The sequence below is a fragment of the Mesoplodon densirostris genome, chromosome 19 (assembly GCF_025265405.1).
Source record: "Mesoplodon densirostris isolate mMesDen1 chromosome 19, mMesDen1 primary haplotype, whole genome shotgun sequence".
Taxonomy (NCBI): Eukaryota; Metazoa; Chordata; class Mammalia; order Artiodactyla; family Ziphiidae; genus Mesoplodon; species Mesoplodon densirostris.
In genome coordinates, this window is record NC_082679.1 from 534323 (window position 1) to 602739 (window position 68417).

The 68417-nt window shown below is 52.8% G+C and overlaps 4 protein-coding genes and 1 non-coding gene across 13 annotated transcripts; 1 reads left to right on the forward strand and 4 right to left on the reverse strand.

Annotated features, from left to right (window-relative positions):
• Positions 1–6006: 6006 nt before the first annotated feature.
• ZNF446 (zinc finger protein 446) lies at positions 6007–12045 on the reverse strand. Of its 4 annotated transcripts, XM_060084073.1 has the most exons (7): positions 11918–12045; positions 10332–10712; positions 10055–10256; positions 9616–9710; positions 8395–8479; positions 8140–8232; positions 7544–8011 (listed from the first exon to the last, which is right to left on the reverse strand). In XM_060084073.1, exons 1-7 carry the CDS (start codon positions 11954–11956, stop codon positions 7629–7631), a joined length of 1278 nt encoding a protein of 425 aa, XP_059940056.1. In that variant the 5' UTR covers positions 11957–12045; the 3' UTR covers positions 7544–7628. The 4 variants fall into 4 exon arrangements, with proteins under 4 accessions (XP_059940054.1, XP_059940053.1, XP_059940055.1 ...); XM_060084071.1 differs by having other exon boundaries at positions 6007–8229; XM_060084070.1 differs by having other exon boundaries at positions 6007–8232.
• Positions 12046–14395: 2350 nt separating this feature from the next.
• Positions 14396–20262, reverse strand: ZNF324 (zinc finger protein 324). Of its 3 annotated transcripts, none has more exons than XM_060084066.1 (4): positions 19947–20262; positions 18205–18331; positions 17762–17878; positions 14396–17179 (listed from the first exon to the last, which is right to left on the reverse strand). In XM_060084066.1, exons 1-4 carry the CDS (start codon positions 19974–19976, stop codon positions 15780–15782), a joined length of 1674 nt encoding a protein of 557 aa, XP_059940049.1. In that variant the 5' UTR covers positions 19977–20262; the 3' UTR covers positions 14396–15779. The 3 variants fall into 3 exon arrangements, with proteins under 3 accessions (XP_059940049.1, XP_059940052.1, XP_059940051.1); XM_060084069.1 differs by lacking the exon at positions 19947–20262 and adding an exon at positions 19766–19823; XM_060084068.1 differs by lacking the exon at positions 19947–20262 and adding an exon at positions 19106–19356.
• Positions 19223–19353, reverse strand: LOC132481004 (small nucleolar RNA SNORA30/SNORA37 family). Its single transcript, XR_009530716.1, has one exon. It is a non-coding gene; the product is annotated as a small nucleolar RNA SNORA30/SNORA37 family (small nucleolar RNA).
• Positions 20263–44601: 24339 nt separating the features above from the next.
• ZNF132 (zinc finger protein 132) lies at positions 44602–53594 on the forward strand. 2 transcript variants are annotated; one of them, XM_060084064.1, is made up of 3 exons: positions 44602–44951; positions 47290–47458; positions 50569–53594. In XM_060084064.1, the coding sequence occupies exons 1-3, from the start codon at positions 44853–44855 to the stop codon at positions 52494–52496; spliced, it is 2196 nt and encodes a 731-aa protein (XP_059940047.1). In that variant the 5' UTR covers positions 44602–44852; the 3' UTR covers positions 52497–53594. The 2 variants fall into 2 exon arrangements, with proteins under 2 accessions (XP_059940047.1, XP_059940048.1); XM_060084065.1 differs by having other exon boundaries at positions 47332–47458.
• A 1719-nt stretch (positions 53595–55313) lies between these two features.
• Positions 55314–64397, reverse strand: ZNF584 (zinc finger protein 584). 3 transcript variants are annotated; one of them, XR_009530603.1, is made up of 4 exons: positions 64053–64397; positions 63051–63177; positions 55821–57818; positions 55314–55498 (listed from the first exon to the last, which is right to left on the reverse strand). XR_009530603.1 is itself a non-coding variant. In XM_060084081.1 (3 exons), exons 1-3 carry the CDS (start codon positions 64068–64070, stop codon positions 56815–56817), a joined length of 1149 nt encoding a protein of 382 aa, XP_059940064.1. In that variant the 5' UTR covers positions 64071–64397; the 3' UTR covers positions 55314–56814. The 3 variants fall into 3 exon arrangements, 2 of the variants coding, with proteins under 2 accessions (XP_059940064.1, XP_059940065.1); XM_060084081.1 differs by having other exon boundaries at positions 55314–57818; XM_060084082.1 differs by having other exon boundaries at positions 55314–57818; positions 63973–64397.
• Between the last annotated feature and the right edge of the window lie 4020 nt (positions 64398–68417).

Below are 68417 nucleotides of genomic sequence, written 5' to 3' on the forward strand. Positions count from 1 at the left end.
CTTCACACCCTTTAGCGTGGTTATAAAAAAAGACAATAACGGGCTTCCCTGGTGGCGCAGTGGTTGAGAGTCTGCCTGCTGATGCAGGGGACACAGGTTCGTGCCCCGGCCCGGGAAGGTCCCACATGCCGCGGAGCGGCTGGGCCCGTGAGCCATGGTCGCTGAGCCTGAGCATCCGGAGCCTGTGCTCCGCAATGGGAGAGGCCACAACAGTGAGAGGCCCGCGTACGGCAAAAAAAAAAAAAAGACAATAACAAGTGTTGGGGAAGGTGTGGAGAAACTGGAACCCTTGTACGCTGCTAGTGAGAATGCAGAACAGTGCAGCTGCTTTAGAAAACAGTCAACTCAAAGTTAAATGTAGAGTTACTGTATGACCAGTAATTCCAGTTCTAACATAATCTTTGTTTTCCCTATAATTTTATTTATTTATTTATTTTTGGCTGCATTGGCTCTTTGTTGCTGCGCGGGCTTTCGCTAGTTGTGGCGAGCGGGGGCTACTCTTCGTTGTGGTGCGCGGGCTTCTCACTGCGGTGGCGTCTCTCGTTGTGGAGCACGGGCTCTAGGCGCACGGGCTTCAGTAGTTGCAGCACGCGGGCTCAGTAGTTGTGGCTCGCGGGCTCTAGAGAGCAGGCTCAGTACTTGTGGCGCACGGGCTTAGTTGCTCTGTGGCATGTGGGATATTCCCGGACCAGGGCTCGAACCTGTGTCCCCTGCGTTGGCAGGCAGATTCTTAACCACTGCACCACCAGAGAAGTCCCCTAACATAATCTTATACCCAAGACAGATAAAAACATATGTCCACACAAACCCTTGCACATGAATGTTCATAGCAGCATTATTCACAGTACCAAAACGTGCAAACAACCCAAACTGTCCAAACAACTTAGGACTGGATAAACACAATGTGCTACATGCATACAATGGAATGTTATTCTGCAGCAAAAAAAAGAAGCCCTGATAGATCCGCAGGGACAGAAAGGAGGTTGGTGATCGCCAGGGGCTGGGGAGGAGGAGTTAGGGATGACTGCTAACAGGTGTGCAGTTTTTGGATAATGTGAGAAAATGTTTAAATGTGTGATGATGGAGGCACAGCTCTGTGGATAGACTAAAAACCACCGAATTGTATACCTTCAAGGGGTGAATTGCATGGTATGTGAATATCTCCATAAAGCTGTGAAAAATCAGTACACTGAAATGTAGCATTTTATGATGTTTGCATTCATTTTATTTTGTAGAATATGAAGCTATTACCTGTCTTGATGGTGAGTCTGTGGCATCCCTTCAAAGCCCTGCTCTCCTCGCCCTGCTTCAGCCTTGCTCAGCAGCTTTGGGGTGTGGTGCTCCACCCAACTCTGGAGCGTCTTCATCTAGTACCATGGCTCCCACAGTGGGCAGTGGGCACCCGAGGAGGCCCACTGTTTTTTTTTTTAAGTTTTTTTCGTTTTAAAAATTTTTTTTTGAATTTTATTTTATTATTTTTTTTATACAGCAGGTTCTTATTAGTTATCTATTTTATACATATTAGTGTATACATGTCAATCCCAATCTCCCAGTTCACCCCACCACCACCACCCCTGCCCCTTTCCCCCCTTGGTGTCCATACTTCTTTTTTCTACATCTGTGTCTCTATTTCTGCCCTGCAAACCGGTTCATCTGTACCATTTTTCTAGGTTCCACGTATATGCGTTAATATATGGTATTTGTTTTTCTCTTCTGACTTACTTCACTCTGTATGACAGTCTGTGGATCCATCCACGTCTCTGCAAATGACCCAATTTCGTTCCTTTTTATGGCTGAGTAATATTCCATTGTATATATGTACCACATCTTCTTTATCCATTCGTCTGTCGATGGACACTTAGGTTCCTTCCATGACCTGGCTATTGTAAATAGTGCTGCAGTGAACACTGGGGTGCGTGTGTCTCTTTGAATTATGGTTTTCTCTGGGTATGTGCCCAGTAGTGGGATTGCTGGCTCATATGGTAGCTCTATTTTTAGCTTTTTAATGAACCTCCATACTGTTCTCCATAGTGGCTGTATCAATTTACATTCCCACCAACAGTGCAAGAGGGCTCCCTTTTCTCCGCACCATCTCCAGCATTTGTTGTTTGTAGATTTTCTGATGATGCCCATTATAACTGGTATGAGGTGATACCTCATTGTAGTTTTGATTTGCATTTCTCTAATAATTAGGGATGTTGAGCAGCTTTTCATGTGCTTCTTGGCCATCTGTATGGCTTCTTTGGAGAAATGTCTATTTAAGTCTTCTGCCCTTTTTTTGATTGGGTTGTTTGTTTTTTTAGTATTGAGCTGCATGAGCTGTTTATATATTTTGGAGATTAATCCTTTGTCCGTGGACTCATGTGCAAATATTTTCTCCCATTCTGAGGGTTGTCTTTTTGTCTTGTGTGTAGTTTCCTTTGCTGTGCAAAAGCTTTTAAGTTTCATTAGGTCCCATTTGTTTATTTTTGATTTTATTTCCATTTCTCTAGGAGGTGGATCAAAAAAGATCTTGCTGTGATTTATGTCAAAGAGTGGTCTTCCGATGTTTTCCTCTAAGAGTTTTATAGTGTCCAGTCTTACATTAAGGTCTCTAATCCATTTTGAGTTTATTTTTGTGTGGTGTTAGGGAGTGTTCTCGTTTCACTCTTTTACATGTAGCTATCCAGTTTTCCCAGCACCACTTATTGAAGAGGCTCTTTTTTCCATTGTATATCCTTGCCTCCTTTGTCATAGATTATTGACCATAAGTGCGTGGGGGCCCACTGTTTTAATCATCTTCTGTTCAACCAGCCCTGGGGCTATGGGGAGTGGCTGAACGCACAACACGTGTAGATGAGCTCACCACCTGCGCAGGAGAGCACCTCACACCACACAGGGTCACATGCTCTTGGGTGGCCCCTGGCCCCTGCTGCAGGATGTGACTGGCTTTCTGGAATAATTCTGCAGGCTTGGCAGGATCAGCCATTTGATGAGGGGGGCTGTGTGACTTGGGGCTCTTACTGCGGGAGTAGCGGAGGGAGGGAGGGGGACTTGCTACCTGCCCTTGGGGCTCTCCTGGTTTCAGGAGTTAGGGAGGCACCTAGAATCGGGCTTTGCTTTTAGCCTGTCCCCACATCCACAGATGCTTCCACAGTCAGACGGACCCGCGTCAGATTTTGGCTCTGCCAATCACTGGGTCACCTCAAGTAGGCTGACCTCAGGAGCAGCGGCCGAGGAAGGAGAAGGGGCTGGAGGGAGACCCAGATGAGGAGGAGAGGCGCTTGGGGTGGTCGTGAGGATCAGAGGAGACTGGGGGTGGGGGGCGGGGGGCGAGCAGCTGGAACTCAGCAGGAAGACACCTCCTGCAGCCCTCAGCCCAGAGGCAGCCCAGGGGGTGGCAGGGGTGAGGGGGTGCCACGGGAGGGGCGGCCTGGCCCGGTTTCTAACATGAAGAGGTAGATTCTGGAACCTGCCCTGCAGGCTGACCATGCTGCTGAGCTGGCTGGGGCAAGCGGTCTAAGAAAAGCGATGGAAAGGACTTCCCTGGTGGCACAGTTGTTAAGACTCTGTGCTCCCAGTGCAGGGGGCCCGGGTTCGATCCCTGGTCAGAACTAGATCCCACATGCATGCCGCAACTAAGGAGCCCACCTGACACAACTAAGACCTGGGGCAACCAAATAAATAAATGAATGAAAAAAAAAAAACGACCCGGCACAGCCAAATAAAGAAATATTTAACAACAACAACAAAAAGTGACGGAAGATGAGGACGGTGATGGATCTGACTACGCGAAAACTCAAAAGTCAGATCAGATGCATGAAGATGTGACCAACGGTGTGGCCCACACCGTGCGTTCACGGGAGAGGAGACCCACGTGAGCGGCTGTGGGGAGGAGGGTGCAGCCTGCCTGGCATCCATGGAGAAACAGTGTGCTTGGGTTCTGCCTACAGGATGGAGAAGACGGTAGAGAACGGGAGTCCAGGGTGTTCTAGCTGCCAGGGAGCCCTTCTGGAGGGAAAGCAGACAGGCGGGCCCCACATTTCCGGAAGACACTGATGTATCCATGAGAATTTAAAACGCCCATGGCCCAGGGCTTCCCTGGTGGCGCAGTGGTTGAGAATCCACCTGCCAATGCAGGGGACACGGGTTCGATCCCTGGTCCGGGAAGATCCCACATGCCGCGGAGCAACTAAGCCCGCGCACCACAACTATTGAGCCTGAGCTCTAGAGCCCGCGAGCCACAACTACTGAGACCGTGTGCCGCAACTACTGAAGCCCGTGTGCCTAGAGCCCGTGCTCCGCAACGAGAGAAGCCACCGCAGTGAGAAGCCCATGCACCGCAACGAAGAGCAGCCCCTGCTCACTGCAACTAGAGAAAGCCCCGCACGCAGCAACGAAGACCCAACACAGCCAAAAATAAATAAATAAACCCCCCCCAAAATTGTTCTGGATGATCCGGGTGGGCCCAACGTCGCCACGAGGACCCTCAGAGGTGGAAGGGGAGGTAGAGGACAGTGTCAGGGTGACGCCCTGTGGGAGAGAGCCGACTGTCCACCGCTGGCTCAGAAGGTGGGGAAGGGCCGTGAGCCCGGCTCGCAGGCCATCTCTAGGGTGGAAAAGTCGAGCACACGGGATGGGTTCTCCCAGAGTTCACAGAAGGAACTCAACCCTGCCGCACCTGGAGCTTAGCTTAGTGAGGCTGTGCCTGACTCCTGACCTCCAGAACTATAAAATAATGTTTTGTTTTAAGACAAAAAGAAAAAGGAAAAAACGAGAGCAGAAATCCCATGCTCCCGGAAACTCAGCGCTCCCACTTTGGGGGGTGTCTGTTTTGAGGAAACAGCTAGGTTGCATCTGGGGTGTCTGCTCAGGTGCGGCCACCACAGCACTGGGTGCTAAGGGGGGCGGGAAACAAGGAACTATCTGGGCTTGATGGGAACAACACTGCCGGCCAGAAAATGGGATTTCCACCCAGGCATTTTTAAGAACACAGGGAACTGCGTGGGAAGAGCACGATGCACAACGTACAGTAGCTTCACAAGCTGTGTGACACAAACCCCCGCGGATGAACACTGAGAATAAGACAGCGGCATCAGGGATCGTTTTTGCGATCTCCTTTGCCCCCTTGTATATTTCAGATTTCTCTAAGTGAACATAAACTACTTTTAAATACGGAAAATTGCATTAGAAGATTGCTCACCGCTCTCCCTCAGCAGCTGGCGGTCCTGACGTTTGGCCCTCGGCCTGGCCTGAGCGTTCGGGCCCTGCTCTGTTCTCTTCCGCCGCGTCCCCGGCACGGATGAAGCTTCCTGCTTGCCAACCGGATTGTAACAGGGAAGCACCTGTGTATTCTGTTACAAGTGAGTCCCTGGAGGGCTGTTGCCTATAAGCTTCAATATACACAATGGCCCATTTCTGCGAGCCCGGCCTCCCAGGTATAATGGGCATTAAGCTAAAACACCTTTGTTCAGCTCCCAGGAAACCTCCTGATCAGGCCCCCTGTGAATGACTGCAAGGAGAAGAAATGAACACATCCCCTCCCGGGGCTGATCTGAGCCAGGAAATGTTTGACTTTACTCCCTCCCCTTTCAGTATGAAAGAAACCTGAATTTTAACTCAGGCAAGATGGTTCTTTGGGGCACGAGTGCACCACCTTCTTGGTCTGCTGGCTTTTTTTTTTTTTTAAAGCACTTTCTTTTTTAATTAACTTTTGGCTGCGTTGGGTCTTCGTTGCTGCACGTGGGCTTTCTCTCCAGCTGCGGTGGGCTTCTCATTGCGGTGGCTTCTCTTGTTGCAGAGCACAGGCTATAGGTACGCGGGCTCAGTAGTTGTGGCTCTCGGGCTCTAGAGCGCAGGCTCTGTAGTTGTGTCGCACGGGCTTTGTTGCTCCGCGGCATGTGGGATCTTCCCAGACCAGGGATCGAACCCGTGTCCCCTAGGTTGGCAGGCAGATTCTTACCACTGCGCCACCAGGGAAGTCCCGAGTCTGCTGGCTTTCTGGATAAAGTCACTATTCCTCGCCTCAACAACTCGGCTCTCAATTTATTGGCCTGTGGTGCGGCCAGCAGTACAAGCTTGGACTCGGTAACGAGATCACCAGTGCCCAGTTCCACCTCCAGCCTGGCTCTGCTTCCCCAGGCCTGAGTGTGGTCGACAGGTCTAAGGTCCTCAGAAGACTGGGGATGGAGGAGACGGGTCCTCCAGATGGAGGCCCCTCCCTCCCAGTTTCAGGCTGCAGCAAGGTCCCCCCCAGGCAGCCCAGGTGTCCACCCCACCTCTGCTAGTAACCATGGTCACAGCCACACTCAACACCCACCTGCCACCCCTGCATGAGCCTGAGGCTGCAGAGGCCTCCTTCTGTGGCTGCACCTGTTTCCCTGAAACCACTTCCCACAAAACTGTCCCTTGTTTTCAGAGCAGAAAGGTGACAGAGAAGGGTGTGGAGTAACAGTTCCCAAAGACATCCATGTCCTAATCCCTGGAACCTGTGAATGTTGTCTCACATGCAGAAGGGATTTTGCAGATGAGATCAGGCGTGTAGGTAGGGCATGGGTGAGATGTGACCCTGAGATGGGGAGATCATCACGGGTTACCAGGGGAGCCGTAGATGTAACCCTGAGGGTCCTCACAAGGGGGAGGCAGCGTAAGACTTAACCATCCACTGCTGGCTTTGAAGATGGAGGAAGGGGCCACCCCCGAGGAACGCGGCGGCCTCTACGAGCTAGAAAAAGCCTTGAAGTGGATTCCCCCCTTAGAGCCTTCAGGAGGAACCAGCCGTGCTGACACCTTGATTGGGCCCAGTGAGACCCAATTCAGAGTCCTAAGAGAGTACGTGTTGTGTTGTTTCAAGCCACCGAGTTCGTAAGAGCAACAGTAGGAAAGTACGACAGGATACTGGCCGAAGTCCTGAACGCCCGCAGACGGACCGCCATGGGCAGCAGGCAGCGGATCCTCTGTCCTCCTGCTGTGGGACTCACTGACCCGCCAGCATGCATGGCCTAAGTGACATCTGTTCTCAGACGCCATGCTTGTCCATCCATACTTGGAAAGAAGTTCCCTTAATGTCCGTTCAGGCTGGGACTTGGCAGCTGGAAGGACCACAAGGCCAGGGAGTGACGTGTGTGGCCGAGGAACGGGTAAGCCGGACACCGACCCTGCTCGTGGGCGGGCAGCTCTGAGGCTCCAGCTGCCGGGCAGGGGCTGCTGATCTGACCAGCAGAGACCAGAGATCAGGATTCTTACGCAGAAGCTTCTCCAGGATAAAACTGGAATTTGTTAAAAATCTAAAACGCACAGTGGACAGACTTTAGCCTTCCACCTGCCTGCAAACAGAAGCAGGCTGTGCTCTCCTGGGCTTTCTGCACCGGCCTGCACCATGTCACAGGAAGGGGTTTGGAAGTCACCTGGCCGCCACGGGTCTGGTGCGTCGGTGCACTGGAGCCCAGACCTCTGTCTCTGAAAGGTGGGGTGGGCGAGACAGGAGAGGAGGGAGCCGCGGCTTTGGTGGGGAGACTGAGCGGGGATGGGGGACCCTCCTGGGACTCTGACTTCTGCCCTGGGCGGCCTCCAGTTCTCCAGGCTGCGGCGGAGTGGAGTAGCAGGGGCGGGCTGGGCACGGGGCCCTGGCGAGGCTGCCCCTCCAGCGCTCACGGGGCCTCGGGCCGGTGGCTCTTGCGATGGATGACCAGCTGGGACTTCCAGTCGAAGCTGTGGCCGCAGTCGCCGCAGAAGTGGCGCCGCTGGCCGGCGTGGCCCTTGCGGTGGATGACCAGCTGCGACTTCCAGCTGAAGCTGCGGCCGCACTCCTCGCAGGCGTAGCTGCGCGGGCCCGGGAGCGCGCGCCGGGGCGGCCCCACCGGCTGCTTCTCGGCGCCCGGGCCGCCTGCGTGCGCGCGGCGGTGGATGACGAACACCGACTTCCAGTCGAAGGTGCGGCCGCACTGCGCGCACGTGTAGGGCTTGCTCCGCGCGGGCGGCGGGGCCTCCGGGCAGCCGGGCTGGCCCTTCCGGGAGCTCTCGCTCTCTCCTCCTGGTGGGGGGGCAGAGGTGGCAGAGCCAGGTCGCCTGGTGACTCCGCCCGCAGCCCCCCAGGCGCGGGGCGGCCTGGGCTCCCCGCCCCCCGCCCCCGTCGCCACCGGGGAGCGGGAGGCCACTCACCCGGGAGGAGGCTTCTCGCTCCCTCGGATCCGGTGCTCAGCGTCTCCGGCTCCGGCTCAGTGCGCGCCTCCGGCAGGGGGCACGGCAACCCTGCTGGGGTCGGGGGCCCATCAGGCGCCAGCCCTGGCACGGGGGCGTGAGGGGTTCGCACAAATGAGGGACAGGGGTGGGGGCCCCGGCGGGTGGCCAGGGTGCGGCTTGGGAAACGCCGGGAGGCAAGGTGCGCGCAAGGACCCGGAGGAGAGGGGTCCTCACCCAGGGAGACCACCGTGCCATACTTCTGCAGCATCGCGTCCCAGTACACCTCCTTCTGTGACGGGTCCAGGAGCCCCCACTCCTCCTGCAGGGACGCGGCCCATCATCCACAGAAGGCCCGTCTACCCCGCACCCCACCCGGCCCACCCCATGGGCCCAGCCTTGTTAATCACCTGGGGAGCAGCAGGTAAACAACCCTCACCTGCCTGGGGGTGGGGCTAAAGAGGAAGCTGAGATGGGAACCTGTGAGTGCTGGGGATGCAGGGCCAGGAAGGGAGCTGCCTTCTGGCTCACCTGGGGGATGCACCAGTCCCCCTCAGCTGCCCCACCCCGTGTTCTGGTCGCACAGATGGAAGCTGAGGACCCATCCAGGATGGGCCTTGAACAGTGTGTGCTGCACCGAGAGCAGAAGGCCAGGGGGATGCAGGGACCCCAGGCATCTCTCCCAGGCCTCTGGTTTCAAGAGCAATAGAGATCCTCCTGGGGGAAGTGCCACGGGCCTCAGCATCCCTGGCTGTGGGGACCGGGCTGCAGGGAGGCAGGTGCCACAGAGGGCCAGGCACAGCCTCCCACTCAGGACATGGCTGGGCTGGCTCCTGGGTGCCGGGGGTTGAAGCAACCATGGCCTTCAGGCTGCGGCTGGGTTCTGGGCGACTTCTCAGTGTGGAGTCGATTAGGAAGGGTCGCTGGGAGAGGACAAGAGCCCTGCCGCCCACACTCAGGAACCAAGCCCTCTGGGCGGCAGGGGCTTCCATGCCCAGCTGGTCGCAGCGGAGGGCTGGTTGGCCTTGGAGAAAAGCCCGGGCAGAGGGGGAGTTGCGGGCACTTCCTGGGAAGAGTGTCTCCACTCTGATCTCAGGTGTGCAGGGGAGGCCAGACTCTGGGTGGCACTCAGGCTTTCCTGGTCATCCTGTCCCCTTCCCAGGTGCCAGCTCAGGACTGCTGGGAGCTGTCAACCCCCTGACTGGCTTCTCTGTAAGTGGGAAGCTAACCCCTGCCAGTTCCAATCACTCTAAACCAGAATCCCAGTTACCTGAGGCCAAAATCCTTTCCAAGCACTGGTCTGTCCCCCTGCCCCCCAGGACCTGCAGGGGCTGCCCTGATACCAACTCCACTTTGGGGGAGCAAAGAGCGCAAGAAGTGCTGGCCAAGGAGCCTGGCCAACGGGCAGGACACTCTCCTCCCACTGTGGGCCTGCACCCGCCACCAGGGGCTGCTCACCTGAATCCTGGGTGGCTGGAAGGGCACGGAGGTCGGTTCCTGTGGTTCAGCGGGCCCCTCGTGGGACCGGGCTGCATGTGGGGGGCTGGACGGTGCTAGGAAGCAAGGCAGACAGGGGTCAGGGGCTCCCACGTGAGCCAGAGCAGGCGAGGAGCTGGCGTTGGCGTCGCAGCCTGGGCCCTCCTCGGCAGCAGGGAGGAGTCCTCTGTGTGTGCCCGGCACACAGCAAGCAGGCGGGCAGCCAGCCCTTCCCTCCAGCCTCCCGGGGACCCCGCTCTGCAGTCCGCAGTCCCTGCGGGTCCCGCTCCCAGGTGGGGACACCCACACTCCCTCCAGGAGCCCCCAGCTCCAGCACAACCTCACCTGGGTTCCCCGCCCTAGCTGGGGACGTTCGCACTCTCTCAAGGAGGCCTCAGCCCTCGCGCACCCCCGCTCTCACCTGTCTCCTGCCCGTAGCCATCAGGCTCCTCCTTCACGCTGCAGCTGAGCTGGGCGTTCCCCTCCAACTGGGCATCCTTGGACCCCTCCCCAGAGGCTGCCCTTAGGGGCTCCACTGTCCCTGAAGGGTTGGAGCTCCCCACAGACTCCTCTGTTTTCTGCGTGGCTGGGAGCACCGCTTGCTTCAGGACGCGTGCTGTAATCTGAGGGGGAGACGCAGGTCACCGGGGCACTAGTCTCACTCTGTCCCTCCAAGAAGCCAACACCACCACACTCACCCAGCCCAGCAGCTGCCCAGGGTCATGCTGCAGGCCCTCGACCAGGACAGTGGCCTCCTCAGGGCTGCCTGGCTGCTGTCCCCGCACCCAGGCCTGGATCTCGGGGGGCAGCGCGCCCAGGAACTGCTCCAGCACCAGCAGCTCCAGCATCTGCTCCTTGGAGTGCGCCTCGGGCCGCAGCCACTGGCGGCAGAGTTCACGGAGCCGGGCCAGCGCCTCGCGGGGACCCGCCACCTCCTGGTAGCAGAAGCCCCGGAAGCGCTGGCGTGCCGCCTCAGGATCCTCCAGGGTGGCCTCGGGGTCCACAGAGGGCAGACTCGGGGGGCCCAGTGGGGATGGCATTGTTGTGCCAGGAGTCTTCTTGCAGCCACCAAGGGGGACCTGCAGGAAAGGAGGGGTCAGGGTGCCAGCCACAAGGCCACAGCCAGGGTAAGGCACTGTGCAGAGAGGCGCAGCCCAGGGGGCTGAGGCTGTGACAGAGGGGACCCTGGTGTGGGGTGCTTGCGGCTGAACTGGGGAAAGCTTCCTGGAGGGAGGGGTCACAGGAGCTGGAACTGAGAGCAGAAGGAACCGACACTTGGAGGCCAGTAGCCAGTGGAGCTTCCAGGAAACTGCAGGGAACTGTCTGTCGGGAGATGATGCTGGAGCGCAGGCAAGAGGAGTTAGCACAGGCTTCCAGGGTCAGGCTGAGGAGCCCCGGCAGGTGCCCCCGCGGCGGAGAGAGGGGGTAGCCAGGGAGGCGGTGGGGCCGTGATCCAGGGTGAGAACTGGGGCCAGGCTGCCTGTCCCCACCATCTCCAGGACACGCTGACCCAAGTGGGGCACCCTGAGGGGCTGGCTTGCGCCATGGCTCGAGGCAAGGGCTTATGTGGACCCCGAGACACCGTGCTCGCTGACCGCGGAGAGCCATGACTCACACGGTATGGACCGTGCGTGTGAAATGCAGAAGCAAAGCAAAACGGAATCACGAGCTGTGTGGGGCGGTGGACGGGCAACTGTGTCCCGGCCCTGCAGAGGGTCTGGAGTGAAACACGCCCACTTTGGCGGTGGCGGGGCCTGTCCGACAGGCTGGACTAGGCCTGACTCCTGGAGTCCGCCTTCCACAGAGGAAAGGGGGGCAGGTCTTCCCGAAGGAGAGGAACGGGGCTCCGGAAGGGAGGAGGGGCCCGGGAGAAGGCTCGGAGGTGGGGCACGTCGGGAGATAGTGGAAAGGCCACGCCCACCCAGCCGGCCGGCGCTCACCTCGGCCACCCGAGGCCACTTCGGGTAAGTGGGCCCACGCGGTCCCGCGCGCCTCTCCCCGGACCCAGCGGTCAGCCCCTCGCGCGTTGCCCTGGCGACACCGCCCTGGCCAATCACACGTCTGCTCCGAAGGCAGCGCCCCCTCCCTTCGGACTACATCTCCCATGAGCCTCAGCAAACAGGGACAGGCGCGGCCTCCGCCAGTAGATGATCATTTTCGGAGGCCTCTCACGACTGAGAGGCGCCCCATCCCTCCGAGAGGAATCTGAAGAGTCGCAGGGTTTGGGGGACTCCCTCCCCTCCCCGGCAGCCGCTCTTCCTTTGTATCGCACCCTAGGACTCACCAACGGCGGAGACGGACGGTACCTTCGAATCCTGCGCATGTGCACAACAGGCCCGGCGTCTATTGGCAGGAGGTGACGGATGGGGAGGAGCGTGACCTTTCGGTCAATCAGGGTTGGCGCTCAGCCTAGGCTCCTCCCCCAGCGACCTACCTGAGGCTTCTTTCTGGTCGCCCGGAGGACGCCTTGGTAACCCCTGGAGCATAACCAACCTGCTCCAGCTGTTTCCAAGACAGCGGCCCGAGAGTTGCCCTACCCTCCCCGGAGGCCGGAAGTCGCGGCCTGGGGGAGTGTTGTTTCGCCGAGACTCGCCTCCCGATGGTCCTAGGAGGATGCAGGGACCTACCGGGAAGGCTGGCCTAACCCATGGGCTTTCTCCGCCATCCCCGGGGATTTCTCCAGCGAGGATGGTGCTGGGGTCCTTCATTCGACCACTGCTGAGCGCCCTGCAGATATGCGGGGACAGCAGGCATCCATCTCCTGATGAAGAAACTGTTCTATGATTTTTACCCTCAGAGTCTCAGACATGCCTTCAGCTAGATCAGTACTGCAAAGTGAGGGCTGGAGGTTTTTGTCCAGAATTATGGGACGTGTTCAGCCTTTTATTTACTTTGGGGACCAGAACTAGTAAGGGTGACCTTTATTTTTATTTTATATCAGTAGACGATGTTATTGTTTTTAAAATCTGACTGTGGGTCAGGGTGTTTTGCTTCCACACATCAAATGGCTGAACCATGACTTATTTATTCTATCCTAAGGTGCATCTGCCTGCCTGTTCTGGTTTCTTCTAACACCCAGGAATCCCTGGCTACCAGGGATTTGATTTTTTTCTCTGGGACTGTTCAGATTCCCCAGAAAGGACTCTTCCACCATCTACCCTGTGGGAAGAGCTGGAGCTCTAACAGCTTCTCCAGGAGCTCCCACTCAGTCATCTTTGTTTTGGGTCTCCCCTTCCGGGGGGCTGCTGGTTTTCAAGCCTTCTGGAATTCTGCAGCGTAAGCCTGATGGGATCTCCTTCCACTTCCGCCAGCGCCAACTCAGTATTTGGCTTTCCCCAAATCAGTGACAGCTCTCCCAGCCCCAGCCACTTCTAGCTTCAGAATGCCGTTGCCTCCTCTTCTACCATCCTCATATTTGTGGGTTTGTGTTATAGTTAATTTATTTACTTATTGGCCGTGCCGCTTGCGGAATCCTAGCTCCCCAACCAGGGATCGAACCCGAGCCCCCTGCAGTGGAAGCACAGAGTCCTAACCACTGGACCGCCAGGGAATTCTCAAGGGTTTGCTTTAAGTGCTCTCTGTGGTTTCAGTGGGCTTCTGGACCAAGTGAGATGCATGTGTTCAGTCCATCATCTTGACCCAGAAAGCCCACGGATACTTTTTATAGTCATGACCCGTTCACGGTTGAGTGGAAGGGTCAGCCTGTCAGGACGTGGCCCAACATGATCAAAAAGGTTTGGGGGAGGACAACTTAGGGGCCAAGACATGGGGGAAGGTGGGTGCTCATGGTTGCTGTTCCCACAGGAACAGGGCTGGAGCGTCTGACCACCCCTGGTGCTGGGAGGGTGGGCTCGAGGAGGGTGGAGGGAAGGAGGGATAGTAGGGGCCAAGCACACAGGCAGGAGAGGCTCAGTGCAGCAGGAGGGGGCTGCTGGGGAGACAGGATAGAGCACCAGGCCCAGCTTCTGTCCAAGAGGCAAAAAAAGGTTGCAAGTGACTCTCTGGGCATCCGCTTGATGTTCGACATTGCTTTGCTCCCGACTCCCATGGGCTCCCTACAATAATAGCCTTCTGGAAGCTCTGTGGGGTTTGTCTGCAGCTCATAGCCATCCACACTGACCCTGAAGTGAGCTGCTCAAGAATCCCTCATGGGGGCCAGCCTGGGGGAAGATGAAATAGGGCGAGGCCAGGGCATGGACCAGGTCAGAGAGAGGATGGGCCCCAAGAGGGGTGGACAGTGGCTCAGAGGACCTGCCCTTGAGGAGTCTTGGGGAGCCCGGCCCCGTGTGACTTCTCCCTACCCCCATGTCTCCTTTCCTTGCAGGAACTTGTGAGGTTTCAGGGGTGGAACCGTGCTGGCAGGTGGAGAGTTGGGGGTGTCATGTCTCTGTTCTTTGGCAATGGCAGATACCTGCGAGGTCTTTGAGGTGATTGAACTGGAGCACCCAGTGGGTTAGGGTCAACCTTTCGGGTCTCCACGTGTGCCCCCTGCCTCAGATTCCAAGGCCTGGGTCCACAGAGGCTCATGTCCCAACAGAGCTGCTGCTTGGGGCAGCCTCACCCTGTCCACGTCTCCTGGCTGCCAAGGGGACACAGACCTTCAGTGGCCGCGGACAGGCTGCACCTCTACCCTGCGGCCTCTCAAAGGGACCAGGGTCGAAGCCAAGTCCCTGCAGCTGTGTGATGACACAGTTTGCATCGTGCTGGGATGAAACCGGTTTCAGGCTGCCACCACTCACGTGTTTTTAAGAAGAAACCTTTATTAGAGAGCCTCTCTGGACTCTGTATTGTTAAAACCTTCTGAACTATGACCTGGAGGCTGAGGCTGTGGACCTACACAGTGCCGTGCAAGAACTTAAAACGTCCATCCATTCCAAGCTGTAACTTCTAGTCTTTTTTTACCCCCAGTAAAAACACCATTAACTTCCCTGCGGGTGAGGCCCAAGGTGGAGATGGGGCTGGTCTGTTGAAGGCCACAAGAAGCCAACCAGGCCCCCACCCAACTTGTCTGCCTCAGTGTCCCCACCCTGTGGGTTATGTCACACTGGAGAGGGGATCTTGGGAGGGCGCCACACACAGCCTTAGGTAATGGCAGGCACGTGGCCACTGGACCCCAGAGAACCAAGCAGCCCCATCTTGTCTCCTCTGCGCCTGTTGTTATGGTCACCTCCAGTCAAGGCAGTGGGGATGGAAAGGCTCCTGTATCGCTGACTTTGGTAACGACAGGACGCGGCCGAAGCTGAGGCTTGGACCACACTCTGAGTGCACCAGCACAGCTGGGGAACCATCACTCTCAACCTCCGTCCTTCACCCGGGGACTTCCCGCCTCCACCCTCCTCCACCTCCTGAGGGTCTGGCCATGAGCCCGAAGCCAGGCAGGCTTCACCCGGCCCTCAGAGCTGGCAGGCTAAGTGTGGGGGTAAAGCGGTGGGCTCTCTGGATGCTGGGCCAGTGGCCCTGCTGTTGTGCAGCTCACGTCCCCTCTCTGTGCCTCAGTCTCCTCATCTGAGAAGTGGGGATACTAGCCACAGCAGCTACCTCACAGAGCTGTCAGGAGAAAGTGTGCAGCGCCCAGAACGGGGGCTGGCAGTCGGCACGTGTTGGCCCTTACCGAGATGCTGCCCGTCAGGGTGCCGCAGGTACCCTCTGCAGGGCTGAATCTTTCCTCTTCCCTAGAGGAGGGAGCTGAGGCTCAGAGCCCAGCCACTTGTCCGAAGCCAGTACCTGCCTCCCCCATGACTTCCTGTCTTCTGGGCCTGTTCCCAGGAAGCCCTGGATGAACTGAGGGCTAGGGAAATACGCTGGGGGTGGGGGTGGGGGTGGAGAGGTTCCACACAGACCCTGCAGGTTGGGTGTAAACCTCAGAAAGTTCTCAGGACCACCTCCGCCCCGCCCAAGCACTTGCCGCTCGCGCGCGCAGTCAAAATATGGGCGAACTGGCAGCTGCTGGCCTCCCCCTGACCTTTGCGCAGCGTGACGGCTTGGGGCTGGAGGAGCTGTGGCTGACAAGGGGCAAATCTTGTCACCACGTGCGGGGGGCATGGCAGGCACGCGCAGAGCTTCTCCACAGCGTGGCTCTGCAGAGGGGGGGGCCCGCACCCACGGAAGCGACTCACAACAGGCCGGGGAAGGTCGGGGCTGCGACGTCAAGGCTCAGCCGTCTTCGGAACCGTGGCTGGGCCCGAGGCGGCAGTGGGCCCGGCTTCCCTCCCCAGTGTGCCTTCAGACGGTGCCCCGGAAGGAGGCCTGGCCTGGGGGAGCGGGCTGGCCCGGGGCCGCCGCGCTGGCTTCTCACCGGTGTGGAGCCTCTGGTGGTGGAAGAGGGCCGGGCGCTCGCGGAAGGCGCGGCCGCACTGCGCGCACACGAAGGGCTTCTCGCCCGTGTGGATGCGTCGGTGGCTGAGCAGCACGGCGCCCTTGGCGAAGGCCTTGCCGCAGTCCGAGCAACGGAAAGGCCGCTCTCCCGTGTGCAGCAGCCGGTGCTGCCTGAGGTTGGAGCTGTGGCTGAAGGCGCGGCCGCACTGCGCGCAGGCGAAGGGCTTCTCGCCGGTGTGCACGCGCCGGTGCTTGAAGAGCGACGAGCCCTGGCTGAAGGCGGCCCCGCAGAGCGCGCAGGCGAACGGCTTCTCGCCCGTGTGCGTGCGCTCGTGCTGGATCAGGTGCGAGTTGCGGCAGAAGCTGCGGCCGCAGCGCGTGCACGCGTAGGGCCGGCCCCCGGCGTGGATCTTGCGGTGCTGGCTGAGGTTGGAGCGGTGGCTGAAGGCCTTGCCGCACTCGGCACAGCGGAAGGCCTTCTCGGCCGTGTGGATGCGCTGGTGACGCACCAGCGACGAGCTGTGCCGGAAGGCCTGGCCGCAGGCCGGGCAGGTGTAGGGCGTCTCCCCGCTGTGGATGCGCTGGTGCTGCGTCAGGTGCGACGTCTGGCTGAAGGCCTTGCCGCACTGCGCGCACTCGTACGGCCGCTCCCCGGTGTGGGTGCGCAGGTGCTTCAGCAGGTCCGAGCTCTTCACAAACACCTTGCTGCACGCCCGGCACTCGAAGGGCTTCTCCCCAGAGAGGAGGCCCGGGCCAGCGTGCAGGGCCTCGCCCAGTTCGGCCCAGCTCGGGGGCTCTGGGACAGCGAGCAGTCTCTGAGGCTCGCGCCAAGCCTCACCCATTCCTCGGTCCCCCTGAGCCTCTGGGGCGCCCGGGAAGGCTCTCCCCGGGGCCTCACGTGCATACAGCTTCTGCCGCTCCGATGCCCTCGGCTGCTTGCCTGGCGCAGGGTGGTCAGCGAGGGCCTTCTCCCCGGGTGGGGCCCGCAGAGAAGAAGTCAGCCGCAGGCTGACGCTGGCCTCGCCGCTTTCCCAGTAGATCACAGACACCCCTGTGGGTTTCCTCTCCCGAGAGGGGGACACGCCGCGCCGACCCTCCAGGCTCTTCCCACGCTCAGAGGCACCAGCGCTGGGGAGAACCCTAGTCGGTGCCAGAGGGGGGCCGTCCCGGAAGGCCCCTGGCAATGCTGCTTCTCCAGAAACATCTCTGTCCTCTGCCAGATGAGGGGAGCCTGAAGGAGCAGAAACGGTGGACGCCTGGGTCATCCCGACAGGCCGCGTGGGTAGGCAAGGGGGCCCGCGGGACCGGGCGTGGAGGCTGGGGAGAGGAGCAGGGGCCAGACCACCGTCCTGCACGGAGCCCGTCCCCAGGGCGCTCCCCGGGTGGCTTTGCCCCTTACACTGATGGCCTCTGACCGCCTCTCCCCCAGCAGGGTCAACCCCACAAAGGCAGGACCAGGAGCGACCTGGGCAAGGCTGTGTCCCCAGTGCCGCGAGTGGGACTGGCCCTGCAAGTGCTCAGCGATGAACACGTGAACAAATGGCCCCACAGATGAGGTGGTGAGGGAAGCCGGGCAGGGTCTGAGGCCACACAGACTGGCTGAGGGTGGGATTCTGAGCAGGTCTCGCCACGGCCTGGGGGTGGCCCTCGGAGCCCCCTTCAAGGCCAGCCGAAGCCGGAGCCTCCAGAAGAGGCTGATGGTGGGAGGAGTCGGTCGGGTGGGAAGCTGGAGAGCAGAGCGTCCAGGAGGGAAGGTGGACAGAAGCTTGGCCGTAGGTTGGCCCCAAGCTCCCACCCCTGAGCCCCCACTCACCGGGGCTCGGCCTCCTCTGGGCGTTCCTGGCCAGGGTCATGTCCGTCCCACTGAGAACCCAGGGCTCCTCGTCACACTCAAGCTGGACGACCACGCGGGGTCGGGAGACAGAGAGTCCTGTGAGAGAAGACAAGCAAGTGAGGGGTCACCCCCGGCAGATGGCAGGAGTCAGGGCTTCGTGGGCCACGGACGGCATCATCTGTGCAACCAAGGATACCCGAGGTCACATCACAGGGCAGGGCTCTCGGAGCAGCTCGATGGTTCCTGTGAGGAGAACCGTGTTGGCAGCACCAGAAGGGGACTGAGCACAGAGGCACCACAGCTAACAGGAACATTCAGCCAGAGGACATGTGGCTGCTCACAGGCCGCCGGCTGGTAAGAGGTTAGTGCTGGCAGCCTAGCCTGGCAACAAATGAGCTCCCTATGGAGGACCCAGGGCTTACCCAGCGAGGCCAGGAGGGTGAAGTTCTCCAGCATCACACGGCGGTACAGAGCCCTCTGGGCTGCATCCAGGAGCCCCCACTCCTCCCGGGAGAAGTACACAGCCACGTCTTCAAAGGCCATCAGGCCCTAAGAGAGTTGGAAGATGGACATGATCTAAGCTATAGCTGTGTGAACCAAGACCCAGCTCCCTGCCCCAAAGGCTACCTCCGCTCATGTCCCTCAGACGCTCACCCTCTGCCCCCAAGGCTCTGCAGATGGGACTTCCCTCACCTGTCTGGATCCCTCCCCACCACCTTCCCCATCTAGGCCGTAGATGCCTCTTTAACCCCACCTGGCCACTCTACACAAGGCAGCCAGAGGAAGCCCCCGGCCTTCTGCTGGCTGCCACACCAAGGTCAGCCCCTGGTGTCCACTCACTCTCCAGCCTTTGCACAAGCCGAGCCTCCCCGAAGGTGCCCTCATCGCTCTTGCATAAGTAACTGTACAAGTCCCCTCTGCAGAGCCCCCAGGACGTGGCCATCCCTATAGGGATGCCCTCTCCTGCTGAACGTGCCTGACGTTTCAAAGCTGCTTTTTGAACCTGAAGGACTGGCTGATCCCCTCCAGTGGCCACAGGGGTGGCCCCAAGGATCCGGCGGGCACACAAGAAGCCATGTCCCTCCTCCCTCCATAGCCAGGCCCCCTCTATCTCCTCCTCACTTGGCTGCCACCTTCCCTTCCCTCAGCCACCTGCCAGACTTCCCCTGAGAGCCCCAGGGACTGCCAGCCATTCCTCACCTCCCTAGAGCCCTAACTGCCCATGCCTATCCCTGGCTGAGTCTGTGAGATGCCCTCTTCCTAAGTTTGATTCCCAGGCTCTCCCTCACTCAGAACATCAGGACTCTGTCCTTGGACACCTACGATTCCAGGTCCATGTGACACCTCCACTCTGAGTCAGCACAGACTTCCCAATTTCCCCTGAAATCGACTTTCCCTTCAAATTCCTTATTTTGTCTACAGCAGCTCCGTTCTTTTCTTCTCTGTCCCATTGAGTGACAGTTGCCACTGGCACAGTCCCAGGGCAAGGATACAATCAAGGGTTTTCAATTTCAGCACCAGCTACCAAATCCTGGCCCCACTGCCTGGGGGAGGACCTGTGAAAGTGCTAGGCAGCTCCGTTCTTTTGCGTGCTCCGGCGGAAAACCTTAGACTGGCCCTTCACGCAGGACACTCCCGCACACCCCGCACTTGATGGATCAGCAGATCTATCCAGAATCCAACGGCTTTTCGCACCTGCACTGCCCGGACTGTGGCAGTAGCCTCCTCCCTGCACACCGCCACGCCCCTCTGCTTCTGTTCTCCACTCAGCAATAGGTGGAATTCCCTTAAAAATCGTTAACTTAAAGCATGTCCAGTCTCCCGGTGCCCTCGGGATAGTCTTAACTCCTCGGCCTGCCCTTTCAGACATACATATCTTCTCCCCGCCGAGCAGCTCACTTCCGGAAGCGCCTACACTCAGGCTTCCCTCCCAGCTTTTGCAGACGGGGGACCCTCCCCTTGGAACTTCCTTCCACACCTCACCCCCTTAGCTGCCAGAAGTGGGGATCCCACGCGTGCATTCCCAACCGGCCGGGACAGCAGGGCCTAGGACGAAGCGCGAGGGGAAGACAAGACGTCCAGGTAAAGTGCCTCCCTCGATCGGGGCTCGGGTCCATGAAGGAGGCATCCGGGTGGGTGGGGGCCTGGGGTTCCCGCTACTCACCTGCGCCGGGTCTGTCTGCGCCGCCGCCATCGGAACCTGCAGAACGGTGCGGGCGCTCAGGCTCCGGGCCTCTCTCCCAGTCCGTCAAGGGCGCCGCGTCGGAACGGTGTGGAGGCCGGAGAGCACGTGGCTCGGGGGGCGCCCACGCCGCACCCCGGGAAACTGAGGCCGAGGACTGGCCGTGGGCCCCTGGACTCGGCTGCCCGTGCCTCGGATCTCCGCCCGCACGTCCTCCCTGCCCGCACCTCGGGTCTCCAGACCCTTCCGCAAAACCGGCCCCGACGCGGCGCTCTCCGGCCGTCACCGGCGTGGCCCGACGCCGGCAGCCAAGTGACAGTCCCGGACGCCGGAAGTCCAATCTCGCGAGCCCTCATTGGCCCGTGGCGCGCTGCGGACGCACGCGCAGAGCCTTCTGGCTGCCGGCGCGGTAGGCGGAGCGCGCCTGATCTCCACGGCAACGGCCAAGCGCCGCCGCCGGGGCCGCTGGGAAGTGGAGTCTGCAGCAGCGCCAGGCTTCGGGCTGAGCGTGGGGTCGGGTGCTGGCGGGGCTGTCAGCGCTGCGGGTGAACGCTGAATTGCTGAGGCCCCGGGAGGCCCCCACCCCCACCCCACTGCGCCCAGCGCCCAGCGCAGCACCGAGGACGGAGCACGACGGGGGTCCCATCCCATCCCCGCCTCCTGGGGCCTCGCACCAGGGCTGGGTGTGACCCCCGCGGGTCAGCGTCCCGTTATGGTTGGGAACAGCCCCCACGCCAAGTCGCAAGGCCCTAGCCTAAGTTTTTCTAGCGTCTGAAATCATTCTGAGACTTCCTCCACCATCTGTTTTCTTGGCTCAACTGGGCCGCGCAAAAAGTACTTTCCCAGACGCACTTGTCCCTAGGTCGGCTAGGTCTTGCCTTGCCCCGCACGTCATGGTGTCGATTCCCTGTTCCTTTATTTTGGGGGGAGGGGGCAACCTACATGGGTACGACACATAAAATCAAACGGAAGGGAGGTCTCAGTGCAGACTGACTACTGCTGGCAGAGAGTAAAAGGTTTTCTCTTTGTTGTTTCACTCTGAGGGTCTTTTTGTTCAGTGTTCTTAGTGCTCATACACAAAATGGGACAGTAGTGGTACCCACCGCACAGGGCTATTGTAAGTTAATATGGAACCAATCTGCGTCGGATTCATTCACTCTGTCTCCCTCCCTGCTTACCTCCCTAGGTAAGTTATAAGTGATTTTTTTTTTTTTTTTCTTTTTGCAGTGTGTGGGCCTCTCACTGTTGTGGCCTCTCCCGTTGCGGAGCACAGGCTCCGGATGCGCAGGCCCAGCGGCCATGGCTCACGGGCCCAGCCGCTCCGCGGCATATGGGATCCTCCCAGACCGGGGCACGAACCCGTATCCCCTGCATCGGCAGGCGGACTCTTAACCACTGCGCCACCAGGGAGGCCCATAAGTGATTGTTATAACATCTATATCAGCTCTGTCTGCAGTATCACTACTCTTTGTAAATCCTTGTAATGCAAGAGATAACATCAATTTTGGAGTATTTGTGTGTAAATTTTGCTCACTTTGAAATAAATGAAGAAAATCTAATGTATTTGTGGGTAGGGAATGTTTCTTGCCATTCCAGTAAACAAAGAATGTTTGAGTCCCTCCCTGGTGGTCCAGTGGTTAAGACTCCGCCCTCCCGATTCAGGGTGCCTGGGTTCATCCCTGGTCAGGGAACTAGGTCCCACATGCTGCAGCTAAGAGCCCACATGCCGTAACTCAAGATCCCGCATGCCGCAACGAAGATCCTGCATGCAGCAATGACTAAGGGCCGGCGCAGACAAATAAATAAATAATTTTTTTAAAAAAAGAATGTTGAAGTCCCACGTGAGGTTCACCTCGAACCCACGTGCCGAGACTAGAACCCAGCCTAAACCCAGACTGGGACTTGAACCCATGGTCTCTTTTTCCGGCCGTGCCGCCCGGCATGGGGATCCCAGTTCCCCAACCTGGGATCAGAGCCACACCCGCTGTAGTGAAAACGTGGAATCTTAACCACTGGACTGCCAGGGAAGTCCAAACCCCCAGTATTTTTTTAAAAATTTATTTCTTGTATTTATTTATTTTTGGCTGTGTTGGGTCTTTGTTGCTGGGCGCGGGCTTTCTCTGGTTGCGGTGAGTGGGGCTACTCTTCGTTGTGGTGCGCGGGCTTCTCATTGCGGTGGCTTCTCTTGTTGGGGAGCGTGGGCTCTAGGCGCGCGGGGTCAGTAGTTGTGGCTCACGGGCTCTAGAGCGGAGGCTCAGCGGTTGTGCCGCACGGGCTTAGTTGCTCCGCGGCACGTGGGATCTTCCCGGACCGGGGCTCGGACTCGTGTTCCCTGCATCGGCAGGCGGATTCGTAACCACTGCGCCACCAGGGAAGCCCCCCGCCCCCCCGTATTTTAACTGAGATGACTCATCCGGTCTCAGGACGTAATGAAGCTCAGGCCCTTTGTGTCTCATCGCAGCGAGAATCCAGTGAGATACAAAGTGACGGGTAAGACATGGATTTACTGAGACACATACATGTTCCACAGATAGAATGCGGTCTGTCTCAAAAGGTGAGAACAGCCGTGGGAGAAACACACTCCACAGAGTGTGGGCCATCTCAGAAGGTGAGAGGGCCCGAAATATGGGGTGGTTAGCTTTTATGGGCTGGGTAATTTCATAGACTAACGAGAGGGAGGATTATTTCAAGTATTTCAGGGGAAGGGGTGGAGACTTCCAGGAATTGGGCCGCCACCCACTTTTTGACCTTTTATGGTTGGCCTCAGAACTGTCATGGCGCTGGTGAGTGTGCCATTTCGCCATATGTATCACAGCGAGCATAAAATGAGTCTCAAGGTCCACTGGAAGTTGAGTCTTCTGCCATCTTGGACCTAGTTGGTTCTAAGCAGTCTTCGTCATGTCCTATGTGTGTCATTCTTTTAAAGGCTGTGCCCTGCCCACTTCCCTCCTGTTTCAGAGGGACCAGCATGTGCCAAGGCTTGGAGGCAAGCCTGCAGGCGGGCATTCAGGAAACCTGAAGTTCTTTACTTCTGGTGAGACCAGAAAAGCCTTAGGGGAGAAGGATTCATGCTAGGCCTTTATCCTGGGGGGGTGAGGGGTGGGATCTGGGGAGGTGTGTGATAGAGAAGTGACCTGATCTGATTTGACAAGAATTCCCTTTGGCTTCCATGTGGAGGAGGGGTGGGGGGCTGGGTGAAGGTGGAGGTGGCTGGGCCCATCTTGGGCCTCCACATCTGACACATTCCCTTTTCCCACTCTTGCGGTCAGACCCTTTAATTCAGCCTCCCCTTCCTGGTCAGCAGAACAATGCCCCCCACAAAGGTGTCCAGGGAATTATTCCTGGGTGTGTCACAAGACCACACTTGTGAAGAAGTCCCAACCCCCCAGGGCCACCATCAGGCCCGGAGGGGAGGAGGGGTGCTGTCTGGGCAGAGTGTGTCTGTACCAGTGGGGTTAGTATCACAGGCCAGGACCACCAGGCAGCCCCTGAAAGCCGGAAAGCCCACCCCAGTGACACCTGTGCACCCATCTTCAAGGACACCTGGCTGCAGTACCTGAGGACGCCGTGTACCTAGGGACACGGCGCAGAGGCTCCCGGTTCAGCCCAAGCCCCTGCTAACACCAGAAGCAGCTGAAGGTGGGGCTCCATGCAGAGCCCCTCCCCAGTGGGGAGAAGCCCCGGGGGCTCTAATTGCGTGGTAGCCAGGAACTGACCCGCTCTGACCAAAGGCCCCACAAAGTGTCTTCTGGCAGCTCAGGGAAGCTGCTCTGCGTCATGGACAGGTTAGGTCTGCCCTGGGCACCTGTAACGTCCCGGGGGCACCTCCTCACCTCACCTCCGACCGCTCCGGACTGTGTGGCAATAAAGCCGTGTTGGTTACATCACCTCTGAGCTAGGGCTATGGCCCTGGAGGCAGAGAACAGACATGGGTCACTGCCAGCCTGCACAGGGGTCAGATTCTCGGAGGCGACAGCGTCGTCCACCTGCGTCTGAGGATGGGCTGGGAGGGCAGCGGGTGGCACTCTGTCCTCCTGGGGTCCAAGGGGGCTTTGCTGCTTCAAGTCCTCCAGGGAAAGAACTGTGGCCAGGAGTTCAGAGTTACCTGTGAGCACAGAGCTTACCTGAGGCGGAAGTAGATGATCTCAGGGGTACAGTGGTCTGAGAGAATAAGGAAGCAGGTCCCTCATCCCAGGCACGTCTCAGGGTGGCCACCAGCTGAAGATGAAGCCGTCTTTCTGTGCCCGGCCAGAAAAACCAGATCCCTGTAGTCAGGCTCACCACTACAGGCTGACAGGGGCAGGTCAGAACTCTATGTAGATGGGAATGATGAGGCATAGGTAACGGGGAATGGGGGAGGCCAGAGCCCAGCAGGCAAGGCACCGTCTTTGAGACCTGCAGGGGCCAAACTCGTATCTACAATGGCCGAGGTCACTTTCTGAGCAGATAAAAGTTGTCCTGTATTCTGCAGTCTTCTAAGCCATGTTCTTGAGAGTTGTCACCCCTCCAGCCAAAACCCAGGGAGGCTTCTGTTGCCCAGGCTGGGTTCCCAGTGACTTGAGCAAACACGACCTTCACGGCTGTCCAGTGTCAGGCCAGAGGCATGGCTGGCCCAACCTAGCGCAGAGAAGGGAAGCCGGAAATTAAACTCGGTGTTGGGATCTTCTGTCGTGTGTGTTCCCTGGAGGAGCTAGAGCTTCAGATTTCTTTGTCAAAACTTCTGCTTTTATAATGTTGGCACCTGCTTTATTTTATTGTTTTGGCCGCGCTGTACGGTATGCGGGATCTTACTTCCCTGACCAGGGATCAAACCCGTGTGCCCTGCAGTGGAAGCGCAGAGTCTTAACCACTGGACTGCCAGGCAAGCCCCAGCACCTGTTTTAAAATATCTAATAGCCATGTGAGTTCAATGTGGTAAGCAGAATCATGGTCCTCCAAAGATGCCCACATCCTAATCCTCAGAACCTGTTAATATGTGACCTGACATGGCCCACTTTATGGATTAAGTTAAGGATCTTGAGATGGGAAGAATATCCAGGATTGTCTGGGTGAGTCCAGCATAATCACATGAGCCCTTGAAAACAGAGAAACACAACACAAATTATTAAAAATTTCTGGATGTCATAAGCTGACTTGTGTCAGCTACTCTAAAATCAAGGAATCGGGACTTCCTTGGTGGTCCAGTGGCTAAGACCCTGCACTCCCAATGCAGGGGGCCTGGGTTCGACCCCTGGTCAGGGAACTAAATCCCACATGCCACAACTAAGAGTTCACATGCCACAACTAAAGATCCCGCACGTAGCAACGAAAATACTGTGTGCCGCAACTAAGACCCAGTGCAGCCAAATAAATAAATAAATGTTTAAATATTTTTTAAAAATCAAGGCATCAGCAGGACTGTGTTGCTTCTGGGGACCCTGGGGAAGAATGGGTTCCCTTGCCTCTTCCAGACTCCACAGTCTGCCAGCATTCCTTGGCTTGTGGCTCTTTCTGTCTTCAAAGCCAGCAACGGCAACTTCTTTCTCACATTGCATCACCTTTACTCAATCTCTCTCCATCTCCACCGCATCCCTCTTCCACTTTTAAGGACCCTTGTGATTACATTGTTTCATCTCACCCTCCCAACCTCAGATAATCCAGAATGATCTCCACATTTCAAGGTCAGCTGATTATCAACCGTAATTCCATCTTTCATTTTAATTCCCCCTTGCCCTGTAACATAACATATTTACATGCTCCGGAGATTAGGTCCTGGACATCTTGAGGGGAGGAGAAGGCATTAGTCTGCCTACCATGAGCATACTTTAAAAAAAAAAAATTAAACATTGCCTACCTGGCTACTCGTTAAGTCAAGAATGAATAAAAATAATAAGAGCTGGCAAAAAAAAAGAATGAGTGCACTTTATATTCACATATTGAGGGATGGGGAAGTCATTCTGGCTTATACATGATTTGACTTTTTTATGCTAACTAAAACAGCCTGTTTGTGGCCTATCAAAAACACATGGTACGTCTGTTGTAATCATTAAAGAAAAGGGTGCATTGACCAGAAGTAAAGAATGTCCATGTTAAAAATAAAGTTTAGGGGCCTTCCCTGGTGGCGCAGTGGTTGGGAGTCCGCCTGCCGATGCAGGGGACGTGGGTTCGTGCCCCGGTCTGGGAAGATCCCACATGCTGCGGAGCGGCTGGGCCCGTGAGCCATGGCCGCTGAGCCTGAGCGTCCGGAGCCTGTGCTCCGCAACGGGAGAGGCCACAGCAGTGAGAGGCCCGCGTACCGAAAATAAATAAATAAATAAATAAAGTTTAAATGCCTCCCTTCCTGGGATGCCAATGCTGGTATTCCTTCAATAATAAGACTAGCTTCTTCTCAAGGCCATATTGACTGTGTGCATGCTGACCTGTTTTGTTTTTTTTTTTAAACCTTGAAGGAATGCATCCTTGACCTGTCTGATGTTCTTTGTTCTGACAAGAACAAATGTGCCATGCTTCAGTGAAGCAGTTCCTCAGAGTTATCTGAGAGGCTGTCTTCTGGGCTACAGTCCTCAGTTTGGCTCAAATAAAACTGTCTTCTATCCCTAGTAGAGATTGTTTATTGATTACTTCCAGCGACAGTGTCCACAAGCATTCTGTAGACAGGCATCTCTCACTTGCCCTCCCTGGCAGTGCATGTAAGAGCCTTGGGATGATGATGCTCGGGACAGTAAGGACAATCGCAACACTAGCTCTCTCATACATGTAGCACCGCGTGCCTGGCCCTGTGCTAAGCACTTTTCATGTCACCTCTCATGAGGAAAGTTGTGGTATTTTCCAAATTTTGTCACAGGACTTTGAATTAGACCTGATTCTTTGAATTTAGAGCATCAGAATCTCCAGAAGGGCTTGTCAGGCTCATCCCTGTTGGGGGCGGGGACAAGAATTTGCATTTCTAGCCAGTTCCCCAGTGATGCTGATTCAGGGACCACAGTTTGGGGACCACTGGATTAGAGAGACATTTAAGGTTACTAAACAAAGTCTCCATGAGGAAGATAGTATTTTCACTTGACACTCTCAAAGGCAACACGTGGTTCCCCAGGGGCCTCCTCACGGCTGGTTGTCCGAGGCCCAGGACACGGGTCACTTGCTGGACAACTCTCTCTGCGGGAGGAAACCTGGGAGCGGCCCCTTTAAGAGGAAGCAAAGACACGCCCCTGCCAGTCTTTTTTCTCAGCTCTCCATTTCCCAGCGCCCCTCTAGAGGTAGTTTGGCCTTGCCATGGAGAATGTAGAATGTGTGGGCGCCGCTCTGGGGGGTGGGGATGTGGGGGTGGGATGGAAATGCAGGACTGAAACTACATTGACCACAAGGCATCGGGGGCGGCGGGTTCTGGACCAATCACAGCCCAGAACAAGGGCTGTTTCCTGCTGCTCGGTCGGCGGGGGCGGAACTTCCGGCGTCGCCACTTGGGGCATTTTTCTGCTCTTGACAGGTCGTTTTCCACTGCCCTTGGGGACCCGAGTGTTGGGTCGTGGCCGCTTTCCAGGCGCCTCCTCGGGACCCGGCCGAGGTGGACAGTGAGGAGGATGGGACCGGCCTCCGGGCTCCGTACGAGCCGCTGCGTCCCCACGGTCCCTGGAGGCGGCGTTTACACCGTGGGGACAGAGGCCCCGCGTGCAACGGGCGGTGGGAGGCCCCCGGCCTGGGGCTGGGGGTGTAGGGAGCGGCAGGGCCCGCCTGGGTCTGATGGCGGCGGCGCTGAGGGACCCGCTGCGGGTGAGTGGAGGGTCCCCGCAGCCCCCACTCACTCGGACCCCTACCCATGTGGCCCGGGACCCCCGACAGAGGGGAGGGGTTGCTCCCGGACTCTGCCCCTCCATCTTCGCTACTGGGGCCCTGGGGTCACAGAAAGCCCAAGGTGCCGAGTCCTGGCCAGGTTTTTTGTGGATAAGTTCTCATTCTGGAATCCAGCGGGACAAGGCGTGCAAAGCAGTTTCAGGCACAGGGACCAGGATGTGCACATGCTTGGCGGTGAAGCTCAGTTGGGAGTGTTCAGGGAACTGAAGGTCTCCCTGGTGCCTGGTGGACAAGAGCTTGGCCTGTCACCTGAGGGTGGCGGGAGCCACGGGAGGTTTGGAGCAGAAGAGGGAGGTGATCTGACTCAGGTGTTCACAGGCTTCCTCGGGCTGCAGAGTGGAAAACAGACAGGAGAGTGACAGTGAGGGAAGAGAAAAGGAGGCACACAAGGATGCTACCTTAATATAGCAGTGGCTTGGCCAGAGCGGTGACTGGAGTTGGGAGAAGTGGTTGGAGCTTGGATCTGTCTTTTAAGTTAAGCCAGCCTGATTTTAGGTGGGGTGGGGGAGAGAGAGAGAGAGAGAGGACAAGGAGGTGGGGATGTCCCCGTGGGTTTTTGGCCTCAGCGATTAGAAGGTGGAAGTGTTTCGGCTGAGATGGGGAAGTTGGTGGGTGGAGTGGTTTCAGGAAAGATCAGGAGGTGGATTTTGACCACGTGGAGACTGAGATGTCCCGGAGACTTCTGAGTGCAGGTCTAAGTTACGCTGAGGGCTTCCACTTGGAGACATCCAGTTGGCGGTAGCCAGCCTGTGAAGTGAGGTGGAACTCGGGTGCGGATTTAGGACGGAGCGTCTTTAGGGCGTGGTGATGGATGCCCCATGCGGGCAGCTGAGGACTGGCTGGTTCTTCGGGTACCTGGACAGGGGTGGTGGGTGTCACAAATTCAGGTGAAGGGAGGAGCAGCCACAAAGGAAGGGGTGTGTGGGACAGGAGGGTCCAGAAGGGGCCTCCGGTCGCTGGGGTGGAGGCTGAGGCATATTGTAGGTGGAGGTAGATGCCAGCAGGACCGGGGCTAGTGGCTATTCACCTCTCTATGGCTCACCAGCCTTTTTTGGCCCCCTCTGTGGGGCCTGTGAGTTTCAGTTAGGATGGCAGGTTAGCTCAGTGGCAGGCAGGCAACTGGGAGTGTCGCAGGCCTGGGGTGGGAGGTGGTGGGCCTGGGCTTTGAGTATACATTAGGAGAGAAGGATACAGTGGCTGGGGAGGCGACAGCGGCAGACAGTCAGAGGCCAGGACATGCCAGAGGCCCGTGTCTGGCCTTGGCGGCTGAGAGTCAAAGGTAGGAAGAGGCACAGTTTCAGAAACAATGAAGGAAACTCTGGGTGCCACCCCTGGCAGTTGGAATTCTTTGAAGTCTGGGTCAGGAAGGGGTACTGGTTGACCTCACCAAGTAGCCAGGCTCTAGACGCCATTTGCAATGTGGCATGTGGGATGGCTGGGAGATGCCCACTGTGTGCCAGGGAATGGTGTGGGGTCTGGAGACGTGCAATGCAAAGCCTGATGTGTGCATGCAGAGGAGATGAGTCAGTGGACTGGAATCTGGTACTGGGGGCCCTTTGGGAGAAAGGGTGCCTCCGGTTTGGTGTTTCTGGGCGGCAGGATCTGGGGACCCAGGGGAATTACCTAGCAGGAGGAAGTGGGGCCCTACATGCCAGGCTAAGGGTTTAGATGGCATCTGTCTTTGAAGGACAGTGACCGATGGGACATGAGGAGACAGCGGCACCCGTGGGGGGAGTGTTTGGGGAGAACGGTTGAGGGGTCGGAGCCTGCCCACCACAGAGGCGGTGTGATGCAGGGGGAAGGAGCTAGGTCCGTATGGGCTCATCCGTGCACCGCTGTTCGTTTTTCTACCACCCTTTGGTCTAGCTGACTTAACTGTCCTCATCATGGCAGGGCTGGGGGACCTGTGAGGACACTGCCGTGTACTTCTCTCAGGAGGAGTGGGGGCTCCTTGACGAGGCTCAGAGGCACCTGTACTGTGATGTGACGCTGGAGAACTTGGCGCTTGTAGCCTCACTGGGTGAGGCCCTCCCAGCCTCCCAGGCTCCGTCTTTCCTTTTCTCCCAGAAGCAGCTCTCTCTCCCCGCAGCTGAGCATGGGCGCTCCTTCCTCCCCTGGACCACCTGCTTCGTGTTTGCCTGCTCCTTTCTCTGAGGAGCCCCAACATCTGATTCCGAAGCCTCCTGGGGAAGGGCTCAGTCTTCGGAGTCTCAATCCGGCTGCCTACATTTGTCTGGATCGGTGGCACCTCTGTGCCTGGCTGTGCTGTGGACTGCAGACACCGACGTGGTCACTGCTTGTGGAGATCACTGAGCTGTTCCTGGGAGCCGCTCCTCAGGAGCTGATTTTGTAACACTGGGCTTTCTTCCCAGTTGCAGAGATGACACGAGCTCCCTTTGGTCTGTCACTGGATAGGTTGCCCTGAGCTAGGCCACCCCCTTACCCGCTCTTTCTGCCAGGACTTGCATATTCCACGTCCTGTGTGGTTGCCCAACCACAGGAACAGGGCAAAGGACCCTGGGTGCCCATGTCTGCAGCCACAGCAAGAGAGGCTGGGAGGAGGCCTGGCCCTGGTGAGTGGGAGCTGGGGGCAGAGGTGACATTGTGGTGGGCTCACATTATACTGGGTACTTCCCCTGTGTCCACTGGAGCTTGTTGCTGGAGCCAGTAGCCCCACCCGACCCCCACCTTCCTTCTTCATCGAGGACAGACCACCTACTTGCCATTTGTCTTTTGTACCTAGGCCCTGACGACGGACAGCCTCACTGCTCTGATCTCCATTTCTGCTCCATTCCCCGCCTCTCCTCCTTTTGCAGGGCTGTCCCAGGTTAGCCTACAGTCCATGTGTCATGACGTGTGTGTATCTTCATGTAGACTGAGAGCACCAGGTGCCCTGGGCTTTCCTGAGCTCGTGCACATGGCTCTGTGTCCTCTTTCTCTCCTCTCCTGATGAAAGCTGAGGAATGAGCTGGAATCTCTGCTTCTCCTCCCAGCCTGAACCTCACCCATGTTCTCACAGGTGATGGGCCCTTGCTTTCTGTGGCCTTCCTGGGCCCAGTCCTGCACCACTGGCTCTACCCTACCCCGACTTGGTCTACAGACTCATTCCTGAACGTGTCAGACACACACCTGTGAAGGGGCTGCCCTCTCCCGACAAAGCCTACATACATGTCGCCTGCATTTCTCTGCCTTCAGATTACTGGTGTGGACCAGGGGCTGAGGAGGCATCTCATGAGCAGAGTGTGTACGCAGCAGCAGCGCTCCCGTCCAGGACCCCCAAGGCAGGTCCAGCCATCCAGAAGGCCAACACCTGTGACGTGCGTGACCCAGTGTTAAAAGACATATTACACCTGGCTGAGCACCAGGGAATACAACCCAGGCAGAAACCGTACACGTGTGAGGCATGTGGGAGAGGTTTCTGGCTCAGTGCAAACTCTCACCAGCACCAGAAGGAGCACAGGCAGAGAGTGTGCTAAGGCTGTCCTGGACAGCCATGGCCTCCAGCCCCAGGCCACCCACGGAGAGGGGACATCACACAGAAGCACCAAGTGTAAGGAGGCCTTCCCACCCAGCTCCATTTGGCAGCAACAGCAGGGAGGCCACACCTCACAGAAGCCCTTCAAGTGCAGCGACTGCGGGCAAGCCTTCCTGAAGGCCTTCGCACTCCTCAACCACCTGATCACTCACGCCAAAGAGAGACCCTTCAGGTGCCCAGCAGGTGGAAATGCCCCCACGGAGAGCTCAACCCTGGTTCATCACCGAAAAACTCACACTGGAGAAACATCCCACGTGTGTAAGGAATGTGGGAAGGTGTTCAGCCACCTGTTTAGCCTGAGGACGCATCAGAAAGTTCACACTGGAAAAGTGCATCTCAGTTGCAGTGAATGTGGAAAAGTCTTCACCCGCAAACACTCACTCACTCAGCACCAGAGAGTTCACACTGGAGAAAGGCCTTATGCGTGTAACAAATGTGGAAAAGCTTTCCGCTACAGCTCAAACCTCTCTAAGCACCAGAAGCGTCACACTGGAAAAGAGCCGTCTGAGTGCAGTGGACATAGGATCACCTTCAGCCAGAGCTCCAGCCTCCCTCAGCCCAGAAAGGTCACAGCAAAGAAAGGCCTTAGGAATGTGGCAAGAGTGGATAAGCACTAGTGGGGACCTTCTCCTTGTTCCATAAAAGGACTCACTCCTGAGAAACTCCTACGAAAGGAACCTTTGTGAGGAAGCCATCAGCCAAACTTTGAAACTTGAGCGTCCCACACCCCTACTGGGAGATTGGCTGTAGTTCCAGTGCTAAGCGGTAAGCTGGCAGGAGCTCTGCTGCACTTTCTAACCGGTCCAGGTGCTTTGCCAGATTACATCACTGCCAGATGCCCTCTCACCTCTACCAGCTAGCAGGTCCCCACACCACGTGCCTGTCATCTCAACATACTCAGGGAATGCAGGCTTGTGTTCTCATTCCCTGGAGGGAGCCATAAACGTTGGGAGTCCATTGGGCCGCCTCAGTTTCCACCTCTCCCCTGTCCCAGTGGCTCATGTGTTGCCCTGACGTAGTTCTCTCCAGGAGGATCTGAACTGGAGTCTGACGATGTCCAGAGGAAGTCTCCTTCTTCATGGGCATTGTTGAGTCTACAGATGATGCCTGCAGTGAACTGGTCCGGCCTCCAAATCACCCAGCCTTGGAACTGCCTGCCTGCAGAGTGTGATAATAAAGACCTTATTGCTGAAGCCATCTTTAATCCTGAGACTCCGTCCGTTGTGTCTGGGGAGAGATGGAGAACAGAATTGGGCTGTAATGGTGCCAAGAGAGGGAAGGGCTTTTGTGGGGGCCCAGACTTTGATAGTAGGACGGCAAGGAATAGCGTGCAGTCTAGGCCCCTGATGTCCAGAGTCCGTAGGTAGGTATCTCTGGATTTAAGATCTACAGGGGCCATGTAGAAGCACAAGTGGGTGTGGACACACTGGGTTTGAGCTCAGGAAGGCTGTGACAAACGTAGATGTGGCCGATGCTGTGCTTGGGCCACGCACATCATACCCACTCACAAGAGCTGAGTGTGTTCAACATCAGTGAGCAGCTTGAAACAGCCATGGTGGAATTTATACCACAGAAATTAGCAATAGCTCTCGGGGAAAAAATAACACACTTGAGAAAACCTGATGTGTAGTGTTTGCCAAACTTGCTGACAGTGACCTTCGCCACAGGAGAGACTCAGCTGTACAGGGGAGTCCTGCACGCTCTTGCCTTGTCCTCCAGAACAAGTGCGATGCCACTTGACGGGTGTAACCAGGGGTGAGGTGCTCACTGCCAGACAATAATCTTGAGGTGGTTTAGATTCCTACAGCCTCCCAGAGCTGCTCACTTCAAGGCCAACACTGCAAAGGCAGGAACCCTGGGACTGAGAGGAGGGAGGTCCTGCAGTCCAGGATTTTGGTGGCCCAGTCAGTATCCCGGGTGAGTGTGGTGGCCACTGGCCTTATCATATCCCGTTTTCCGCTGCCACTGAGGCCCAGCTGTCCCCAGGTGTAGGGGTCAGAGACGGTGGAATCGACATATGCTTGCCCCATTTTCTGGTTTTCCAAGAGGAGTGAGAGATCCATGTTTTTATGTGGAGACTTTTCATTTTATAAAGGTTGAAAACTACTTCCCCCAAACTTCAAAGTTTATAGGTATAAATACAAACGATATATATGGGTTCCATATGTGTTCCTGGACCAACACTTATGACTCTTAGAAAATAAGCAAACCAGGCTTCAGGGAGCCCAAGGGTCCCTGGGGGTCCCCAGACACGAGGGCTTTTGGCCCGGTGTTTACTGCACAGCATGTAGCAGGGACAGGGGCACTGCTGCTACCCCACTCAGGATGACTCTCTGCCCGCCCCCATCCTCCGCCAGCTCCCTGAAAGTGACCACATGAGGGAGGGCATTCCTGGCAGGCTTGTGGTCAGCCGAGCACGTGGCAGATGTCCCTGAGCTCTCCCCAGCACCCCAAGGTGTCAGGGAATCCCCTGAACTCAGACCATCCCTTCTGGGTGTAATGACTGTCTTCCACCAACTTGGGAGGCTTGGGATCAGAGTTACATTCAGTTAACCTTGGGGCCTCAGGCTTCCTAGCAAAGGGTGGAGACACATCATCAATGGCTCAAGTCCTTGAACCTGTGTTGTCAGCTGTGGTTAGACAGGCCTCATAACACTGCCCCTAGTGCATGGGTGAAGCCCTTCACCTACCTTCTACTCTCCCCACCAGGGCTCTGTCACACCAGCCAACTTACTGGAACCTTAATATTTCCCTGGTGATGCCAGAACATACTGAACAAAGGTGTGTTCGTTCTGAGCGTCTGACTCCCCAGAGTACCAATTCATCCCTAGCATCACAAGATATCCAGGGACCCTTGGCCTGCTCAGGCCCACTCTCCTGGGTGTATCAGTTGCCTCCCACCAACATGGAAGAGTGGCTTGGGATAAGAATTAAAGTCCAGCTGAGACATGTGGAACTCAGGCCTCCAAGCAAGGTAGGGCAGACACCTGTCATCAGAGCTGAATCCTTTGTACCCCAAATGGTCTGCGATGTGTAGATCCTGTAAAATGAAGACTTTTGGTGAAGAGTCCTTGATTTGGTGAAGTGTCCTTGACCTGAACCTGCCTTGTGGTCTCCCCAACAGGGCTCTGTGCAGGGCAGCCAGCCTGCGGGTGTGTGTGTGTGTGGGGGGGTGTCTGTGGGTACATGATCATGTGCATGTGCCAGAACATCCAAAATAAAGCCCTTATGGCTCTGAGCATCTATGAACTGGGGCTACTGACATCTGTCTTGACTCTACGGGAAGGTTGATCTGTGAATGAGCCACGGAGGAAGGCAGCGTTAGTTGAGCCCCAGATCCACTTAGTGCCTGAAGCCAGATGCAAGTGGACTTTTGGGTTCCATGTACCAAAACTGACCAAAGCAATTCACAGAGGAAAAGGTAATTTTTTCAACCAACCAAATCAACAATTGGACAGCCATATATTACAACAACCAATTTCCTCCCATACCTCAAGTCATGCGCAAAAGTTAACTCAAACTTGATCACAGACATACCTATAAAACTTATAACCATAAAAGTTCTAGAAGGAGGCATAGTGACCTTGGATTTGCTGAATTTCTTAAATATATCATAAAAAGCATAACAAGAAAAATACAAATCAAATGGACTTCATCAAAATTTTAAACTTTTGTATTTCAACAGTCCCTTCTCAAGAAAATGAAAATGTAAGCCACAGACTGGGAAAACTATCTGTAAAACAAACACTAACAAAGGACTTGAATCTCGACTATATAAAGAACTCTTACAACTTTTTTGGGGGCCACACCACAGGACTTGTGGGATCTCAGTTCCCCAACCAGGACTGAACCCAGGCCACAGCAGTGAAAGCACCAAACCCTAACCACTAGACCACCAGGGAACTCACACAGCCTAGTTTTAAAAATGGGCAAAAGTGACTTGAACACTCACTTCACTAAAGAAGATATCTGGATAGCAAATAAGCACATGGCTTCCATGTAAAACGTGTTATTTATTTAAAGCTCACGGCACCCCCATAGGTGTTCTAGAGATACTGAGCCGGTAAAGGACACAAAATCTGGAGCTACACATCACAGCTGATAATTATCTGTGTCTCACTGGACATATTACAAAGTCTCAGTTCCCCCTGTATGTAATAGATTATTGATTGGTTGATTGATTGATTGATTGATTGATTGGCTGTGTTGTGTCTTTGTTGCTGTGCACAGGCTTTCTCTAGTAATGGTGAGTGGGGGCTCCTCTTCGTTGTGGTGCTCAGGCTTCTCACTGCAGCAGCTTCTCTTGTTGCGGAGCACGGGCTCTAAGTGCGCGTGTTTCAGTAGTTGCAGCACATGGACTCAGTAGTTGTGGCTCATGGGCTCTAGAGCGCAGGCTCAGTAGTTGTGGTGCATGGGCTTAGTTGCTCTGCAGCATGTGGGATCTTCCAGACCAGGGCTCAAACCCGTGTCCCCTGCATTGGCAGGAGGATTCCTAATCACTGCGCCACCAGGGAAGCCCTATAATAGATGATTGACAATGACTCCCCTATATTTATTATTTTTATTTTTGGCTGCGTTGGGTCTTCATTGCTGCATGTGGGCTTTCTCTAGTTGCAGCGAGTGGAGGCTACTCTTTGTTGCAGTGTGGGGGCTTCTTATTGCAGTGGCTTCTCGTTGCGAAGCACGGGCTCTAGGTGCATGGGCTTCAGTAGCTGTGGCACATGGGCTCAGTAGTTGTGGCTCACAGGCTCTAGAGTGCAGGCTCAGTAGTTGTGGTGCATGGGCTTAGTTGCTCCACGGCATGTGGGATCTTCCTGGACCAGGGCTTGAACCCATGTCCCCTGCACTGGCAGGTGGATTCTTAACCACTGCGCCACCAGAGAAGTCCCGATTCCCCTATATTGAATTGATGGCTTTGGCAGAGGTGCAGGTCTGCAGATCCTCAGAAAGTCTGCACACCCTCATCCCACATGGACTCAGTCATCAAAGCAGACTCATGGGCTTCCCCGCCTTTCAGGGTCTGGTGTCTGGAGGATATGATTTGTAGCCCAGGAGAAGAGCTTCCTGTCATTGTGGCTGGGGGTGTGATGTGAAATATCCTCTAGAACAAGAAAGCAGCAGCCTCGCCTCCTGGACCACTGGTATGTTTTCAGAGCCCCCTCTCCCTTCCCTGGGTGAGCTCTTAGCAGCCAAATCAAAAGATTTGGAACATAGAATCTTTCCGCCTTTCCCAGGAGAGCAGATATGCAAAGGAGGATACCCACTGGAAAGGAAGAAGTAAAAGTGTCTTTGTTTGCAGATGACGTGATCCTGTATGTAAAAAAATCCTAAGGAATCCATTTAAAAAAGAAAACCTCTATAGTAAATAAGTTTAGCAGGGGGCAGGATAAAACCCAAAATATATTAGCAACAATCTGAAAATGAAATTCATGAAACAACTCCATTCACAGTACCTTAAAAAAGATTAAAATGGTAATAAATTTAACAAAAGAAGTGCAATACTTGTACTCTGAAAACTATAAAACAGTGCTAAGAGAAACTACTGAGAGACATTCCATGTTCGTGGATTAGAAGACTTAATGTGTGGGACTTCGCTGGTGGCACAGTGGTTAAGAATCCGCCTGCCAATGCAGGGGACACGGGTTTGAGCCCTGGTCCAGGAAGATCTCATGCCGCGGAGCAACTAAGCCTGTGCGCCACAACTACTCAGCCCACACACCACAAGTACTGAAGCCCATGATCCGCAACGAGAAGCCACTGCAATGAGAAGCCCGTGCACCACAACGAAGAATAGCCCCCACTCACCGCAACTAGAGAAAAAAAAGCCCGCAATGGAGCAACTAAGACCCAACGCGGCCAAAAAACAAAACAAAACAAAAAAAAGACTCAATGTGTTAAAATGACAATACTCCCAAATTGATGCATAGATTCCATGCAATCCTCATCCACAGCTGACAGTTTTGGTAGAAACTAACATGCTGATCCTAAACTCATAGATATGCAAAAGACTTACAACAGCCAAAAGAATTTTGACAAGGATCAAAGTTGGATTTACCTTACCTAATTTCAAAAGTTTCTATAAAGCTGGGAATTCCCTGGTGGTCCAGTGGTTAGGACTCCCCACTTCCACTGCAGGGGGCACAGGTTCTATCCCTGGTCAGGGAACTAAGATCCCACAAGCCGAAGCAAGGCCAATTAAAAAAAAAAAAGTTTCTATAAAGCTAAGGTAATCAAGACAATGTGGTGCTGGCATAAGGCCAAACATACAGATCAACAGAATAGATTTGAGAGTACCAAAATGCCCTTAATTGATTTCCAACAAAGGTACAATGTGGAAAGATGCCTTTTCAGCAAGTGGTTCTGGGAAAATTAGTTATTCACATGCAAAAAGATGAATTTAGATCCTTATCTCACACCATATGTAAACGTTACCACGAAAAAGACCATAAATATAAGAGCTAAAACTATAAAATTTATAGAAGAAAACAAAATTTTTGACTTTTGGTTAGGCAAAGAATTTTTTAGGTATGACATTATGACAATACATAAAAGGAAAAACTAATAAATTATACTTCAAATGTAAAATTTTGCTCTTCAAAAGATACCATTAAGAAAACTAAGGGACTTCCCTGGTGGCGCAGTGGTTAAGACTCCGTGCTCCCAATGCAGGGGGCTCGGGTTCGATCCCTGGTCGGGGAACTAGATCCCACATACATGCCGCAACTATGAGTTCACATGCCGCAACTAAGGAGTCCATGTGCCGTAACTGAGTAGCTCGTGAGCTGCGACTAAGGAGCCCACCTTCCACAACTAAGACCTGGTGCAACCAAGTAAATAAATAAATAAAGGGGCTTCCCTGGTGGTGCTAGTGGTTGAGAGTCCACCTGCCGATGCAGGGGACACGGGTTTGTGCCCCGGTCCGGGAGCAGCTGGGCCCGTGAGCCATGGCCGCTGGGCCTTCCCGTCCGGAGCCTGCGGTCCGCAGCGGGAGAGGCCACAACAGTGAGAGGCCCGCGTACCGCAATAAATAAATAAATGAAAATTTTTAAAAAAATTAAAAGATGAGCCACAGACTGAGAGAAAATACTCGTGTATATATATATGGATTCTGAATATAAAATCTATGAAGAACTTTACAATTCAATGATAAGAAGACAACTCAATTATCATCACAGAAGATAAAGAGATGGTTAATAAGTACATGAAAAGATGCCCAACATCATTACTCACCAAAAAAATGTAGATTAAAACAGCAGTAAACAGAGGCGGAGGCTGGTTAGCGGCCGGGGGGAGGCCGAGACGGGTGAGGAGAGCGGTGGACTCACGGCTGCTGGCCCGAAATGTTGGGGGCCAGAGTCTGGTTATATATGAATGCAGATCCTCACCCATTCTCAAATAAACCCAGGAATCTCGACTGAGAGGATCGCTTCGCTGTAGGCCATTACCCCAGTGGTTGAGAGTCCGCCTGCCGGTGCAGGGGACACGGGTTCGAGCCCTGGTCCTGGAAGATCCCACATGCTGTGGAGCAACTGGGCCTGTGCGCCACAACTACTGAGCCTGTGCTACAGAGCCTGCAGGCCACAACTACTGAGACCGCATGCCACAACTACTGAGGCCCACGCGCCTAGAGCCCGTACTCCACGAGAGAGGCCACCGCAATGAGAAGCCCACGCGCCACAACAAAGAGTGGCCTCTGCTTGCTGCAGCTGGAGAAAGCCAGCACGCAGCAACGAAGACCCAACGCAGCCAAAAATAAATAAATTAAAATTTTAAAAAGTCCCCCACTAAAACAAAAACAAACAAAAAAAACACCAGTAAGATGACTGCTTAATGGGTAGAGAGTTTCAGTTTAGGATAATGAAAAATTTCTGGAAATGTGTAGGAGCGACAGTTGCACAACTGTGTGAATTTATTTAAGGACGTTGTACTGTATAGTTAATGGCACCGTCACTTTGGAAAATGGCTTTGGAGTTTCTAAAGAGTTAAACATAAAATTATCATATGACTCGGCAATTCCACTCCTAGGCATTTACCCAACAGAAATGAAAACATATGTCTACACAAAGATTTGTAAGCAAATATTCCTAGAAGCATTATTTATAATTGCCAAGAACTGAAAATAATTCAAAAGTCCATCAATTGGTGATGGACACAATTTGGTATATATGTACAAGACAATGTCATTCAGCAATAAAATGGAATAAAATACTGATACATGATATAAGGAGCTTTTTGGGGCAATGGGAATGGGGTAAGATAATGGCTGCAGAACTCTTTACATTAATTAAAAATCATTAAATTGTATACTTATACTGGGTGTATTGTTGGAGGGAGGTATTCCCTGGAATAGAGACCATCATGTTGCTTCTTCCAGACCAAACACTGTCTTCCCCAGGAGAACTCCAGGTCAGAAGCTTCAGAACAGAGGCTTCCATCATTTCATTTCACAGGGACATGGGGAAGAAATGCAAATTGAGTCACAGCTGGACACAGATGCTCCATGCCTTGCTGCTGTGCCCTTTTTCAGCCCAATGGCTAATTTGGGAGCACCTCTCAATTCAGTGTTCTCAATTCACTCCATCCACTAAATAGGACTCCAATATCAAAGGTAAATTGGTGATGGAGTCCCTGTCAAACAGTACCAGGGCTGAACGACAGGAATGCACAAAGCCATCATGTTATGACTACTTGAAGCAGCTCCACGAAGGCATCCCTGACATCAAATGAGGACTTCACCATGTCCATGAATAACGGGAACCTCACCCAGAAGGCCCCTTGCTCAGAGCAGGAGTGAAGCCCACGCCCTACTCAGTCACAGGAGAGCAGCACGATGTCATGCCAGTGGGTGCAGGGCCATCACCCTCCAGGGCACTGCAAGCAGGGGACAGGGGCTGCTTTATGCTGAGCAATTGTGAGGTGACCATCAAACACAGAAGGGCTTCTTCCCTAAGAGCCAGTGGTGCGACAGCTGTCCCAAAGTCCCCCAACAAGTCACAAAGTACAACACTGCCCCTTCAGGCTTCCCCACGCGCAGGGCAGTCCTGGAGTGTCTCCTCTGGCGGCGGCCCCTCTATACAAGGTCCAGCTTCCGCCTGAAGGCCACTCGGGTAGGCTCTTTCTTGAGTGTTAATTCTCTTATATTGATAAGGTTAAAAAAGAGGCTGATTATTTTAAATAAAACGTTAAAAAAGGGGGGTGGGGGTGGAGAGCTGAAGACTTTACTGTATTCCCTGCCCTCAGAAGGCTTCTCTCCAGAGTGAGGTTTCTGGCATTGGGAAGGAGGAAGTGTGGCTGACACCTCTCCCAGGTCAGCTGTGCACACAGGGTCCTTCTCCAGTGTGAAGCGTTCTACGCGGAACAGGCAGGAGCTGCAGCTTTTTGCCCTCCTACTTACCTCACTCACAACGTGGTAACTTGCTGCTGCAAAACAGGATTAACTCTGAGAGGAGGCTTTCCAACACTAGCTGTACTCACTATGCCTTTCTCTGATGGGGACTGCATGGAACAGGTTTCATATTTTCCTGAAAGTTTTCATGTAGTTACTGCATTTGCACAACTGTTGCCTGGTGTGAATTTTCTGGTGCTAACAAGAGCGGAGCTCTGAATGGAGATGCCCGTTCTCTACACCTGTGAGTCCTTTATCAGTGTGAATGCTTTGGTACAGGGGGAAGTGCAAAATTTTGCTCAAAATTTTGGGCCGCACTCCCTGCCCTCATAAGGGCTTTCTATGGGGCAAATATTTTGGTGCTCAATGGAAATAGAGGTCTGGCTGGAGGCTTTCTCATGTAACATTCAAAGGTGTGAACGTACTCCTGCTTTCTCAGGATGGAGACAAAGGTGAAGGCCTTCAAAATGCACTTGGGATTTTTTTTCCCATTCTTAAGTTTTTTCTGGTGGTAGAAAAGGGAACACCTCTCCATTTGCTGTGCATTGATCAGGTGTCTCTTTCAGTGTCAGTTCTCTGTGGATTCTGCAGAAAGTGGAGCTGGCAAGGCCTCAGTGTCTGGTGACAGACAGGTGCTGTGCAGTGAAGGGAGTCCAGGCCTGGGACCCCTGACACTGTGCCCACCTTCCTCAGAGGGAACAAGTCAGGCTCATGGAAGAACAGGTTTTCAAGAACTACTTAAAGGGGCTTCCCTGGTGGCGCAGTGGTTGAGAGTCCGCCTGCCGATGCAGGGGATACGGGTTCGTGCCCCGGTCTGGGAAGATCCCACATGCCGCGGAGAGGCTGGGCCCGTGAGCCATGGCCGCTGGGCCTGTGCGTCCGGAGCCTGTGCCCCGCAATGGGAGAGGCCACAACAGTGAGAGGCCCGCGTACAGCAAAAAAAAAAAAAAAAAAAGAACTACTTAAGGATATGTGAAGGGGAGGCCAATGATGGAGGACCCGGCCATAAGACGGGAGGAAGAGAGAGGCTGCGAGGCAAAGGACCAAGAGGGGTTAGCCAGGGGACAGGAAGTCAGGGGAAATTAGGATGGAGTGTCAGAAAGATAGAAAAGAGGCATGGGTACTCACACTGATGCCAGGGCAACAGAAGACACAGGTCAGGTACCAGGTAAGAGATCAGCCCACTGCCACAGGCCCTTCCACACCTGTCTTGCACTCACCAGGACTGGTCTTCCATGGGTCTCTCTGGTCATGAACTGATTCGAGCCACCCTGTCCACCAGCCAGGTCCCCTTTCGATGTTCAAGGTGGGTGACGGCACTGGGGTGGGTGGAGACAGTAATTCTTAAGGGAGATCAAGGCGTTTGTGAGAGGTCAGCCAACCCCAGGTCAGGGTTGATTCACTCCATGACAGACCAAGGTGGATGAGGATTACTTATGCATCTGGGAGAACTGAACCTCACAAAAAATGAACACCCCAGGAAGGCCTCACTAGAAAAGCTCAGTGGCCCCTGAATCAATGACCATGTTAGTGCCCATAAAGCCAGTAAAGGCACTGACAAGGGGCAGCTGGCAGGAAACTTCCACGGGAGGAGGTGTGACAGAGGGACCGAAAAGTCACAGACCCTGACTGGTTCATCAGACCAGAAAATAACCAAGCTGGATGTGATCGGCTACTCGGGTTGTGATATTTTTGACCTTGGACCACAGCTGTGAAGGTCCCAAGGCAAAAGGTGTTGGGGGTTGTTTATACAGTAGTCTGGGAGGAGAGGGAGCAGAACATTGGACAGCACTCGGGCCAGGAGCACCTCTCACGGGGAAACTGGCAGCCTGACCTGGTGCAGACAGCACCATATCCCAGCAGAAGCCCCACTGGGCCTCACTAAGGAGACCCACTCCTTCCGAAAGAAAGGCAGATGACCTTGTCCTCAAAGGTCACTGGGTCCTGCGACAGCAGGCAAGGGGCACATGAATGTGCTCTAAGCATCGGGCACTGGACCTGACACGCCAGTCTCTGTCCTGCCACACACTTCCCCTTATGTCTCCCAAACCCTGTCCCCTGACACACCTGCCCACCCTTTCGTATCTGAGAGCATGGGCCATCCTCCTGGGTACGCACTCTCCCCATGTTCATTGGTGTTTGGACAATGCTTCTCCTTTTCTGCACCCACCTCATCTACTCAGCTGTTGGTCCTTAGTCTGGACACCCCACACTCACCTCAAGGCCTATCTGTAACAACCTAAGAGTTTCCTTCCAAAATCCCATTCTCAGCATCTTCCCTGGTCCAGGCCACCAGTGCACTGCAGTCTGGACATCTGGAGGCCAAATCAAAATCCCCTACCTGTTCACGGGTGCATGTGTCACCTCCACCTAGAGGCCTCCAGACCACTCAGTCTCTACCCGTACACAATCCAACTGCTAATCTTCCCCCAAACGTACTCCTCCTGCCAACCTCCCATCCCCATCTCATTCTTTATCTGAACACTTAGAGTGGTCCTTTACCCTCCACTAGGTTCACTCTCCACGTGTAACTGGAGGTCCCATCGACTCCACTTTGAAAGACGCATCCAGAATCTGAGTATCTCTCCCACCTCTCCTGCTTCTATTCTGAGCAGGCCACCCAACATATACCTGCAGCAGCAACCTCATGAAGCTGCCTGCTTTCAGCCCCACCACAACCCCTCTCCCACAAGGCTGCTCAGTGTGTTGACGCGGGATCCACTGGGATAGTTTCAAAATCCTAACTCAGATCGTAGCCATCCATCTTCTAATGAAAAATCTCTGTGGCTCCCAGTATCCTCAGCCCGTCAACAGAGGTAGAACTCCTATCCTCACGCTCTCGGTTACCCGCAACGGAGACTGGAAAACTTTCCTGAATGCTCTCAGGCCAGCCTCACCTCCGAGGCTTCGCACATGCACATTCCTCCGCCTGCACGCTCCACATTTTATCACACTGGATTCTGAAAGGGAGACCCCCGACCTGTGAACGTTCCACTGTCCTGAACACCCAGGCCTGAGGCTGAGTCAGGGACTTGGGGCACTGGGGTTCGGAGTCCAGCCAGGTGGAGGTCAGGGGACTCTACCTCATCCGTGCCTAGTCGATCGTCTCGCTTATCACGCCCGCAGTCCAGCTACATAATGGGTCAAGACCTCGGAATGGCTGGCTTTTGAGCCTGGGTCTTCTTCTCGGTAAAGCGGACACAACGCACAGGGCGACGACTCCGGGACGGCCACGGACACAGACGGGCCTTGACGGAGGTATCCGCAGGGCACCCCGGCGCCAGGCGGTCCCCCGACAGCCGAGGACACACGAGCTCGGGGAGGCGGGACGTTCGCTGCGGTCATGGGGCGTACAAGGCACAGCGGCTGGACCTCCCAGGCTCTCGTACTTACCCTACTCCCGTTTCCGCGGGTCCGGGGAGCCTCCTGGATGCTGTCCACAGCCCAGCAACTACGTCCCTCCACGAAGTGCCGACACAAAGGCGGGGCAAGGAAGCAATGGTCCGACCCCAGAAGTCCCGCCCCCGCCCGCGCGGCCGTTCCGGGAACGCCCCCTTCCGTAGGTTATCATTGGTCCCTATCCTGGGCTCTCATTGGTCAACACCGGGTGCGGTCGCACGGCGAGGGCGTTTCTGGGTAATGTAGTTCGTGTCTCGTGAGCCGTGACGCAACGGGCGCCCTTCCTGATCACCTAGGCAACGACTAGGCGGCACCGCGATTGGCTCCGGGAAAAGCGTCATAGGCGGCCGCGAGCCTTGAACCAGTGAAGGGTCAGGATTCGGGCGTTTTCGCGTGGGCCGCAGGGGGTGGGGCGGGACTTCCGGCGCGGCCATTGCAGTCTTCGTTTTGCGGCGGGTGGGGCTATGCGCGAGCCGTCACTGGGACGTGCGGCGAAGGGGGCCGGGGGGGACGTGCTGGAGCAGTCATCGCACCTTGGCAGTCACTTTTACCCTCGGCTGACGGCCCTTCCTTCCTGAGCCTCGGTTTTCCCGGAAGTGGAACGGACGCAGAGAGTCTCCGCGCCCCGCCTTCGTCCCACATTCCCGGGAGACAGCTCCTATATCATACTGGGGAAGACAAAGGCCTGAGTGCGACCGTCAGCCTGCGGTCACTCCACCCAGTGGGTGTGGGAGTTCGGATGAGCCCGCTGGGCTCGTCCCGGTCGCCGCCTGGCAGGGCCCCGCCCAGCCCACAGGTTGTGACCGGGCCTGCAGCGTCGCAGATGGACCCGGCGCAGGTGAGTGGCGGTGCACAGGTCCTCACCTGCTGGGATCCACCCCTCCTGTGCCTGGAGCCCGTTAGAGAATGGTCGTGTCCCGAATTCTTCACCTGCACATGAGTCTGGGGCCCTGAGAGTCACTTTCCCCTAGCATCCGGAACCTAGGCCAGAGGTTAGATGGAGCGGATCACGTGGGATAAGGTCTGGAAAGGTGCCCCTAGCACAGGGATCAGCATGTGCCAGTTGCTTGGAGGTGAGTATAAGGTGGAAGTGTTCAGGGAAACCACAGGTCTCCATTTCGTCTGGTGGAAATAACGAGCAGGGGAACGGGAAGCCGGCCTGGAATAGCAGAGTGAAGTGCTGGGCCTCTGTTCGCAGTGTGATGCGAGTCACGGGAAGTGTAGAGCAGAGGAGGGAGGGCTGAGACTGGGATCTCAACAAGCTCCCTCTGGATGCCGGGTGGAGAAGAGACTGGGAGGTGGGGCGCGGTTGCAGGCAGGAAGACCGTTGAGGAGGAGACCGCAGTAGTCCAGGTGTGTGCTCTTTGTGGCTGGAGCAGAGAGGTGCCTGTGAGGTAGGGGAAGTGGTTGGCTCCTGGATGTGCTTTTTAAGTAGGACGGACTAGATTTCCTGATGTGTGGCAATGAGGTATCATGGTTGACCCTGATAGGTTTTCCGGATGTGGAAGTTGGTGCGAGGAGTAGATTTCAGAGGGAAGATAAAGAGTTGGGTTTTGGCCTTATTGTATTAGAAATGGCCCAGAGGGACTTACCCGGTAGTCCAGTGGGTAAGACTCTGTGCTCCCAATGCAGGGGGCCCAGGTTCGATCCCTGGTCAGGAAACTAGATCCCACATGTGTGCCGCAAGTAAGAGTCCTCATGCCGCAACTAAGAAGTCCGCATGCCACAACTAAGAGTCTAAATGCCACAACTAAAGATCCCGTATGCCGCAACTAAGACCCGGCGCAGCCTAAATAAATAATAAATAAATATTTAAAAACAACGTCCCGGGGCTTCCCTGGTGGCGCAGTGGTTGAGAGTCCGCCTGCCAATGCAGGGGATACGGGCTCGTGCCCCGGTCCGGGAAGATCCCACATGCCGCGGAGCGGTTGGGCCCATGAGCCATGGCCGCTGGGCCTGTGCGTCCGGAGCCTGTGCTCCGCAGCGGGAGAGGCCACAGCAGTGAGAGGCCCGCGTACCGCAAAAAAACAAAAAAGCCCCAATGTCCCAGAGACTGCCAGATTGAGGTGCCAAGTGTGCTTTCTGCCACGTCCAGGCTGGAGACATCTAAGGGGTGGAGGCTTGTGCTTAGACACTGTGTGCAGCTCTGAGCTGGGTTCAGGATGATGACCAAGCCTCTGAGTACAGTGTAGACTTGAGATGAAAAAATGAAGCCCGGAAGTACCTGAGGCAGGATAACAGAGGGGCCCGAGGTTAGACTGTTTTACTCTCTGCAGCTCACCAGGCTTTTGTGGCCGTCCTCCTTGGGTCCCGGGGGTCTTTTCAGGCTATTGGAGTAGCAGGGACATAAAGGGTCAGCCCAAGCTAAGAGTTCCTAAGCCAAGAGTGGGAGCCAGTGGGTCTGGGATTCGTGTATGAGGAGGGGCAAGGGCAGCTGTGACTGGTGAGGGGACAGCATGCGCACGGTCAGAGCTGGAAGAGAATAAGGCTGTTTGAGATCTTACTCATGGTTCTGCGGTGCAAGGTTGAAGCAACAGAGCAAAGAAGGGAGGCACTAAATAGAGGGCTGAGGGCTGTCTCTGTCAGTGGGAAGTTTTGGCGATCAAGGGCAGTCCAAGGTTAGTATTGGATTTTGCCTGCCTTTGTCGGCAAGCTATGTACATAGTGGTTTATGGGTACACTAGGGAGATGCTGGTGGTGTGGCCAGGGAGAGGAGCGATGGCATTGCGGGCTGTGGGGAGTGGAGATACGAGGAAGGCATGGTCCTATGTGTACAAGGTAAGGGAGTGCGCCCTGGTACTAGAGGCTTAAGGAAGAAAAGAGAGCCCACATTTTCTTATATTTGGGAGGTGTGACCTGGAGGACACAAGGGAAATTGTCCAATGGGGGAAGTGGGCTGTGTGCCAACCTATCCACCTTCCAGTTGTTCCTCTTGTTTGGTTTGGTCTGGACACAGTGGCCGGGGGACTGTGAGGAGAGGAGGACAGCAGCGGGGCCAGCACCTGCTGTCTTCTCTGAGGTGAGGGCCTGGAGGGGGGGCTGAGCTGAAGGCAGGTGAGGGGAGGACGGACTGAGGGGGTCATGGGAAGAGGAGACGCCAGTGGTAGATGTGGCAGGACTCTGAGTCACAGGTCAAGGGCATGGATGTGCCACCGGACTATTTGTTTGTTATTCAGCCCACCTGTTGGCCCCCTGGCTTAGCCGTCTCATCACTGCAGAGTCTGGTGACCTTCAAGGATGTGGCCGTGCACTTTTCCAAGGAGGAGTGGGGGCTCCTTGATGCAGCCCAAAGGCAGCTGTACCACAGTGTGATGCTGGAGAACTTGGAGCTCGTGACCTCACTTGGTAAGGCCCTTCTGTTCGGCCCGTCCTGGTGGCCAGCATCTGCCTTCTGCCGTCTCCCCATAGAAAGCTCTGTTCATCCCAAAGCTGGACCGTGGACACTGCTTCCTTCCCAGGTTTCCTGTTGTAGGTGCTGTGAGTGCTGGGACTGGGCTGTATGCACTCCCTGAGCAGCCTGATGAGCAATCCTAACGGCTGTTATGTCCCGCAGAGTCCTTGTGGGAGAAGAGGTTGGGGATCAGGCATTCCGGTCTGCCTAACGGATCCCACTGAGCTTGGCCAGTCCCTGGGGGGTGACCTAGCTTGAGGCCACGCCTAGGTTCTGCCCCTTCCCCCAGAGACATTGTTTTTTAATGGCTTTACTGATACATATCATAACGTTCACCTTTTTTTTGGCTGTGTCGGGTTTTAGTTGAGGCAAGTGGGATCTTTGATGCAGCATGCAGGCTCTTTGTTGCAGTGCACAGGCTTCTCTCTCGTTGTGGCAGGCAGGCTCCAGAGCACGTGGGCTCTGTAGTTTGTGGGACATGGGCTGTCTTGTTAAGGCTCACAGGCTCAGTAGTTGTGGCACACAGGCTTAGTTGCCCCGCAGCATGTGGGATCTTAGTTCCCTGACCAGGGATCAAACCCGTCTCCCCTGCATTGGAAGGTGGATTCGTTACCACTGGACCACCAGAGAAGTCCCACGTTCACCTTTTTAATGTGTACAGTTTAGTGGTTTTTCATATGTTCTCATTGTATAAATATCACCATAATCCATAAAACTCCTAGAAGAGAACATAGGCAGTATGTTCTCTGACATAAATCATACGAGTTTTCTTAAGTCAGTCTCCCAAGGCAATAGAAATAAAAACAAAAATAAACAAATGGGACCTAATCAAACTTACAAGTTTCTGCACAGCAAACGAAACCATAAACAAATCAAAAAGACAATCTACGGACTGGGAGAAAATATTTGCAAATGATACAGCTGACAAGGGTTTAATTTACAAAGTATACAAAGAGCCCATACAATTCAGTAACAACAACAAAAAACCCAGTTGAAAAATGGGCAGACACCTGCTGGGCCTGTGTGCCACAAATGCTAAGGCCCGCACGCCTGGAGCCCGTGCTCCGCAGCTGGAGAGGCCACCGCAATGAGATGCCTGCATACCGCAGCAAGGAATGGCCCCCCCTTGCTGTGGCCAGAGAGGAGGCCATGTGCAGTGGCAAGGACCCAGCACAGCCAAAAGTAAAATAAATAAATTAAGAAAAAGAAAAAGAAAAATGGGCACAAGACCTAAACAGACATTTCTCCAAAGGAGACATACAGATGGGCAATAGGCACATTAAAAGATGCTCATCATTACTAATTATTAGAGACGTGCAAATGAAAACTACAGTGAGGTACCACCTCACACTGGGCAGGGTGGCCATCATTAAGAAGTCTACAAATAACAGATGCTGGAGAGGGTGTAGAGAAAAGGGAACCCTCCTACACTGTTGGTGGGAATGTAAATTGGTGCAACCACTATGGAAAACAGTATGGAGTTTCCTTAGAAAACTAAAAATAGAGTTGCCATATGATTCAACAATCCCACTCCTGAGCACATATCCAGAGAAAACTTGAAAAGATATATGCACCCCAATGTTCACAGCAGCACTATTTACAACAGCCAAGGCATGGAAACAACCTAAATGTCCCTCAACAGATGGTAAAGAAGATGTGGTGTATATATACAATGGAATATTACTCAGCCTTAGAAAAGAACGAAATAATGCCATTTGCAGCAACGTGGATGGACCTAGAGATTATCATACTAAATGAAGTAAGTTCATAAGGAGAAAGACAAGTACCATGTGAGATCTTATATGTGGAATCTAAAATATGACACAAATGAACATATCTATGAAGCAGAAACAGACTCACAGATACAGAGAACAGACTTGTGGTTGCCGAGGGTGGGAGTTGGAGGAGGGATGGATTGGGAGTTTGGGATTAGCAGATGCACACTAGTACATATTGGATAGATAAACAAGGTCCTACTGTATAGAACAGGGAACTGTATTCAATATCCTGTGATAAACCATAATGCAAAAGAATATGAAAAAGAATTGTACATATATGTGTAATTGAATCACTGTGCGGTACAGCATAAATTAACACAACATACTTCAATTAAAATTTTTAAAATTAGAGGTAATAAATAAATATCACCATACTCTAATTTTAGAACATTTTCATTACCTAAAGAAAAACTTTGTAGCCTTTATCAGTCACTATCCATCCCCCTCATCCCTTCCTCCTGAGTCTTAGGCAACCACTAATCTACTTTCTGACTATATAGATTTGCTTATTCTAGGTGTTTTATACAAATGGAATCATACAATATACATTTTTCTGTGACTGGCTTTCACTTAGCATAATGTTTTTGAGGTTCATCCATGTTGCAGCACATATCAGTAATATGTTGTTCATTTTTATGGCTGAATAATATTCCATTGTATCGATATACCAGTTTTTTTAATCTATTCATCAGTTGATGGGCATTTGGCTTGTTTCCACTTTTCAACTGTTACAAAAATTATGGCTGTTATGAACGTTCATGTACAAGTTTTTGTGTAGATATGTTTCATTGCTCTTGGGTAGATACATAGCAGTGGAATTCGCAAACTGTTTCCCAAATTAGGAGCACCATTTTACATTCCCACTGCAGTGTATGAGTGTTCCAATTTCTCTACTTCCTCATAAACAACTTGTTACTATCTTTTTTCTTATAGCTATCCTGGTGGGGTGGTATCTCATTGTGGTTTGAGTTTGCATTTCTCTAATGACTAATGCTGTTGAGCATTTTTTCACATACTTATTGGCCATTTGTGTACATTTATCTTTCTTTGAGAAATGTCTTTTCAAGTTCTTTGTCTCTGTGTCCATGCCTCTGGTGAGGCCCCTTTACTCTGTGGCTTGCTGGGCCCTGTCCTGCACAGTGAGCTTTTCACTCTTACTCTGGCCCCCCTGGCCTATCAACAAACCCTTGGGCCCATTTCTGTATGTGTCAGTCACACATTTCTAACGAAGTCACCCTTTCCACTAAGTGGAACACTCGGTTAACCAGAAATTTCTGGGCTTTCAGGTTGTTGGCATGGAGTGGAAGATGAGGAGGTACGTTCCAAGCAGGATGCTTCTGTAGATGTGGTGTCACAGGTCAGGATTTTCAGGGCACATCCTTCCACCCAGAAGGCTGACAGCTGTGACATGTGTGACCCATCCTTGAAAGACATTTTGTACCTGGATGTACATCAAGGAACACGCGCTGAGACTCCCTACACATGTGTAGCATGTGGCAGAGCGTTTTGGTTTGGTGCAAACCTTCACCAGCATCAGAAGGAGTGCAGTGGAGAAAAGCCCTTCAAATGGGACAAGGACAGGGACTTGTTTGTGCAGAGCTCAATAGTCTGTCTATCAGAGAAGCCCTTTACATGTGGGTTAGTGGGTAAGGATGTCTCGGACGGCCATGACCTCCTCCAGCACCCAAACACAGATCGCAGTGGGAAGCCACACAGCAGCACAAAGTGCAGGGAGGCCTTATCACACCCTTCCAGTCTTGGGCAGCTCCCAGAAGTCCATGCCCCACAGAAGCCCTTCAAGTGCAGTGACTGTGGAAAAGCCTTCCAGAAGAGTTCTGTCCTCCTCAACCACCTGAGAACTCACTCTGAAGAGATACCACTTAGATGCCTAAGAGTTGAAAATTCCTTAGAGGAGAAATCAACTCTTGTTAATGACCAAAAGTTTCACACTGGGGAAACATCTCACCTATGTAAGGAGTGTGGCAAGGCCTTTAGTCACCTGTCTAAGCTGAGGAAGCACCAGAAATTTCATACTGGAGTAAAATACTATGAGTGCAGTGACTGTGGGAAAACTTTCAGCCACAAACTCACACTTGTTCATCACCAGAGAAACCACACAGGAGCAAGGCCTTATGAATGCAGTGAATGTGGGAAAGCTTTCAATAACAGGTCACACCTCACTAGGCATGAGAAAGTTCACACTGGAGAAAGACCTTTTGAGTGCAGCAAATGTGGAAGAGCCTTCAGCCAAAGCTCCAATTTCCTTCGGCACCAGAAAGTCCACACCCAAGTAAGACCTTATGAGTGCAATCAGTGTAGCAAAGCCTTCAGCCGCAGCTCTGCTCTCATTCAGCACTGGAGGGTTCACACTGGAGAAAGGCCTTATGAGTGTAGTGAGTGTGGGAGAGCTTTTAACAATAACTCCAACCTTGCTCAGCATCAGAAGGTCCACACTGGAGAACGACCTTTTGAATGCAGTGAATGTGGAAGAGACTTCAACCAAAGCTCTCACCTCCTTCGACATCAGAAAGTTCACACCGGAGAACGGCCTTTTGGCTGCAGTGAATGTGGGAAAGCCTTCAGCAATAGCTCCACCCTCATTCAGCACCAGAAAGTACATACTGGTCAAAGGCCTTATGAGTGCAGTGAATGTAGAAAAGCCTTCAGTCGCAACTCCAGCCTGATTCAGCACTGGAGAATTCACACTGGAGAAAGGCCTTACGAGTGCAACGAATGTGGGAAAGCCTTTGCTCACAGTTCCAGTCTCATTGAGCACTGGAGAGTTCACACAAGAGAAAGGCCTTATGAGTGTAGTGAATGTGGGAAATTCTTTAGCCAAAACTCCATTCTTATTAAACATCAGAAAGTTCACACTGGAGAAAGGCCTTATGAGTGCACTGAATGTGGGAAGTTCTTTAGCCGCAAGTCCAGCCTCATTTATCACTGGAGAGTTCACACCGGGGAAAGGCCTTATGAGTGCAGTGAATGTGGGAGAGCCTTCAGCAATAACTCTCACCTTGTTCGTCACCAGAGAGTTCACACACAAGAAAGGCCCTATGAATGCAGCCAATGTGGGAAAGCCTTTAGTGAAAGATCCACACTTGTTCGACACCAGATAGTTCACACCAGAGAAAGGACTTATGAGTGTGGCCACTGTGGGAAAATCTTCAGCCGCCTCTGCAACCTTGCTCAGCATAAGAGGATTCATACCTGAGTGGAGCATTGTAGAAATGATCTTTGTGAGAAAATCTTCAGCCACGTCAAACTCATGCAGCAGAATACCCACAAAGAAATTACCTAATGTGTCACTAATGTGGACGAGCCTTCAGAAGCTACTCTGCCCTTTTTGAGCAGCCCAGGAACCCAGGCAGCACTGTCTTGCCTCTGGAGCATAAACCTCTTTCTAGCTGCCTGGATCCAAATATTTGCAGCAGTCACCTACATATACATGGAGAGAACACCTCCCTTTGCCTCCCTTCTCCTTTCCTGGAGGGTGCTGGGATTGTCCTAGGCTCACTGGAATGGCTTCATTCCCATTGCCTCTGAGAAGGTTAAGGAATGAACTGACCCCATGCTGGTTGAGAGATTAATTAATCAAGACACATGACAGTCCTAAATGTTAATATACCTAACAGTGCTTCAAGATACATGAAGCAAAAACTGATAGAACTGCAAGGAGATATAGACAAATCCACAATTATAGTTGGAGATGTCCACATCCATCCCAGATAATCAGTAAAGACAGAGAAGACGAACAACACTGCCAACCAACTTGACCTAATTGACATTTATAGAACATTCTGTCCAATAAAGGCAGAATACCCATTCTTGTCACGGGCACATAGAACATTTACCAAAATGGAGCATCTTCTGGGCCACAAAACAAGGCATGATAAATGGAAAAGAATTGAAATAGTACAAAGTATGGACCCTGACTATGAGAGAATTCAATAAGAAATCAAGAATAGTATGATGTGTGGAAAACCCTCACTTGGAAACTAAATAGCACACTTGTAAATAATCCATGGTCAAAGATGAAATCAAAAGAAAAATTTGTATTTTGAATGAAAATGAAAACAGGATATCACAACATATGGAATGTACCTAAAACAGTACCAAGGGAGAAATATGTGTGTGTGTGTGTGTGTGTGTGTGTGTGTCTCCATGTATACTGGTGAGATATGAATAAGCCCTATGGAGTGTAAAAAAGAATCATTAAATGCTCAATTTTTTAAAAGTTACAACAAAAGCAGCAGCCATGACAAGTTCTTCCCTTCACTAAAAGGTAAAAGCCAATTGCAGAGGTCACCTGAGCCCCCAGGAGACAGAAATGCAGAACATCAGGAGGGGCCTCATCGACAAACTCGGGGCCTCTCCACAGCCCTGCTCACAGTTGCCAGTTGTGTGGTTTCTTAAGGGATGTCTGTCTCCCCGTGTCTTAGTCCATCCCAATGGACAGAACAAAAATACCATAAACTAGGTGGCTAATAAATAATAGAAATTTCTAGGGCTTCCCTGGTGGTGCAGTGGTTGAGAGTCCGCCTGCCGATGCAGGGGACACGGGTTCGTGCCCCGGTCCGGGAAGATTCCACGTGCCGTGGAGTGGCTAGGCCTGTGAGCCTTGGCCGCTGAGCCTGCGCATCCAGCGCAGTGAGAGGCCTGAGTACCGAAAAAAAAAAAAAAAAAAAAAAAAAGGCTAATAATAGAAATTTCTCACAGTTCTGGAGGCTGGAAAATCCAAGATCAGGGTGCCAGCAGATTTGGTGTCTGGGGAGGATCCTGGTTAATAGCTGTCTTCTCTGTCCTCACACAGTGGAAGGAGAGAGGGAGTTCTCAGAGGGTCTCTTTTATGAGGGCACTAATCCCATTCATGAGGGTTCCTCCCCCATGACCTAATCATCTCCCAAAGACCCCCACCTCCAAATACCAAACATTGAGGGTTAGGTTTTAACCTATGTATTTTGGGGGGACACAACATTCGGTCTGCATCACCTACTAGAATGTCAGTTTCATACAGGAGGGCCCCTGTGGGTGAGTTCAGTCTCCAGAGCACAGCAGCAGCTTGCACAGCCTGGGGTAGGTGTGCAAGCACTCAGGGAGTGCAGAAAGGGGGGCGCACTACTTCTTCCCTGTGCTCTCCTACCTTCCTCCCCAGAGTCAGCTCTGATGACGGGGCTGTGGTCTGGGCCCAGCACAGTCCTTCAGAGCAGCCAAACATTCCCTGGGGTCCTACTGTGTGCCAAGCTCTTGCCTGAGCCCTGTGGTAGATACATTTCATCTCCATCTGATGTGCAGTACAGAGATTTAACGTGCCAACAGACTAAAGTAGCGTCATTGCAGGGTGGCTGGAGCTATGGAGGAAATGAAGCAGCGCTGACCAAGTGATGGCTGCTACTGCAGATTGGTTGGGAAGAGCTGAGGAGGTGACTCCAGGGCAAGGGTATTCCAGCCAGAGGGAACCATAGTGCAGAGGCCCCAGGCAGGAATGAACAAGGAGGAGACCCAGTGGCCCATGAAGAGAAGGCCAAGAGGTCAGGAAACAGGTCATGCCGTCCCTTTTGGCTGGGGTGAGGAGTTTGGTTTAGTCTACCCTACCCCCACTTGTTTGTCATCTGAGCCCTACTCGGCTCAGCTGGACTCTAACTCAGCTCCCACACAAACCGCCATGCCAGGGGCAGCAATTATTACACACAGGGAGAAGGGCCTGAGCAGGCCTGTGGGTGGGCGTATGCCTTGCGGTGTTGGAGAGACATTGAGCAGACTGGCCGAGAACTCCGTAGGGTCCTACCCCATGTGGCCACCACCCCTCCTGCCATCGGGGGTGGGTGAGAGGAATCACTGAAGCTAAAGGAAGCCGCGGTTTCCAACCCCAACCCACAGTACTGGCTGAGCACCATGGCCTGAAGCCCCTCAAGTCCAGGGTTGGTGGCTCTCTCCCCAAACATACCTCCCAGCTAACATTTCCTTCTTGACATGAAGCACAATTTCTAGACCAGGGACACAGCTACAACCATATAACAAGTTTCGCTGAACTGACACTTTATTTACCTTTTGAAACAACAGTTTCCAAAATTTTAAACATAGATCTGGATGCATATGTCGATTCAACCACTTCTTTCCCTGGAGCCCTGGGACAGCGGCAGCAAGAACGGTCGAAGCCATGGTGTGCAGAGACATCAGGAACGCCAGCTGGGTCACAGAAGCCACGTCCTAGGACTACAGAATCTTCCGTAAGGCCCAGCATGATGGCCAGGAGGTGAACATGCCCGGAAAGGCTCTGAGAATCCAGGAAACCTGTAGATTATTTGCTGACAGTGACCTTAGACACACGGAACAGGTTTGCAATTCCTGAGAAATTCTGCATGCTGCACCCTGTGAAACCATGGTTCCTGGAACATGTGTGGGTGCCTCTTTAGAACCAGCTCAAACCCTCTCGTTTACCAGACTCTCCACTCCACGTGACCTCACTCAGTGCTTCCGTGTCCACTTACTCTTTCCAACAGGCCCCTGTAGGGCTTATGGCCAGTCTAGAACTTACCTCCACGTTCTCGATTTCAGAGGGCGTGGCTTCTGAGCTGACTCTGGAAACAACTTCTTCTGACCAATGCTGGAGATTGCAGAACATTCCCTGGGAACAAGGAACCCAGGTGCTTGTCCCTAGTCACACGGGGATATTATACCAACCACTCCATTCTTCAGGTGACCTCTGAATCCTCAAGTAAACCTGACATCCAGGCTGAAGATTTATCCACAAAGCCCTTCACTATTTCCCTGGAGGTCTCAGGCACCAGTGCAAATTAGGCCAACCTTGACTGGAGCTGTCCTCTGCCATCCTGCTGTCCCCACTGAGGCAGACAAAAGTCAGGGACCCCCACAGAAACCGTTCCCTCTATCCGTGAGCCGAATTTTGTTCTCAGTCCTTCCACACACAGATCCCAAAGATTAAGGGTGGTTTAAACACAAAGGCCTTTATTACCAGACATTCCAGAGCAGTGTGAGCCAGTTCCAGGGTTGGATAAATGCACGACAGGGACCAGATGGAGTGTTGGCAGTGTCCGTGAAAATGGTTAACCTTCCCTGGACGGCCCCAGCAGACACTGCTCAGCTACTCTTGGCCAGAACTAGGTCATGTGCACACCTAAACCAGTTGGAGGGGGAGAGAATAAGACCCATTATGGGCTCCACCACTCATGATTCTCTCCTTTATCAAGTGGGGAACACAGAGGTCAGCTTCCCTGAGCACACACAGTGGCTGATGCACACCACGGGGACCTGCCAGGTGGTAGAAGTGGGATGGCTTCTGTCACAGAAACTGGCAGTGACTCAACACTGCCAACAGCCTGGGCAGGTGAGAGTGCAACACAGCTCCTGAATGCTTCCCACGTACCTGGCACCAGCCCAGTGTGGGTGCTGGGGTGTGACATGTTTAGCTTTCAAATGGCTACTCTCCTCAATCTCCTTTCTGGAGTGAGACCTTTCATGTTGAACAAGGTGCCAGCCAGGGCTAAAGGTTTTCCTACATCCCCGTCCTCCTATGGCCTTTCTTCAGTGTGGACTTTCTTGTGCTGAAGGAGGGTAGAACTATGTTTAAAGGCTTTCCCACATTCTGTACATTCATAAGCCCTCCCTTCAGTGTGGAACTGCTGGTGCCGATTCCGGTAGGACCTGGTAGTGAAGGTTTTCCCACACAGGCTGCACTCGTAGGGACGTTCTCCAGTGTGGACTTTCCAGTGCTGATACAGCCCAGATCGGGTCACGTAAGTTTTCCCACATTCACTGCACTCATAGGGCCTCTCTCCAGTGTGAACTCTCTGGTGAAGAATGAAGCTATGGTTGTATTTGAAGAATTTCCCACATTCCCTGCACTCATAGGGCCTTTCTCCAATGTGAACATTCCGGTGCCGAATGAGGGTAGACAGAACGCTGAAGGACTTCCCACACTCGCTGCACTGGTAAGGCCTCTCTCCAGTGTGAATCCTCTGGTGCAGAACAAGTGCATCTTTGCGGTTGAAGGTTTTCCCGCACTCACCACACTTGAAAGGTTTTATGCCAGTATGAACCTTCTGATGCTTCCTCAGTTTAGATGGGTAACTGAAGGCCTTCCCACACTCACTACACACATGGGATGTTTCTCCAGTGTGAGTTTTTCGGTGATGAACCAGGGTTGAGCTCTCCGTGGGGGCATTTCCACCTGCTGGGCACCTCAAGGGTCTCTCTTTGGCGTGAGTGATCAGGTGGTCGAGGAGTGCGAAGGCCTTCAGGAAGGCTTGCCCGCAGTCGCTGCACCTGAAGGGCTTCTGTGTGTCGGGGGCTCCCTGCTGTTGCTGGAGAGTGGAGCTGGGTGGGAAGGCCTTGCGCTCGGTGCTTCTGTGTGGTGTCCCCTCTCTGTGGGTGGCCTGGGGCTGGAGGACGCCTAAGGTGGCAGGGATGTCCTTCCTAGACACCCCGCAGAGAAAGGGGTTCTCTGACAGGTGGACTCTGTGGCTCTTCACCTGCTCAGGAGGGGCTTCCTCATCCCGCAGTCTACACAGAAAACCTGAGACAGAAGAGTCAGTCACTGAGAGCTGGCTTAGACGGAAGAGGCACCTTCATCACCAGTGCATGTCGGACACACCCATAAAGGAGTCCACAGAATTGCCAGGAGGTTGCAAGGAAAGGTCTGGACAAGGAAGGGCTGGCCCAGTGGAACAGGGCTCTGCCAGAGCCCAGAATAGGGGAGACCTCAACAGGGACCAGAACACAAAGATGGGAGCAGTGCAGGGAAGGGATTCAGGGCCTCCAAGTCGCTCCTGTGCAAAGGGTATTGGCAGGGCCTTAGCTGCTGGGGACAGCAAGCACTGTGAAGAGGCTGTGTCTACTCCAACGAAAACATGACTGTGACACAGTAGCTGGTGCTCAAGTATTACTGAAGGATACGTACGCATCTCAAATCACACACACCGGAGGTCACAGTTGACAGCTCTGCACTGGCACAGAGGAGAGGAAATGACAAGGCACAGAGGCCAGAGAGCTGGGTCATCCAGAGCCATGGTAGAAATAGCAAGACCACACAGTGAGTCCACAAGAGGGGAGAGGAAAGGTGGGAATAAGGTGGGGTCACTGGCCCCAGCACCAAAATGCCAGTGTACGCAGATACCCATCACTGAAACCAAGGCACCCCCTAGCCCCATTCACCAAGACCAGGACCCATCCTGGCCTCTGCTCTGCTGACCACAGTCATATCCACCACGTTGGGCACCCAGGGCTCTTCCTCACCCTTCATTTGGGCCACCTCACCCTTCATAGGGACCTCAAAGGTGCAAAGCCTAGGAGGTAGAAAGGTAATAAGATGCCAGCCCAAATCAAGGCTGTCCCTACACGTACCACAGGATGCTTATGTCACCATGGCAACCAGGAAGGAAACCAAGTATTAGAACATGAACCTCTTCTGTACATTTTTTTAAAAAATTGTCAGAGAAGCGATTGTAATGTTCATTTTTTAAAATTTATTTTTTAAGTTGAAATATAGTTGATTTACAATGTTGTATTAGTTTCCGGTGTACAGCAAAGTGATTCAGTTATATAAATATACATATATATTCTTTTCCATTATAGATCATTACAAGATACTGAATATAATTCCCTGTGCTATACAGTAGATCCTTGTTGGAACCTCTTCTGTACATTTAAAAATTTGTTAAGAAGGTAGATGTCTGGTTTATTTGCTTTACCACAATTTTTTTAAAAAGAGCCTCCTGTGAAGCAAAACTGACATAACTAAAGAAAGAAATAGACAAACAATAATATTTAGAGACTTCAATTTCTAACTTTCATATATGGATAGAACCACTAGGCAGAAAATGAACAAGGATATAACACATGAATAACACTAAAAATCAACTAGACCTCCAAGACATCTATAGAACATGCCACCTAACAACAGCAGAATACATATTCTCCTCCATTCTCACATGCACATGGAACATTCTCCAGAATAGACCATTTGCTAGGATATAAAACAAGACTCAGTAGACTTCAGACGATTGAAATCATACAAAGAATGTTCTCTAACTACAAATGAATTAAAACATAAATCAACAACAGAAGGAAATTTGGGAAACTCATAAGTTTTTAAAAATTCATTCCCATTATGGTTTATTACAGGATATTGAATATAGTTCCCCTGTGCTATACAATAGGACCTTGTTGTTTATCCATTCTATATATAATGGTTTGCATCTGCTAGTCACAAACTCCCAATCCATCCCTCCCCTGCCCCCCGCTTTCCCTTGGCAACCACAAGTCTATTCTCTATGTCAGTGAGTCTGGGAAACTCACAAATTTATGGAATTTAAATTAAGTACTCCTAAATAACCACAAGGAAAGTTACAAAACATTTTGAGATGAAAGAAAAAGAGAACACAACATACCAAAAGTTATTGGGAAAAGTATTGCTTAGAGGGAAAATTACAGAAACATCTCTGAGCTGTCTTATTCACAACACTTCTGACACCACACGCATGGGGGCTTTTCCACACCATTTCTCCAGCTCTCTGACACCAACTGGGTGTTCAAGGATTCAATTCAATTCTGACACCAACTACCTGGAATTAACATCAGATCCCACAGGTTATGGACGCAGTCCCATAGACTGCCCCCACTTCAGACATCAACGGAAAGTCCCAGGCCTCCTGTACTTTCTGACCAACTGACTATAAATCTGGGATTCTCACAATTATTGATTCCTCCTCAGGTTCAAGGATTTGTTAGAACAGATCAGAGAACTCGGGAAAAGAGTTTGCTTACCATTACCAATTTATTTTAAAGGATACAACTCAGGAACAGCCCAATGGAAGAGATGAAAAGGTCAAGGTATGCCAGGGGTGGGGATTGAGGACATAGTGGGTAAGAAGTATCCATGCCCTTGATGGCACCATTCTCCCAGCATCCCGCTGTGTCCACTAACCCAGAAACTCTCCAAACTGGTCATTTAGGAGTTTTTATGGATGTTTTATCACATAGGCATGATTGATTAAATCACTGGCCATTGATGACTGGCCCAATCTCCAGCCCCTCTCCCTTCCCCAAAGGTCAGGGTAGGGAGGTGGAGAGGAGGGGTTGGGAGTAGCTGAACATCCAACATTACAATCATGCCTTGGTCTTGCTGGTGACCATCCCCCATCCTGAAACCATCTAGGGGTCCCCAGCCACCGTCAACCCATTAGCATACAAAAGACTCTCTTATCACTCCAGAGATTCCAAAGGTTTTAGGAGCTGCATGCCAAGGAACTGGGAACAAAGACAAAGTATATATTTCTTATGTCACAACACACATATTAAAAAAAAGATCTCTATATGTGTAACTGAATCACTTTGTTGTACCCCTGAAACATTGTAAATCAACTACACTTCAATTAAAAATAAATTTAAATTTTTTTAAAAAGAATCTTCAACCAATATCCTAACTTTATACTTCAAGAAACAACAACAACAAAAAGCAACCCAAAACTAGAAGAAGGCAGGCAATAAAAAAGAGCAGAGATAAACCGATTGAAGAAGAAACAGAACAGCTGAATAGACCTTAAAAAAAAAAAAAAAAAAGGGCTTCCCTGGTGGCGCAGTGGTTGAGAATCTGCCTGCCAATGCAGGGGACACGGGTTCGAGCCCTGGTCTGGGAAGATCCCACATGCCGCGGAGCAACTGGGCCCGTGAGCCACAACTACTGAGCCTGCGCGTCTGGAGCCTGTGCTCCGCAACAAGAGAGGCCACGACAGTGAGAGGCCCGCGCACCGCGATGAAGAGTGGCCCCCGCTCGCCGCAACTAGAGAAAGCCCTCGCACAGAAACGAAGACCCAACACAGCAAAAATAAAAAAAAATTAAAAAAATTAAAAATTCCCTCATAGGAAAAAAAAAAAAAACCTAGGCTGAGATGGCTTCACAGATTAATAATAACACAGGAATAAGAATTAACATCAGGGGACTGCCTGGTGGTCCAGTGGTTAAGAATCCGCCTTCCAATGCAGGGGACGCGGGTTGGATCCCTCGATGGGGAACTAAGATGCCACATGCAGGGCATCTAAGCCCGGGAGCCACAACTACAGAGCCCACATGCTGCAACTACTGAGCCCATGTGCCACAACTAGAGAGCAGCTCACGTGCCACAACGAAAGATTCCATGTGACACAACTAAGACCCGACGCACCCCAAAATAAATAAATATATTTTTTTAAGAAAAGAATTAACACCAATATTTCACAAACTGTGCCAGAAAAAGGAGAAGGGAACATTTCCCAACTCAACCTCTGAAGCCAAAATTATCCTCATACTCAATCCAAATAAAGACATAACCAGAAAAGAAAACTACACCATTGATAACTCTTATGACTATAGAAAATCAATTACTGTAATATATCACGTTAACAGAATAAAGGACAAAAATCACATGGTCATTTCAATAGACATGGAAAAGCACTGCACAAAATCTAATGACTTTTCTCTACAAATGCCCTCAACAAACAAGAGAAGGGAACTTCCTCACCTGAAAAGGGCACATGCAACAAACCTACAGCTAACATCATACTTATTAGTGAAAGACTGAACGCTTTTCCCATAAGATCTGGAACAAGACAAGGATGTCTACCCTTACAACTTATATTCAATAAAGTACTGAGGTTCTAGCCGACCAAGTCAGTTAAGCAAAGGAAGAAGTAAAAATATCTCTACTCACAGATGACATGACATTATATAGAGAGAAAATACCAAGGAATCCACCAAAAAGAATAACCATTAGAACTAATCAATGAGTTTAGCAAGGTTGCAGGATACAAGATCAGTATATAAAAATCAATTATATTTCTATACACTAGCAATGTACAAGCTAAAATGAAATTAAGGGGCTTCCCTGGTGGCGCAGTGGTTGAGAGTCTGCCTGCCGATGCAGAGGACACGGGTTCGTGCCCCGGTCCGGGAAGATCCCACAGGCCGCAGAGCGGCTGGGCTCATGAGCCATGGCTGCTGAGCCTGCACGTCTGGAGCCTGTGCTCCGCAACGGGAGAGGCCACAACAGTGAGAGGCCTGCATACCGCAAAAAAATAAATAAATAAAAATTTAAAAAATAAATAAATAAAATGAAATTAAGAAAGTAATTCCACTTAAAAGAGCATCAAAATGAATAAAATATTTAGAAATAAATTTAGCTTTGTACACTGACAACACTTCAAAAAAATACAGAGCTAAATAAATAGAAAGACATCCACGTTCATGGATTGAAATACATTAAGGTGACAATCCTGGGAATTCCCTGGTGGTCCAGTGGTTAGGACTCCACGCTTTCACTGCCGAGGGCGCAGGTTCAACCCCTGGTCGGGTAACTAAGATCCCACAAGCCACTCAGCGCGACAAAAAAAAAAAAAAAGACGGCAATCCTGCCCAAATTGATCTACTGATTTAAATCCATGGCTCACACCTGGCCCAGGGAGGCCCCTATAAAACTTCTTTTGTTGGAAGAAGGCAAAAACCAGAGCAGAGAGGGCCCACAACTTCAGCAAAGTCACGCGGCCAGAAAGAGGAAGAGCTGGATAGGATTTGTTAGGCAAACTGTAGCCATCTGAACCCCAAGCCCTACTCCAGGAGCCTGTAGGGCAACAGGTGTTGCGGCTGCCAACAGGGCTGCTCAGAGAGAGGCAGGGGAAGAGCACACAGCCTCTGTGGGCTTTAAGATACACAGAACTTCCCATGGATTAAAGGCAGAGGTGGTCAGTTTGCTGAGGGAAAGTGTGAGAGACTTACCCAGCGAGCCAATGAGTGCGAAGTTCTCCAGCATAACATCACGGTACAGGCTCCTCTGGGTCAAATTGAGGAGCCCCCACTCCTCTCGGGAGAAATACACAGCCACATCCTCAAAGGTCACCGGGGCCTGTAATGATGAATTCAACTGAGCCTTAGGGTCAATAGTGGGCAGAAAGCCAACCAAAATATGAACAGAGAGACACATCCACGCCCTTGACCTGTGTCTCAGGGTCCGGCCACATCTCTCACTGACATCATCTTTCCCTTTGAGCCCACACCCCTCACAAACTATACCTCCCTCCTCCGAACACCCCTATCTCAAAGGATTCCCAGGGCCCCCAGTACCATTGATGCCTCTCTCTTCATGCTGCTACTAAATTCTGCATCCAGCCCACAACATCAGGCTGGTGACCAGAGAGATGCCATCTATGTACCCCGCCAAGCACTCAGGCCCCACCCTATTTCCTGCCAGCCAGTTCCCTCCGTGTCCCAGAGATCACCTTTCATAAGGAAAAATACCTATGTTCTCCTCTCTCTCTTAGGCCTGAGTACATCATCCAAGGGCCCTCCAGTCTGTCCTCCTGCATGCCAGACACACAACTGTACCGCAGCACGGAACAACTCCACACCCTCACCACAGCCTCGCCAGTCCACCCCACTGGCAACTCCCGCGTTCCACGGTGCACAGTGGTGTGTGTCTCCAGTGCGCTACCACAGAGAGAATCTTCAATCCCATCCTGCCTCGTCCACCCCACACCTCCAATGGCCCACAGCCGAGGACAACCCCCAGCTCTGCACAGAGGACCTCCTCATCCTTCAACCCTCAGCCGCCGGGATCCACACACGGAGCTCCGAGACCCCCGACCCTCCTCTTCTCTATCTCTGCATAGACTGTCCCTTCACCTGTCATAGCCTTCCTCACCTGTCACGGGCTCATTCAGAGTCCGGACCCGCTGGGTGGGGATCCGGGTGGTGAGAGCCTGGGGCGCACCTCCCACTCACCTGCGCCTCCTCTGCCATTGGAACCTGTGAGCGGAGAGTTTCAGCGGACGCAGCTGAGATCCGCACCCGCCACCCCGCCCAGCGCGCTGGAGCTTCCGGCCGACCGAGGAAAATGTGCCCGAGGACTGGGAGCAGCCTCGGGACGTTCTCAGGGTACGACAGCGAGTCTCAGGAAAAGCGAGTCATGCCCGGGGGTCACGGCGCAAGCAAAGGCGTGGCGAGGGTCCCTGCGCTTCTCTCAGCCGGGGTGGTCCCTGCGGTGCGAGCGCTGCCCTCAAAAGTGCTCGCACCGACCACCAGCGGCGGCAAAATGGGTACCACAGGGCAACGCCGGAAGTCCCGCCCCGCCCCGCCCGTGCGCCTCCGTTAAGTCTGCGCCCGCGTCACCCGCGACCTCGTTCGGGGCGGGCGCGAAATGCATTTCCCGTAAGTGACGTCGCAGACTGCGTCCGTACCGACGTAGCCAATGACAGCCCAGGAGAAGGGCGTTTCCGGGAGAGCCTCGTGGGCGGGGCAGAGACTTCAGTGTCGGCTTTAGTCCCTTTGCACCCGCGCCGGGGCGGAGAGAAAGGGCTGCGGCAGCGGGGATGGCGTCCAGGAGGCTCCCCGGGCCCGCGGCCAGCGGAGTGGGCGAGGCGCGAGAGTCGGGGAGGTCCCACCACGCCCTGTACCCGCGGTGACCGAGCCGAGGTGACCCCGGCCGTAGAGAGGTGCAACTGAAATGCACTCATTTCAAGTGCAAAGTTTGATGAGGTTGGAAAAATAAATACACCCATTAATTAGATTCGAGTCACTCTCTGGAGTTATCTCCTTAGCCCAATACAGCTTTGTCCCACCCACCTCCATTATGCTGTTATTGGCAAGTATATTTGTTTGTTATAGGCCAAACAGTACAATTATACTGGTTTTATACAGTTGCTTTTAAAATAAGAAATATGAATTTACGCTGTCTTTTATACACATGTCAATCATTACAGTATCATACAGGATAGTTTTGCTGCATGAAAAATCCTCTCTGCTCCATCTATTTACCCCTCCCTCCCCCTGAGACCCTGGCAACCACTATTTTACTGTCTCTATAGTCTGGCCTTTCCCAGAAAGTCATAAAGTTGGAATCATACAGTATGTACCTTTTTCAGACTGACTTTTTGACTTAGGAATACACATTTAGATTCCTCCATGCCTTTTTGTGGCTAGATAGCTCAGTTCTTTTTATTGCTAAATAATATTCCATTGTATGAATGTACCAGTTTCTTTATTCATTTATCTATCGAAAGGCATCTCAGTTTGATTCCAGTTCTAAGCAATTATGAATAAACCTGCTATAAACATTCCTGTTCTAGTGTCTGTATGGACATGTTTTCAACACATTTATATATATACCTAGGAGTGTGATTGATGGATCATATGATAGGACTGTATTTAAGTTTGTATGAAACTGCCAATTGTCTTCCTAAGTGGTTATATCATTTTGCATTCTTACCAGCAGTGAGTGAGAGTTCTGGTTCCTCCTGTTGTCAGTATTTTGGATTTTAGCCATTCTAATAGGTATGTAGTGATACTGTTTAAATTTGCAATTCCTTAAAGACATATGATGTTGAGAGTATTTTCATCTGCTTATCTCTGCCATCTGTGTATCTTCTTTGGTGAGGTGTCTGTTCAGATCTTTTGCTTTTTTTTTTTTGGCCATGCTACGTGGCATGCGGGATCTTAGTTCCCCTACCAGGGATCGAACCCATGCCCCCTGCAGTGGAAGTGCAGAATCTTAACCACTGGACCGCCAAGGAAGTCCGCATTATCCTTTAAAAAACTGACTTCGTATTCTTGAGTTTTAAGAGGCTTTGGTTTTTTGTGGGGTTTTTTTGGTGCATTTTGGATAAAAGTCCTTTATCAGATTTATGTTTTGCAAATATTTTCCCCTAGTCTATGGCTTGTCTTTTCATTCTCTTTCATGGTATCTTTCACAGAGCAGAACTTTTAATTTTAGATAAGTCCAACTGAATTTTTTTCTTCATGGATCATGCTTTTTGTGTTGTATCCAAAAGTCATCTCAATGCCAAACTCAAAGTCACCTAGATTTTTTTCCCATGTTATCTTCTAGAAGTTGTATAGTTGTACACATTTAACTCTATGATCTTTTTTGAGCTCTGGGTCCAACATGTAGCCTTGACATTCTGGCCACAAGATCTGGCCCACAGAGCTCTTCATTCTTTCTAAGGAGATCTTGGGCAGCAAGACAAATGAGACCAAACCTGAACTTAGACCTGCTCACTACCATCATGCTGTCCCCTCTGAAGCGATGTCAAGATTTCCCATAAAAGGCCCTCACTCCCCTTCAGGCCAGCACTGCCCAACTCTGTTCTCAGTCCATTCCACACAATGAACAGAAACCTCAGGATTAAAGGTGGTTTAAACCATTTGTCATCACACAATCCAGGGGAGCATGAGGCAGACAGTTCCTGGGTTGGAAGAATTCAAGGCCAGACAGATCTCATACGGGCATCATGTGTGGGGTGAAAAACAACCATGAAGAAGAGAGACCTTTTCTAAACCCAGAGCAGACCCCAGCTCAGATCTTCTTGGACAAGGGTGGGTCATGTCTGTGCCTAAACTATCAGTGAGGCGGCCAAGAAGCCCACTAAAGGGCTCACACCACTCATGATTCACTCCAGGGGGACTTCCCTGGCGGTCCAGTGGTTAGGACTCTGCACTTCCACTGCAGGAGGCATGGGTCTGATCCCTGGTTGGGGAACTAAGATCCTGTATGCCACGTGGTGCAGTCCCACTCCCCCCCGCCAAAAAAAAAGATTCCCTCTAGGAAAGGAGAGCACTGAGGTCTTCCTTCCTTGGGCATGCTGGGTGACTGATGCTCACTGTGGCAGCTGGTAGAGGGTATATGACTTCTACCACAGGCCCTGGCCCAGGGATGGTCAGAAAGTGCAATGTAGCTCTGGAAAAATGTCTACATACCCAGTACTCACAGGGAATCCCCTCAGTAGGATAGGACTGTTAGAACATAAGAGCATAGTAGTCAGAATTCTAAGATGGCTCCCAAGATTCTTCCATTCTAATCCATGAAATTGAATATGACGGATTTTACTACCATAATTAGGTTGTTATGTGGCACAGATGATATTCAGAAAGAGAGATTATCCAGGTGGGCCTGATCTAATCACACGGGCCCTTTAAAAGCAGAGAATTTTCTCCAGTTGTCGGCAGGCGAGGGAGTCAGAGATTCGAAGTATGGAAGGGATTTGATCCACTCTTACTGGCTTGAAGACGGAGGGTCCCACGTGTCAGGGAAAGTAGGTGGCATATAGGAGCTGAAAGTGTTCCTCAGCTAACAACCAGCAAGGAAACAGAGACTACAGTCCTACGACAGCAAGGAAGTGAATTCTGCCAACAAGAACGAGCTTGAAAGTGTATTTTTTTTGCCAGAACCTCCAGAGGAGAACTCAGTCTAGCCAGCACCTTCATCTCAGCAGGAGCAAAGAACTTAGCCACGTTGTGCCAGAATTCTGACCTCAGAACTGAGTTAACAAATGGGTGTTTTGGTAATTGTGGTAATTTGTTAATAACAATAGAAAATACAGTAAGAGCACAAAGTTGAACAGAAGTTGGCTCCCTCGAAAAGTCTACACCCTCAACCTTCTCTGCTGTGAGGCTGAACAAGGTGACTGACATGGCTAAAGGCTCTCCCACAGTCATTGTACTCCTAAGGCCTTTCTCCATCATAAACTTTCTGATGTTGAATAAGGGTGGAGCTGCAACTGAAGGCTCTCCCACACTGGCTGCACTAAAGAGGATTTTCTGTGGTGTGAAAACTTGCATGTAGAACAAGTTTGGTGCTTTGGTGGAAAGGTCTTCCACATCCACTGTACTCATAAGTCCTTTCTTGCGTTGTGAATTTTCTGGTGTGGAATGAGGATGGAACTATATCTGAAGGCTTTCCTACAATTTCTGGTGTTAAGTTGGGAGATGCAGCTAAAAGCTCTCAGACACGTGCTGCACATATGAGGCCTTTCTGTACTGAGAACTTTCTGCTACCAAATACACGTGGATATTTCAACGTAGACTTTCCCACATTGGTGGCAATCTTATGGCCTTTCTCTCACAGGAACCTTCTGGTGCCAACTGAGTGAAGAGATCGTGCTGTAGGGTTGCCCACATTCAGTGCGTTCATAAGGCCTTGCTCCAGTGTGAGCTCGCTGGTGCTGAACAAGGTTGGAGTTTTGGCTAAAGAACTTCCCACATTCAGGGCACTTATAGGGCCTTTCCCCAGTATGAACTTTCTGGTGCTGAATAAGGGTAGATGGAAAGCTGAAGTCTTTCCCACATTCACTACACTCATAAGGCCTTTCCCCT

Excerpts from the sequence above, each read along its gene's own strand:
- ZNF324 (XM_060084066.1), bottom strand. The coding sequence starts at position 19,976 with ATGGCGGCGGCGCAGACAGACCCGGCGCAG. Across the intron at positions 17,879-18,204 it reads CACCCTCCTGGCCTCGCTGG|GACTCTCTGTCTCCCGACCC; the intron begins GTAAGCCCTGGG and ends CTTCTCTCACAG. Across the intron at positions 17,180-17,761 it reads CCAGAGGAGGCCGAGCCCCG|GCTCCCCTCATCTGGCAGAG; the intron begins GTGAGTGGGGGC and ends CTGCTCCTTCAG.
- ZNF446 (XM_060084070.1), bottom strand. The coding sequence starts at position 11,956 with ATGCGCAGGATTCGAAGGTACCGTCCGTCTCCGCCGTTG. Across the intron at positions 9,711-10,054 it reads TGGCTACGGGCAGGAGACAG|CACCGTCCAGCCCCCCACAT; the intron begins GTGAGAGCGGGG and ends CTTGCTTCCTAG. Across the intron at positions 8,233-8,394 it reads TGGCACGGTGGTCTCCCTGG|CAGGGTTGCCGTGCCCCCTG; the intron begins GTGAGGACCCCT and ends CCCCGACCCCAG.
- ZNF132 (XM_060084064.1), top strand. The coding sequence starts at position 44,853 with ATGAGCCCGCTGGGCTCGTCCCGGTCGCCGCCTGGCAGGGCCCCGCCC. Across the intron at positions 44,952-47,289 it reads CGCAGATGGACCCGGCGCAG|CCCACCTGTTGGCCCCCTGG; the intron begins GTGAGTGGCGGT and ends TTTGTTATTCAG. Across the intron at positions 47,459-50,568 it reads GGAGCTCGTGACCTCACTTG|GTTGTTGGCATGGAGTGGAA; the intron begins GTAAGGCCCTTC and ends CTGGGCTTTCAG.
- ZNF584 (XM_060084081.1), bottom strand. Across the intron at positions 57,819-63,050 it reads CGCACTCATTGGCTCGCTGG|GTTTTCTGTGTAGACTGCGG; the intron begins GTAAGTCTCTCA and ends CTTCTGTCTCAG.